This window comes from Pteropus medius, unplaced genomic scaffold (genome assembly GCF_902729225.1).
Source record: "Pteropus medius unplaced genomic scaffold, Ma_sr-lr_union100, whole genome shotgun sequence".
In the NCBI taxonomy this organism is placed as follows: domain Eukaryota; kingdom Metazoa; phylum Chordata; class Mammalia; order Chiroptera; family Pteropodidae; genus Pteropus; species Pteropus medius.
This window is the reverse complement of record NW_024350325.1, coordinates 6978950-7051038: the sequence shown is the minus strand read 5'-3', so window position 1 is coordinate 7051038 and position 72089 is coordinate 6978950. Positions and strand designations below refer to the sequence as shown.

General features: G+C 36.6%; 2 protein-coding genes across 2 annotated transcripts; one reads left to right on the top strand and one right to left on the bottom strand.

Annotated features, from left to right (window-relative positions):
* Nucleotides 1–11568: 11568 nt before the first annotated feature.
* On the bottom strand, nucleotides 11569–36634 carry ITM2B (integral membrane protein 2B). The gene is made up of 6 exons (XM_039839353.1): nucleotides 36328–36634; nucleotides 17057–17185; nucleotides 15522–15728; nucleotides 14010–14120; nucleotides 13393–13543; nucleotides 11569–12283 (listed from the first exon to the last, which is right to left on the bottom strand). The coding sequence occupies exons 1-6, from the start codon at nucleotides 36442–36444 to the stop codon at nucleotides 12198–12200; spliced, it is 801 nt and encodes a 266-aa protein (XP_039695287.1). The 5' UTR covers nucleotides 36445–36634; the 3' UTR covers nucleotides 11569–12197.
* On the top strand, nucleotides 36443–61349 carry LOC120583790 (uncharacterized). The gene is made up of 4 exons (XM_039839226.1): nucleotides 36443–36946; nucleotides 50802–50930; nucleotides 55996–56097; nucleotides 61202–61349. The coding sequence occupies exons 1-4, from the start codon at nucleotides 36443–36445 to the stop codon at nucleotides 61202–61204; spliced, it is 738 nt and encodes a 245-aa protein (XP_039695160.1). The 3' UTR covers nucleotides 61205–61349.
* The last annotated feature ends 10740 nt before the right edge of the window (nucleotides 61350–72089 follow it).

Sequence of the window (72089 nt, the reverse complement as noted above, 5' to 3'; positions counted from 1 at the left end):
TCTCCCTCCTTCCCTTCCTTCCTTCTTTCCAGTATCACACACACAAAATAAGCACCCCAAAATATTTGTTAACAAAAAAACTTATTTGAATGATATTCGAAAGGGCAGTAAAAGTCCAATAAGAGAGAGATAGGAGAAAGTTTCAAGATTAATCAACCAAAATAGAAAAAACCTAATATTAATGAAAATACCAAATAAAAACAATAGTCATCTTTGTAGTATGGAAATATACTTCCTTGTTATTTTATTCTCTATTGCTATCTATATTTTTTTAAATTTTCCCACAGTGAACACATTATACTCATAATTAAGAATTTAAAAAAAAAATTATATAAACCTACCCAAATCCATTAATCAAGCTGAACATCACTTCTTAATGTGATGCAGTAGGAAGATTATAGCACAGCCAATGAAGTATTTTTGCCTAAATAATTAATTAAATAACTTGAATTAAACCCCTCCTTTGGCTCTATCAGTTTACAAAACATACAGGGGATATGGGAACATTTAAAATGACACCATGGAAACCCAATCAGAAAAATCTAAAATTTGGGTAATTCTACAGGAGACATGACCCAATTTTTCAATCAATAAATGTCAGTGCAGTGGAGATGGAGAGGAACTTACAGATTAAAATAGACTTAAAGGATATAGCAACCAAATGCAAAGTATGGTCCTTGCTTGACCCCCAATTCAAACAAATTAAGTTTAAAAAGCCATTTTTGAGCCAACTGAGGAAATGTAAACACAGATTTATTTAGATGACAAAAATTTTGTTGAGGATGGAGATAAGCGTATTGTGATTTTTTTAAAAAAAGATATGTACTTCAGTATTTATGGATGAAATGATATAACATTTGAGTTGTTTTAAAATACTCCAGCAGAAATAAAAATAAAATAAAATAGGAGAGAAATGAAATGAGAAAGACAAAATATTGCTAATTGGTTGAGCGATGGGCTCATGAGAATTTATTTTACTATTGGTTCTACTTTTGTATTTATGTTAAAAATTTTTCCATAATAAAAAGTCAAAGATGTATGTGATCTTTAAAAAACAAAAACATAGTGGTTGGTGGGTAAACGTGTCTCTTTTGTTCCTGCTCTTTCCTTGTACTCTCTACCTGGTCCTCTGTTCTGGTACATACCATGTGACCATACAATCTGTACATCTAGGAATGGCTGGGTGGGTCACTAATGTTGAAAATTGTGTTTCAAAGTCATTGCCAGGAGATCTGGAATTTTTAACAGCAATTGTAGGAAGCCCACGGCATCTGCGTAAGGTATGACTCACAGGAAAAAGGATCTTCCTTCCTGACTAAGGACTGATTTTTACAAGGTTACAGGTAAACAGGTCACACTTGTCTTAACTCATCATGTATTGGCTGAATCATCAATGTTGAAACTAGGCATTTTCTGCAAATTACTTTATCTTTTCTTGTGGGATTTTTCTGATAGTGTGTTTTGTTGCGTTATTTAGGGTTTGTTTGTTTGTTTCATGTGAACTTTTTCTATCTGTGACTTTTCTGCTCTGGTTTAAATTCTCCTTACCAATGATGCCTTGTGTGTGTGTGTGTGTGTGTGTGTGTGTGTGTGTGTGTGTAGCACTGTGATCAACCAGAACTGGCTCTCGTCATGGCATCCTCATCCTTGAGCAAAGCCCCTCTGTCTAGAGTTGATCTTTATTGGACTTGTTTAATTTAGCAAAGTCCTTCACAGAAGCCGTATGAATTTTTGACTTGGAAAATTCAGTTTTTATGTATATGTGACTTCTTAAAAAGCTGATTACTCTGTTTCTTGCAAGAGTCATAGTAACCATCTCCCTGACCATGGTCTTCAGAGTATGTGGAGAGGATGAGTCAGATAGACAAGATTCACAACCCTCCCAGGCATGAACCCCACCCTTGGCTCCAAATTGAGCTGACATAATATTGAACTGATATTATGTCAATATCAAATATCCTATCAAAATCTGCAAAACAAATTTTGTTTCAATATTACAAAAAGAGATGACATTAAAGTTTTATTAGTCAATGTCTTTTCTTCTACTGGAAACTGTGAGACTTATAGAGGAAGAAGGTCAAGCTCATTATTCTTCTCTCAACCACTACCCTCAGGCAGACAGAAATTGCAAACTCCTTTAGGGCAGAGTTTAGTGCTGTAATCTGCACACATGAGTGTTCGCTAAATGTTACTCATTGACCACCAGGGAGCTAGACTTTCTGAGTCATCTAATAGAAAATATTTTACTATAAAGACAATGTCGATTTAAAAAAAAATAGTTCACAATTAGGATTGCATATTTGAAATGAATATCTGACATATTAAACATTTAATAAAATTATTTGTTGGAATGAATCAATGAGAAGAGGATATAATTTCTATTTTGGGTCTCTGTATCATTTACACCCATCCAGACCTAAAAACATGCATATTTTTGAACAAGCATGACCTTTCTCAGAATGCTTTTTCCAGGAGACATTTTACTTGTGAAACAGTCTGAATTTCGGTACACTCTTTGCCTTATTTTGTTCTCCAATGTGATTCAACATTATCACATTCAAAAGCTCTCTATATTAGAGGTAATTTAAACTTTAGATATTAAAATAAGAAAATAGGTTTTTTACTCTGGCTACTGAAAACATAATAATGTCCAGCTCACTTTCTTAACATGGTAAAAAAACTAGTACCAAATTTGAGGTGTATGCAACCTGCATTCCCAAGGCCATTCCAACCCCTAAATAAAAATCTATAACTAAAAGGAAAAACACAAAAAGGAATATTTGACTTAATTTGACATTAGCAGCCACAAAAGAACCAGGTCAAATACAGTGAACAAAATTAATGCAGTAAATATTTACTATGTGTCAGGTGCTATTTAGGTACTGGGGACACAGCATAAACAAAAAGAGTAAAGTCTCTGTCCTCAGGGAACTTACGTTTGACTTAGGGAGACAGACAATAAAGTATGAAAACAAATAGAGGTCAGGTGATTATAAGAGAAAATAGGCATTGTGGTAAGTTATGTCCAGGAAGGCCCCTAAGGGGGCAGACTGGAAAACTCTTAGATCCTGCGGAATGCAGGCATAGATAAAGGGAGACTGTCAAAGATACAGGGACACCCAGGCACAAGGCCTGTTGCTCCATCTCAATAGTAGTTCGTTTCTGTTTGTTGAATGGGTGGGTGTCGGCGGGTGAGGCAGAGCCCACAGTGCTATACTCTTTCCTGGTGAATGTCTCACTCCAAGTGGGCTGTGGAGACCACCAAATCCCAGAGAAAACTTTATGAGAAAACAGGGGAGGCTGTGGGAAAGTGTCTCCAGTCATTATTTGTTTATTCTTTGCATTGTTTATTAGCTGTTTCAGGAATCTTGAGCCAAGTTCTAGTTATTATTTTTGATCATCTCGATCTTGAAGCAGTCATCATGGTCTGGCCAGGGTAGGGCATAGTGAAAATACGATATGAAGTCTCTGAGGTAGGATTACCCTCAATGTGTTCAGAGGAAGATGAGGCAGCTATGTGACTGGAAAGGAGTGAGAACGGGTGAGAGTGGTAGATGATGGTGTAAGGTGAGGTTCTCGGAGGCCATATTACTCACGGCCCTGGTGTCAGTCCATCATAAGAACTGTGGCTTTTATTTTGAATAAAAATGTTGAGATTTGAGCAGAGGAGTGACATGATGTCACTGAGATTTAGAAATAATCGCTCTAGCTTCTCTGTTTAGAATAGGCTCTAGGAGCAGGAAGATGAGTTGGATAACAAGACAATAGTGCCTTTCATTAGTATGTTAGTGATAGAGAGAGTGAGAAGGGGCTGGATTCCTGATAATATGCATTTTGAAGGTAGTGTGCACCAGATTTGCTGATAGATTAGATGTGAGGTTTATGAAAAAGAGGAATCAAGATGACTCTACACTTTCGGCCTGAGAAACTGGAGAGAAAGAGTTGAATTAAGGAACCATGGAGGACCGTGTTTGAGGAGGAAAACCAAGTTTGGCTTTGAATATGTTAAATCTGATCTCCCTGTGGGACAAGGAAAATGGGGATTTGAAAAGAGCAACCTATACCTTACAGGGAATTTAAATGAGAAGGCATCCAAATTGCAGAAGTTTATTTGAAGGAACAGGTTATATATTTTGCTTGGTCTTAAATTCTAAAACAGTGGGAAACTAAAATTCATAAGTTGTTTTTAGTGTTTAAGTTACGACTACAAATCTAATCAAACTGGGACCACTCTATTTTCATGTACTTATTATTAATAGTTTACCCACTCTTCCCCATAAAGATGTGAGGTTTACAATGCTCTCACAATTAAATCATTAAACAAAGTTTTAAAAATGAGCTGTCTACCAAAAGAAAAAAAAACAACTATACACGAATGTTCGTAGCAACTTTATTCATAATAGCCAAATATTGGAAACAACCAAAGTATCTATATGCAGCAGAAATGGTAAACAAATTGTGATGTTTTTAAAAAAGTGAAATACTCCTCAGCAATCGCAAAGAAAGAACTATTGATTCGTGCAATAACATGGAATAATGTCAGGTATGTTGAGAGAAAAAGCCAGATCAAAGATTACATACTGTATGATTCCATTCATATAAAGTTCAAGAACAGCCGAAAACCAATCTCTGGTCATAGAAACCAGAAAGTAGTTGCAACAGAGGGAGGTGTTGATTGGAAAAAGGCACAAGGCACAAGGTAATGAAAATGTTCCAATGATTTTTAACACAGATATATAGTTATCAAAATTCATTGAACACTTATGTGCATTTTATTGCAGGTAAATGCTATCTAAAATGCACAACAAAACATGAGCCAACTACTGAAAGGATTATATTCAAAAAAAAAAAAACCCAACAAAGTCAACTAAAAGTAATTAGTTGAGCACAAAGTTTAGCTCCAAGTTTCCCAGCAACCATGGCAAAAGGGAAACAAATTATTTAGCTCTATATCTAATATCAGCATGTATCAGAAGAGGAAAATTTATTTCTAACTCTACATTTAAGAATATTTAGCTAAGAAATGCAAGATATTATGTAACATCTTCACTAGCACTTTTATAAAAGTTGAAGGCTCATTTTTATTTCTATCACTCCTCAATAATAGTCAAGAGAATAATTTTAAGTCAGCTTCTATGAAAGCCTGTCTATGGAGAGCTAAAGGCAGACATTCAAGGTAGAGGAGCTTTCTGGAGTGTCAACTAATTGCAGAAGAGTAGGAGTCTCAGATTTCACAAGCTCACCTCCCTTGGATGCCTCAGCGGGGTTTGTGCCAGGAGTTCGAAATCAGATAATTAGGGGTTAATTAAAGTGCAACGTTCTTTGGAGTTCATTAAACTAGATATCTGGGGTTTAGCTACTAAACTTGTATTCGACTAATTATCTTTTGTTGTAAGAAACATTCTAAGAAACTGCCATATTCATGCCCAAACAGAAAACCATGCCCGATTCTATTTAGTTGGGGGCTTAATGGCTACCTTGATCCCTGGCGTTCTGGAAACTCAGCTCTGAATCTCCTTCCATGCTTCGCAGCAGGGGTATAACTGACAAACTAGGCAGGGCAACACTTGTTTGTGCAGGACTCTCTACTTTTAAGACATCTGCATCCTTGGCCCCCACCCACTACATACAGATAACATCCCCAGTTCTCGTGACAACCAAATATTCCCCTACATTTTAAAACTTACTACTGCCCCTTTGATAATCACTCGCCTTAGAAGAATATTGCTATCCTTCTGAATGTGGATGAGCATCTGGCCCCAAATTCCACTCTGTAAAGCATGCAAGAAGACATCATCTTGGTTTGAAACTTTTGGAGATATATATTTTCAGTCATCCGTGTCTGTCATATAAAAATCTTAATATGATGCCCACGGAACATTTTATTTAAAATAAGGCAATGTCTGCACAATGAGTCTGCCAGGGTGAAAAAGCCTCCAAGTAAAACTCTCCCCAGATAAATGAGTTGACCACAAAATGTTTATTTAACCAATGTTAATTGTCCATTCAAATGCTGAAGATTGTCTGCCAAGACAATCTTAAGGAAGTTGATGTTGAACTGCTTTTTTTCTAGCTATGATTGACCAAGAAGTTAATTCTTTCTTTTAATGTTAAGACCTATTATGTACCAAGTAGAGAGGGCAGAGCGGTGAGTCAGCTTTACTAATAGTCAAGTGCAGAGGTCCCCAACCCACAGGTCGTGGACCGGTACCGATCTGTGGCCTGTTAGGAGACGGGCCGCACAGCAGGAGGTGAGTGGCAGGCTGACAAGCGAAGCTTCATTAGATTCTCATTGGAACACCAGTCCCTGGTGCCAAACGAGGTTAGGGACTGCTGGTATAGTGGACAGTTTCCAGGAAACAGATAATAAAGAAAGAGAGCTATGGTGGCCTCTCTGGGGAAACTCTTAGTCTGAGATCTAGAAGATGAGTAGGAGTTTACCACAAGTTTAGTCTATGCAAATCAGGGGAGGGCAGGGAGAAAGAAAACTGTTTCAGCAGGGCCACCAGCTTATATGAAGGCCCGAAGAGAAAAAAGAGGTTAGGGTAAAAACAGAAAAGTGGTGAGAGAAGTCTAGTGAGCAAATCCTTTTAGGGCTCATAAGGAGTTTGGGTTTTTTCCTAAGTGCAGCAGAACGTCACCATAGAACGTTAGAAAAGAAAGACGTGATACAATTTCTATTTAAGAGAGTGAGTAGATTTGAGGAGAAAGCCGGCATAGATTTTGGAATAGACAACTAAACAACCGGTTGGGAAATGTTCCATTATCCAGAACAGAGACAAGGGTGGTACAGAGAGGAATGATTCAGTCACTCAATAAATAATTAGGAGCTCCAGGTAGGTGCCAGACACGCTATTAAGCATATCGAGGAATCTAGTGGGGGAAATACACTAATCAAACAAGCAATAATGACAAAATGTGAAATTTTAATCATATTCAATACCACAAAGGAGAAATGTATAATGCGATCAAATCACAAAACAAGAAATTTTCCCAATGCTTCAGGAAAGGCTTCCCTTGAGGAAGGGACATCTGAACTAAATTCTGACTAGAAGCTATCCAAAAAGGCACAATGGGGAGTGAGTGGAATCATTTTCGAGGGAAGAAGGACAGCATGTACTGTGAAACTGTACAGGGTGGCAGGGTACAAAGAGCAAAGGACGGTGTGATTAAGATGAGGCTGGAGAGGTGGGTTGGGACTGTACAATACAGCATTAAGCATTTTGGTCTGTATCCTAAGAGCCAGGGGAAGCCCTGAAAGTGTTTTAAGCAGGTGGTGTGATGAAGCAAACATCAAATTCATGTTTTGAAAGATTGCTGCAGCTGCCAAGTGTGAAGAACAGATTGTAGGGGTGAGAAGTGCTGCGGTGAACTGGGTTAAACCTTGGTTACAAAGACCAAGACGTTGGGAGGTGGGGGACTTGGCGACTGTGCAGAGTATGGGACTTCTGGCTTGGTCTTCTTAAACACGCTCCTAGTTCATGACAGGTAAGACCACATCACCTGACCAGAGGAAGGCATTTATCTTTTTATTCATAGGGTAAGAACCAGATCACCTAAAAATTACGTTACACATTACGTGGTTAACAACGATCTCTGGGGAATGGGACTGAAGGCGAAGATGCTAGAAAGAGGGGGGCCACTCAATTTTTACCATCAACATGTCTATATTATTTTTACAATAAAAACATGAATGTAAGTTTAAGAAATGAATATAGAAATCTCATCGAATTATTTACAAATGTATGCAGGAGACAGCTAGGACTATCTTGTTTCACGATACTTAGGAATGGATTTTGAGCTATCAAGGGCCCCCACACACTCATTCTGCTTCTCAGGACTAATCTGCAATAGAAGGCTGGATGAATTAAGAGTTGGATCTACAGAAAATACTTCAAAAAATCTTGTATTGTGATTATATTTTCTCGGTAGGACAAAACCTAACAATGATCAATATAGTAAGAGAGCTGAGACTAAACTATGCTTCTTCATGTAATACATTAGTGAGAAAGACCCAGAGAGAAGCAATTTAGCACTGACTTTGGAAGAGACAGTCAACAAATCGATGGAGATAAGGGGTTGTCCTTTTAATAAACAGAAACGCATGAAGTCCTTATCTAGAAAGCGAAGCCTCAGAGTTAAACATGCAAGGAGTGGTGTCCAAGGCTCAGTAGGATTTCTATAATTCTGGGCAACAAATTCTTCTCTAGGCAGAAGGAGTATTTAGTACATTTAAATGTGCATTTAGCAGCATCTTATCAATTCAGCCAACTTTAACTCATAACCACACTGAAATGTGGAATCTGGATTTTTTCATCTAAATAATCCATTTGCTTTTCATTTACATTATTAAGCTGCCTTTGAGTTTCTTTACATTCTATACTCCCACTTCTGCTATTTGAGATAAATACCATTTAAAACACTAAGTTTTTTGTTTTGTCTTTGGGTTTTGTTTGTTTGTATCCCACTTACTAACATGGGTATGGAGACTCTACAAGGGATACAGGAAAAGCAGAAATGAAAATATTTGCATTAAAAAATAAGATCAATAAGAGATAGCAGCGACAGGGTTCACAAAAAAGCATTGCCAACTATACAGAGCTGTACAAAGCACTTTCACATCATTTTATTTCCTTTTCTGCCACCTTTTGAGACAGATTCTTACTCATGTCATAGATGATATGATCAGAGTCCTAACAACTTTCCAAGATTTTAATTTTCCGATTTCTGTGTTCTTCTCTTAATCAGTGCAACAGAGATGGAATGTTGGTGGAGAGGAGCTGCATTAGAGCTGTCTCATGTAAGTACACACAAAGACCAGACGGAGTCTCATACGGAACTCAAGGACAGGGAAGTATAGCTTAGTCTCCCTTCAACCCGCCAGGAAACTGAGCAGTCCTTTCTGCCAGCCTGATTCTCTTTGTCTTCTTTTCATTCATATCCTCCTCCCTCTGGCTTTTCCAAGTCCATGGCCACACCAAGACTGCATTCTTAGGCATGGCACATGAGTTCAAGGGGTAGACTCCAGAATTTCAATTGGAGTTCCAAAATTCCTTGGAGACATGTGACTGACAAAGCTTGGGGGAGAGAGGCACTTCTATTTGATTGATTGCAAATAAGTGACATTGTCTTAATAGTGATGAAACAAAGTAAAATTGTGGGTACCACATTAGACCAATCTGGTCAAATCAATGAGAGTAAATGTTTTGAATAAGTGTCAGGTGTTTTATAAGACGATTATACAAAAATCTTTAAAAATGCTAATGAGCCATTATTTTGTAGGAAAAGTATAAGCATTTTCAATTTAAGTAGTCAGTTTAATTACTGGCATCGATAAATTTAAAGCCTAATAAATAATTCAAGGATGCTTGAAAAAGATGTTCATGCTGGCCAAATAGTTAGAAAAATGACCCAAATGGCTGGCATACAGGTAATGAGCACATCCTAAATCTACACAGGCAGGTAAGTAGTTGGATTAGGAAGATAAAATTCCAGCTGAAGGTGTCAAAGAGCAGATTGAAAAACTTGTTTCGTGATTTAAGGACTCCAGAAGAAGACCTGTGGATCCTAACAAGGATTTCAACAACAAATCAAACACCAATATTTCGAGAGAGACAAAAGGCAGAAAAAGAGTGAAAGACAAAACTGTTAACAGAATAAGGCAACAAATAGAAAACAGTAGTGAATATGGTGGACATGAATCCAACTATATAAATAATCACTTCAAATGTCAATGGTGTAAATGCAAAAATTGAAAGACAGAGATTATCAGAGTGACTTAAGAAACACAATCCAATTAACATGTTGTCTATAAGAAACCCACTTGAAATATAAACACACACAGAAAAAAAAAAAATGTACACCAAAAAAAACCAAAAACAAACACCCAAAAAAAACAAAACAGCGAGCTGTTGCTAGGGAATATACAACTTCTTTTTTTCCTTGAAATCTACCATGAGCATGTTGCTACTGGAGTAAGATAACACAATTTATTAAACACATATACTCAAAATTTTATGATTATTTTTGGGGTGATGGACTTATCTTTATTTTCTAGTTATTTTTTCATTCATTCATTAGTAATGTCTACTTGTGGCAAAGAGAATGCTATGTGTTCAGCAAATCATTTGGGTTCTCCTTCTGGACACATTTGACAATTATGTGTCCCCATCTTCCTTACCATTGGCCAGGAGTTGTTTGACTGAGCACTGGCCAATGGAAATGTGGAGAAGTGATGTACGCCTGTTAGCTTGGCCATAAACCCTCTGTAGGGTTTACCATTCTAGTTCATATCCTTCCATGTCAAGTTTGGAGATTCAAAGCTGGCACTGTCACAAGATGGAGAAGTCTGGGTCCCTGGGAGCATGGAGCCTGCCATACTGGAACACGATGAAAGCAGACAAAAAACTCCTACTGTCTGCAGCCATTGAGATGTTGTGATTGTTACAGCAGTTCATCTAACTAATACAGCATTACTATTATCCCTGGGAAACAGAAACTAAAATGCTCCTTCCAAAATACAAACCTTCAATAGTGGCCCATGATCCATTGAAAGAATCCTCAACATGGCATGCAAGGTCCTCCATGACCTGGTTCTGTGTACTTTACACTCTAAAAATCTCATTGTCCCTCCTAAACACTCCCCAAACTCCTGGACCCGTTCTTCTCTGTTACAGTACTGACCACAACTGCATTGTGATTAGTTGGCTACTTGTCAGCCCATCTCACTAGACTGTGAGTCTCCACCAAGGCAGCAATTGTCTTTCCTAACAGATATATCTGCAACGCTTAATATTTCATGTGCTGAGCATATAAGGGATGCTCAGTAAGTATTTGCTGAATGAATGAATGTGCTCCACTATGTGCATAGCCCCCTAAAAAACCATGAAATTTAGAGCCTGGAAGGTAGAGAAAAGCAATTTTATCAGAACATAGTCTCTTCTACAATAAATTCTCAACTCTATGATATTACTGAAATAAAACAAAGAGCCAAGAATCAAATAACATCCTTTTGGACTAGAGTTGGCTTCTAGACCAAACCCTTTGTAAGTCTGTGAAGCTTTAAAAATTCTGACTTCCTAAGTTCAGAATTGATTTTTTTTTTTTTTTGTCTTGGAAATTTATAACAAAATTACTCTTAGGTAGTTAAAATGGCGGTGGATTCTGAATTATTTCATATAGGAGGCAACCTTAGAAATATAAGAATCACCACCATAACTCAAAATATTCCATTTGTGAGGAGATGGTCTCAGAAAAGCATTATATTTTCTGCTACTTGGAAACTTTAGGTTTAATAATAGCTCTTCCATTAAAACAAAAGCATTATTTTAAAATATATTGAAACACCATCTTTCAAGGCTGAGTCTTAGATATTACTTTAATAGTATCTATGAAGAATATAGTTATTTAAAAAGCTTATTTAAAAAAGAAAATCTATGCTTTTACCCATTACATATAGTAGAATGGATTTTAAAAAATAGTTTCTTCCTTTATATGGATTATATCTTAAGATATGAAGAACCCAATTACGCTTTGGTTTTATCACATGGGAAAAACAACACACAGGCCTTTAGTCAAACAACTTTGTGATATTTATATTCCATTGCACAGATATGGGTTATACAAATTAGTAACATGAGTTATTTCTTAAATTCCAAACATTTTCTAAAATAGTATTACAGCAGATGCCTAGGATATTAAAACACTGAGGTGGAAACCATACTCTAAATAGTTAAAAATGATACTGAAAATACTGCACATTTTAATTAGAGGAAAATTAAAATGTGTGCTCGGATGCTCTAAATAACTAAGTAGCAGGGCAACTAACAACTACAAATAAGTCACTGTGGTCCATTTTTATGTATGCATATATATATGATTATTCTTTAGATAACCATTCCTCTTGGAAATGCATAATTAAAACATAAAAATCTCTACATCTAAGATCTATGGTGAAGTGTACTATTATCTATGACTTTATACAACTACTAATTCAAAGATAAAAGACACCACACTTGGAAAGAAGAAAAGATTTTTAAAAGGAAATGGTTTTTAATTGAATTAATGAGATGAAAAGATAGTGAAGCCCTGTTTGCTACTTACATGAAAGAAGATTTTTAAAAATAATCACTGCACAAAATATAAAGGGTGGGATTATGCTGTGATAGTAAATTTTTCTCCATGTTTTCCTTGACTGTTCAAGAACAAATTAAAGTTTCCACGGCAAATTTGTTCTCAAAATGCCGAATTGTAACACAATTGCTGACTTCACGTTTCTGAATACCTGTTTGGGAGGAAAAGGTTTTTAAATTTTTGGTTCTTTAGCAATAAATATTCACATTAATCCTCAGTTATAATTTAGAAATATGGAAATGTTTTACTCTATATTCCATGAACTTCTATAGTTTGACTTTTTTAACATTGGAGAAAATAATTTTCTTCTCTTTTCCGAACTAAGTATCTTAATGGATCTTAGTGACAATAACAATGCCATAAGTACAGACCTAGGACCTTAAAGACATTAGGTATATTCTGTATCTTCACTGTGGTGATTTTTTGACACTCAGAGCTGCATGCTAAAAAAAGTGAATTTCATTTATATTAAGTCTGACTTTTAAAAAAATTATGAACCATTACGATAGTTTAAAAATGTAAGAAATCAAGCAGAGGGTTTCCAGTGACTCATCAGCCCAAAGTGAGAGAACAGTATTATTAAAAGTGCTAACCAAAGCCAGGAAAGCACTTTTACTGGGTTCCGTAATTCCAAAGAAATCATACCATAGTGTATTTGAAGGGCACTTCTTATTTTCCTACAGCTCTGTAACATGTACTTTCATTTTATTTTTGTAATGATCTTGAAAGGAAACAGGGAGATACTATCATCCTTACTTTTCAGGTGAGAAAACAAAGGTTAAGTGATTTGGCAAAGCTATATTAGTTGTGTCAATGCTCTTAATTCCTCAGCCAAATTCTTTTGTAATTAACCTGACTATGCTTATCTTCAATGTGATCCAAAAGGCAAACAATCTGCTTAGAATCCAGATCCTTGAGCATACACCTGGAGAGCTTCTCTAGAGACCCTCTGCATAAGAACTCCTGCAAATGGCTGTACCAAAGTGAGAGGGTGGAAAGGTGCACTGGGTGACTGCATGGCAAGTAAGCTAAACAGCATCCCAAGGCAATGACATTTCACGTTCACCCATTCTCTCTAACTGAAAGGAGTAGATTTAGAATTAAGATGATTCTCCAGACATCTAGAAATATTATATACTGACACGACATAGTTTTATTTTCTCACTCATGACAACGACTAGCCTTTATCTAAATCTAGTTTAACAAAATAAAGTGAAACAACAAAACTTTTCTCCTGCACCTTAACGTTAAAAGTATTACCTTTGATGGTTTCTCTGCGTTGCAGCTTGTAAGTTTCCTTGTCATGGCACAGTCGATAAATAAAGAAACCCAGCTGATCGATGTTTTCAATGCGATCAGTGATAACCATGTGTTCATGAATCAGATATGACTGAGGCAAATAGGTTCCAGCCTATATTTGGAAAAGAATATTACATGAATATCTCAAAACATACACTGAACAGATAAGGAAAAGAGACAAAATTCTTAAGAGATTATAGTTGGAACAGAGGTTGGCAAATTACTGTTCACCATCTGCTTTTATAAATAAAGTTTTATTGGATAACAGTCATGCCCATTTGTTTACATATTGTCTGTGGTATCAGAACTGAATAGTTGTAACATATATCTTATTTTTTGAAAGCCTATTTATTCTCTGGCCCTTTATGAAAACTTAAATATAATTTTTAAAATTATATTTTAATTTCAAAATTAGAAGGGAAAAATAAACAAGGAAAAAACCAATCCCACAAGTCCTAGTTCCTTTTTTCGTAAAATTCTTAGCTGTATTTTCAGTAAAGTGGGCTCTTACAAGGCTAGTTTCTCAACAGGAAATTCCAAGCTACATCATTAATAAAAAATATTTGAAAATTGTATACCTTTATGTTAATAAGTAACTCCAGTAGGTTTCTGGGTGGCATAACAATGGAAGTATTCAGAGGAATCACATAGCACTTATCCAGGTTAAGATCTAAATAGGCTGTGAGTTTCTAGGAAGAAAAAGATATATTTTTGTTAAATTGATATTTATAACATAGGCAACAAATGGATTTTTAAGAATAATTTGTATCATTTAAATAATATGTAAATCACTAGCATTTCAACAAATTAAGAATTTGGTGGGATAGTAATGGAAGTAAAAATGGGAAAAGAAAAATTATTGCTACCGAGAAGTAAAATTCTTATCAGGGGTTTGTTTCTATAATAACTGATAATGAATAGTACTAGTTAATACCATCCCCAGAGAATTAAAATAACAGTCAATTAAATGATTGTGTGGTTTTGTAGTTTAGATGAGAAACCTTGATTAAGACTGTCCATAAAATGGTTTTGAGGAGTAAAATGAGTTAAACCAAACCATGTAAACACTTAGATTTTAAGAACTTAGTGCTGCTATTTACTATATTTACTATTTGCTTTAAATACGTTTATTACCTTGAAGTAATTTTTCAAACTGGCTTATAAACATCAGCTGTATTTATCAGGCATGAAATTTACAAAGCTGACTTCAATGATATGTTTGAATGTTCAAAATAGCAAACTTATATACAGATGTAAAATCTACAGGTAATATGGGAACTTCTGAATCTCTGAATCCTGGTTTGAAAAAACAAAACATTCTTGAGACAAAAATTATTGGGGGGGCTTAAATATCAACTGAACATTAAATAATACTATATTATCACGTTAATTTTCTTAGATGTGATAATGATGTGGTTATGCAAAAGTCCTCATTCTTAAGAGATAACAGCTTAAGTATCTTAGGGGTCAAGTGTTAAATGTGGGAAAAAGAGATGAAGAAAATATGATACAATTTTTTTTTTTGGAAACTGACGAATTTACGGTATTCAATGTATTTTCACTTCAACTTTTCTGCATTACATAACAATTTTCAATAGCTGTGGAAAATGTAGAATGAGAACTTAAAAACAGACTAACAAACTGATGCAGAAATAAAATTACTAATTTCTGAAAATGCTGCATACAGAGAAATGGGAACACAAATCACTTCTTATCTAAAAAATGGGGGGCATGGAAGAAATAATAGCAATTTGCCAGCAAAAGAGGAACAGTCATAAAGTGGGCTTTAAGAAAGACAAAGGTTACAAAGGGAGAAGGCCAGCTCCACGGAGGGTCTGCTTCAGACAAAGGGCCCATTGGAGGGCCTGCTTCAGACAAAGGGCCCATCGAATGTCAACAGTTTACCTTGTAGGACAGAAGAAACCGAAGTCCAGTTTTTTAAAGTAAAAAGTAAACTCTAAGTAAATAAACTCTAAGTAGAATAAATATGCAACTACAGAAAGCATAAATTAAAGAACTGAAATTAAAACTACAGAAAGCATAAATTAAAAAACTGGCATTCTTTCTACAGTTCGGGATGCCTGGCCCACCTTGTTGAAGTCATGAACAATGTTGGCAGGGTCGCTATCTGCAAACTCTGGGACAGGCACACTGATGAATTCGACTTCATCCTCCTCAAAGATCTTAATATTTTCCTCAATTGTCTGGTAGCGAGCAGCTGGGGCATCTGCAGAAGGCTCGTTTAAGATGACATCATCTTTGATGTACTTTATTCCACAGTAGTACACGTCATCTGGCTATAGAGAGTTTAAACACTATTTCAGCAATTCAGTGGGAGATAAATGCAAGCATTACTTAAGCTGCCATCTCTATTTAAATAGCATTTTGCTTGCAAACTTTTACTTTTAAATGACAAGTCAGACAGTTTAATTACAGAGTTAACATATTCTTTAAGATCAGGTTCTGAAGTATTATAAAAAAACGGCTTCAGAAGAAGAGCAGCTGATTTCCTCTTTACTTTTTGTGGTTCACAAATATAGAATATAAAAGCAATTATCCATCTGGTGACAAGTAAATTTGAAGAAACACACAGGCCTACTTCTACCTATAGGCACTATTTTTATAAATGCATATATTCGAAATTAATGTTTTTTTCTGAAAGAACACACTTTTTAAAACTTTTGATATGATTCACTGATTCAATGATTTTTCTCTTATTACTCAAGAAGAATTTTTATGAAATTTCCACAGGTACATAGTTCTGATTTTTCCTTAAAATATATCACAATTAAGTAGAAAATAATACAGCAAATCATTAAAAGAATTTTTTTTAAAGTATATAACATATAAAAAAAAGCCTAGGAGTATATAACAAAATGTTAAGACAACAAATATTATCTCTGGACAGTGAAACTGCAAATGATTTTTCCTTTATCGAATATAATGTAAAAAAATTGTATTAAATAAAGACAAGTAGTATTTCGGCAATGTCTATTAACATGCTATCATCTTAAAAAATATAGAAAATAAGCATGAAATGTATATACCCTCTGGCAGAATATTTTCAAAATAAATTCTGGCGGAATTTGTTATTTGAATAAAATCTATTTGGCAACACTTTCTCTAAATTTTAAAATATTACAAAACATTTGAGATGATCATAAAAGCTCATTTCCCAAGATTCCTTAAGAAAAAAATAAACAAACATACTGAATTACTACCCAGAAAATACATTATGAAAGAGGTGATAATTACAAAAGGGAGAAAAATCTCTGTCTTAACCAACTAGGATTATTATTAAATACTTTAAGTTATTAACAACTTCTATTTTAAGTGACTTCAACATTACTGCTGAAGTCACAAAAATCTTAAGAGAAACTAATTACTGAGAAAGAGGCAGAGAGAAGTAGTGCCAGTATACTCCTCTGTCTAAAAGGCTTGGCAAACTTACATTCAGGAGACTTTTAAACACAGCTTTAAAATAGAACTAGCACTCTGGCCACAGACAAAATAGGACTAGCACTAAGGCCACAGACAAAAGTGCAGGCTTAGAGCAAATTAGGGCCAATTCTTCTAATACACATGAACGAAAGGCAAAAAGGTCCTTAGCATTTTTTTAACTTACTTGAAGTGCAAAATATTTGTACAGGTATGCTCCTCCTAGAATGACACCTGCAAGCATAAATGCTAGTCCAAAGCACATGCACCAACACCAGGCTCTTCTTTGGCCAACTGGTACCACTTCATCTGGGTCCTAAAATATGAAACAGACTGATGGTCAATATCACATCTCCAGTCAGAATCACAGAAAGGTCAGGATTGAAAGAGATCTTAAGGATTATCATTTTATAAACAAAGCGATAGAGACCAAAGGAGTCAGGTCTCTAATCAAAATCAAACCGGGAACGATCCAAGTAGTGGTTCCTAGACTAATCATAATATTTCCTGAACTAGAATACCAGTCCCTTGGGTGAATTCTGCCTTCTTCTAACTCTCAACAGCCCACCTGCTACCTCTATCTCTAGAGCAATTACATACTCTATAATGTCTATTTTCTGTGCCCAACATTTGGTGATTAAAATATCTTCTAACATTTACAAATTCAGAAAAGTTTACAACACAACTTTATCATGCAATATTATGGTACTGAGCTTTGGATGTTACAACTTCAGGGTATATTAGATTGTTTATAAAATTATGTGTTAGCCTGCTACAGTAGTTAATATTTCATACCATGTATAAAGCCATTCCCAAAAATATACAAGAAAAAGTAACAGGAAAATAAGAAAAGACAGAACAAAAAATATGAAACAAATTATTTAAACAATTCGAATCTCAGAAAGTAGGACGAACTTAACCAGAAATAATAATCCTATAATTCCACTTCTCCACTCTAAAGAACTCTAGTTTCACATAGTTCTTCGTTTTTAAGATAGAAGCAATAGAAAAAGTCTAGGAAATCTAGGAAAGTTTCAGAAAGAAAAACTCATTTTTAAAGAAACATACAACTAGCATATAATTTCTAGAATTTTGATTTTGATCCACTCAAGAAAATAATTTAACATTAGAACATCATCTTGGGGTCACAATCCTTAGATACTCCCTTGGTCATCCTCAGTTCCTATATTCTGGCACTTTGGAGTTATAGCTAATTTCTTATTTGTACCCAGGCTCATGTGCAAAGAGCTGACAAAGGAGATTAGCTGCTGGTATTATACAACTGGTGGCTCGAGAAATAGTACAGAAAGCAAAAGAAAGTCTCCAATTGACTTGAAACCATCATTAAAAAAAGATGTTCTAGTTTGTAGTATGCACGTACAGCCTCTTAAGTATATGACTCTATCTTTTACTGGGAGGGCTCAATACAGTACAGATTAAGGGAGAAAGCAGGCTTGACATAGGACTTCACAGATAAATAGAATATAAAAAGTTAGGAAGAAAAGTCGCATGAACAATGCTGGATATGGCTGAAGGAAGAATTCAGTTAAGAATGAAAGCTAAAGTTATGTTTTCCATTCTAAAATGAGGAATTTTAACTTGATACTACTGGGGAAAAGCCGAATCCCCCACATCTTTGCCAACGAAGAACAATTTAGGGCTAGACAGTGTGTACCTAGGTGGGTGGAGGTTTTAAACATAAAATTTAACACCGTGAAACAAAGGCCTTTGAATGTAAGGACTGGATCAAAACACTGTGAAAGTGTTATATTTAGCTATAGTAGGTACTTGTCAATATACTATACGTATACTTAAGACAATGAGTGCACTGCAAGGAAGTACTATGTAATGAGAATAATTTATTAAGCCACGTAAAGATAATCCATCTGTGAAGAGAAAGTTACGAGAATTCTATGGAGTCATAAGGTAATGTGAAAATTGAATGATAAAGTATAGTGTTCTGATTAACCCTTTGTCTGATAATAAATATGTAGAGAAATTAATAGTTTCTAGCATAATTAATTTTAGGGTAGAGGCAGGGTGGGGGATGAAAATGACAGATGGAAATAGTCTTTGGTATCAGCTGTTGAGACCGTCAAATGTGCATGTAAGATCCACCCTGTTTGGCAGGCTCTCTTTTCTAGCAGCACGCAAGTGAATAGCATGGCAGACACTTGTAAAAGAACATGCAGCTCTAACTGTCAAATTGATGACAAGTTTCCAGGGCTTTTGATATATCATTTTTAACTAATCGACAGACAATACTTTCAAGAATGTCAGCTATGTTCTAGGCATTATGTATTTAGCCTGTCAAGAAAGAGCTCATTCAAATCATCCTGGAAGATATACAAAGTGAACATAAATATGACATAGGCTCTTATAGGAGAATGTAGAGAGCACAGAAGGAATGACATTGTTTGGGAAAGATCTCCCAGGGAGAAAATACTGGGATAGAATGTTGAAGGACAAACACTCATTATCCATGCAGAAGACTGAGGTAAAGTGCATTATATGTAGGGCAAAGAATGAATAAAATCATGAAGCCTGAATGTATGACATCCCCAAGGACTTCATGTGGTGTGGCTGTGGTGAGGCCGGAGTGCTCAACATGGTGGGAAGGGGTACAAGAGATGAGAATGGAAGGGTAACAGGCACATCAAAAAGCGACTTTGTATACCATGCTACGGAATTTGAATTCTCACATTCATTTAAAAATCACATTTAAGAACAATGGCAATAAAACAAACAAAAAAAATTCTCAAAGAATTTAATTTCTAAAATACTTATCCACAAGTCATTTTTCAGCACCTCAACAATGTGAACCATGGCTTAAGAATCAGAAAATAAAAGTCTTTGAATCGCCAAATTATAGACCCAAAGTCCATGCACCACAGTCACATGCTTCATAAAAGTGCTATCAGATATTCAAAGTTCACCTAATCTCTTTTCATCTCTAAATTTCTAGTGATCACTTTCTACCTTGCATTAGAATAACTCACATACAGATATCTCTCCGCACTAGACTATAAGGTTCTTCTAAGTATTGATTCATATTCACTTTGTATTACACAGGCACGTGCCGCATGACATTTCCATCAAGGATGTACTGCAAATACAAAGGTGGCCCCGTAAGATTACAATGGAGCTGAAAAACTGCTACCACCTAGTGATGTCATAGCTGTCATAAGGTGGCATTACCCCGTGTTTGTGGTGATGCTGGTGTAAACAAACCTATCGTGCTGCCAGCCATACAAACATATGGCACATACCATTATGTATAGTACATAATGCTTGATAACGATAATGACAATAGTACTGGTTCATGTATTTATCATACTATACTTCTTATTTTTAAGTGTACTTTCTACTTATTAAAAAAGTTTGCTGTAAAACACTGTGCCATATTACACAGGTAGCAGCCTCATCCATCTCCCATCCACTGAACCTCTTGACTGCATCATTTTCTCTTGCGCTTGATTTAATCTTATTATTTTGTATAGGTTGTAGTCTCGGAGCAATAGGCTAAACCATATAGCCTAGGTGTATAGCAGGCTATATATACCATTCAGGTTTGTGTAACTGCACTCTATGATGTTTACACGACGACAACATCACTTTGATGTTTCTCAGAATGACTGTCCTGGTAGCTCCCAGCCAAGCTTGGCACTTAGTTGATGAGTGAATAAAATTTAGATGTTTTTTAAAAAGTTAGGTTATGTTTTTTCTTGACAATAAAAGTTACATCAGCAGCCTGCATGATAATGAGATGGGTGGGGGTAATATAAGAATTCATGCTGTACAATAGACTATGGCTATTTAGCAAAGAACAGGAGCCCAGTTCAACATTTATGAAGGACCTGTTATGTGCAAGGTACTGTGCTAGATCCTGTGGGAATGCAAATGTGATTAAGACATGGCTCATGTCTTAAGCAATTTGAACCAAAATTAACATTATGCATGACAAATAAATGACATGCCATATTACAATCTGAGTCATGGAGAAAGGATTCAAGTGTACTCAAGACAGAACTTTTTAATGTAAGTGACTTATTAAAAGTGTATTTTAAATGATTAAATTTTAACACTTGAAAGAGTAAGCTTAAAGAAAAAAGCCACATATATAAAAATTTAAGAAAAACTCAATGGCTATTTCAAAATATGTAGAAAATGCATCTGACAAACTCTAACTCCCATTCATAATAAAATCTCTTTGCAAATTAAGAAAAGGTGAAATTCCTTAACATGAAGAAAACTAATGATCAAAAACCTATAGCAAACCTCATATTTAATGGCGAATCTTCAGACTTACACCATACTCTTTTCAAGTCAGGAATAGGAGGGATGTCCAACTAAAACTGATTCTTTGTTTCCACTCAACGTCTGTACTAGAGATCCTAGCCAGTACACAAATGACAAACACAGGAACAGATATAAAGCTTAGAAAAAAGAATACAAAACTGTCATTATGTTTAAGTGATATAACTGTCTATGTGAAAAATCCCAGAAAATCAAATTGTTCAAACTAATTAGAGTTCAGCAAGACTGCCGAAGATCAGTAATTAAAAATCAACTGAGTCAAAGATTTATATATGAATAGTCATAGAATCATTATTCATAACTGCCCCAAACTGGAAACACAAAAATCCATTGGTAAGTGGGTAAATTGTGGTATATTCATAATGAATTAAAAACATCCAAGTAAAAATGGTCCCACACCAATGGATACTCACTGAATGATTCCATTTTTTTGAAATTCCAGTAAGGCAAAACTATAGTGACAAAAAGCAGCTTAGCGACTGCCATGACCAAGGGCTGGTGAAAGGAAGTTCAAAGAGGCATGAGGAAACTTTTTAGGGTGGAAATGCCTCATATCTCGATTGTGGACGAAAGTCTAACAACAAGAAGTGCTGAGGAAAGTGTGGGACAGTGAGAACTGGGACCTTTCTGACAGTTGACAGGAGTTGGTACAATTCCTTTGGAGAACAATTCGGCAGTATCTGATAAAAGATACACATCTTATAACCCAGCAACTCCAACCCTGGGACTATTAGCCTAGATAGACTTTTGTACTTGTACATTATAAAAAACAGGCCCAATAATGATTACTGCAGAATTGTCAATGAGAAAAAAATTGGACCGTGTGCATGTGGCTTGCCACATCTACAAGCATGGGCTTGCAATACTTTCTTCTTCCCAAATAAATCCTTTCTGGTGACAAAACACCTAGTCCATATTACTTTTCAGTCGACATTTTGGGAGCTTGTCCAGAATTTTGGAAAACCACCCGGACAGCTTCGGGACAGGTGAGCCCCAGTTATAGCCCCTTTGGCTCAGAGCTTGCTCTCTGATTTGGAAGCTTAGGGTAAGTTTTCTGGAATTGAGTTTCAGCTTTTTTGCATTTTGAAGCTCTCTGGGCTTTATTCAGGAATTGTTTAGAGCTTAGAGTTTTTAGTGGTTAAAAAAGGCCTCACTTGTTTGTTGTCTGTGGTTACTTGATTTGGCATGTCAGCCTAATTTCTTTGGAAATAGGTTGTCTTTTGAGACAAAACGGCTTTCATCAAAAGATCTCTTTGGGGACAGAGGTTATTTCTACTGAAATTGGGCAGTTTGGCCCAGTATTATACTGTGACAACTTGCTGAGAGGAGTGTCACTCAGCACTCAGCTCAGCCTATAACAGTACTCTCCGAGGGTCGGTTATTTTCCTAGAGCTGGTTTTTTAGCCTTTGGTGTAGTCCTCTGTGATCAGACTGATCACACGTCGCTTTGAGCTGTTGTAAATTGTCTTGGGCCTTTTAGTTCTAGGAAAAAAGTATGAAAAATGGGATTTCAGCTATCTAATATTTTAAGACCATCCCTCCTCCAGCAGGTACCCCGGCCTGGTAAAAAGCTGTGGGCAATTTTCACATGCATATTTAACCAAATGGACAGATCTAACTAAAAGTAATTCAGAAAATCAGTGGCCACTCTGAGGACCTTTTGATATTCCCAAGCTTCCTTTTCTTAAAACCAAATTGGACAATAATAACACTAAAATTGGTTTAAAAGAAAAGTGAATGGAATGCCTATTCTGACCGGCATTTTGAGGCTTCCAAACAAGACCAAGAATCTGAAGTTGGCTTTTTGTAAAATAGTCTTAAAATTAAGAGGCTACTGAAAATTTACAGAGAGAAAATGGCGTCCGAAGCCATGTGTTCTTTCTCTGCAGAGGGGTCCTGCCGGTCTCCTGTACTCTACTGTCTTAGGATCCATCTGCAGGTCTACTCTATTCTCCCATGGAGACTTTGCCCTAGGCTTCTTCTCCAGGTCACACAAGCATGTCTTCTCCAACTCCTATGCCTCAAGCTCAACGTCTGAAGCCATCTTGCCTTCACTAATGCCTTCCTTGCCTTTGGTTCTGACTACAGTGCCATTTCTCCTTGAATTCTTTACTTTCTTTCTCTGAACTTAGTACTTTCTCATTTAAAATTAAACCCTCTAGGGGTCCTAATAGACCCCAAAGTTTCACATGTCCCCTGAACTAAAGCTAAGTTATGAGCCATTCTAAAGGAATTCCCTGAGGTAACTGAGGATCCTCACAAGTTTGTTAAGGAATTTGATATTATTATTCAGGACCATCAGCTCAAGTTTTCTGATTTATATCATCAGCTAATTCATATGTTGGTTGGTGAAGGTCAGGCTTGACATTGGATGAGAATTGCCAAATGAGAGCATCCCCAAAGGGACTTAGAAAAGCAAACCTCCAATTTTTGAGAAGATAACTTGTTTGAAAACTCCTCCAATTTTTTTTTGCCATTACTATAAAGAGTCAGGAAACTGAAAAAAAAGACTGCTTTAAGTTTGAGCACTCCAGATGCTCTTAGCCTTCTAACCAAACTTCTAATCAGCCTTTTCAATGTCCTCCTTAATGAAGGGGCTCCAAGGCTTTTTTCCAGTCCTTTCTCTCAGTCGGCTTGGAGAAACCTCTCTTCAAATTGGCAAGGAAACTATTTCTATTTTTATTGATGCTGGCGCTACACTCCCAGTGCTCATACCTGTTGTCATAAAACGGTTTCCACCTTTGAGTAATAGAACAGTTCAAATAGTGGGAATTTCAAACAAACCTCACTAGGTTAATGTCTCTGAACCTATTCATATTTGCTTCGACCCCTTAAGAGATACACAGTGTTCTCCCTAGAGACTCCCTATAGAAATATCATGCCGGAATATCCTATTCTCAAAGTGAGGAAATAATGTTAGAATTTGACAGTTACTGTCAGAATGGCCAATCAGGTGAATTAAATGGCCTTTCAACATCTTTTGTTTCATTTTTGATGGTACTTACTGAATCTGAGAGCATAACTCAATTCTGTCATCTTCTTTATTGGCAAAATCTTCAACTGATATTGGCACAATCCACAGTGTACCTATAAAGATTTTAACTGATCTTTCAGAACCTCTTCCCAGAATTAATATCACGTAAGTAAAGAGGTCCTCCAAGGTGTAAAGTTCATAGTAGATGATTACATAAGTCTGGGCTCTATTGTTTATTGCAATAGTCCCTTTAACACTACTGTACCTGTGAGAAAACCAAAGGGACAAAGGTGGACATAACATTGTTATCCTGACACCCTGTTCCTAACCCTCATACACTGCTAGCATCCATCCCAACTGGAAGTAAATTCTTTACTGTAACTGACTTACGTAGTGCATTCTTTAGTATCCCACTTGATGAAACTAACCGATACCTTTTTGTCTTCACTTGAGAAGGAAAACAATTTACCTGGACAGTAATGCCTCGTAGTTTTACTGAAAGCCCTTCTTATTTCTCACGAATGCTGAAGACTGATTTGGATGATATAACTTCCAAAGGTTCTACCTTGTTGCAATATGTGGAGGATTTTACTTCTTTGCTCTTCTTAAGTCTCCTCACAGGCAGATAGCATCATCTGTTAGAACTTTTGACCTTAAAGGGAGATAAGGTCTCTAAAGAAAAATTAAGAGTTTATCTAAACTCAGGTTTGATATTTGGAATATCTAACATCAAACAAGGACTACAGCAGGATCCAGGTAGGCTTCATGGTATCCTGAGTTTCCCAAGGCCCAAAACTAAGCACTTATTGTGAGGTGTTCTTGGGCTAGTAGGCTATGCCACAATTGGATCCTGAATCTCTCTTTTATGGCAAAACCTCTATATGTCTTACCAAAGAATGACAGTCCTGAGCCAATTTTATGAGAACAACAGGACAGGGCCTTTAAAGCCTTGAAAGAGAGTTTAATAAACTTACCTGCTCTTGGGCATCCTAACTGTCAGATCCCCCTTTTTTCCTTTTGTGCATGAAAAGGAAGGGAATGCCCTTGGAGTACTCACTCAAAAATACTGCGATCACCAGACCCCTAGGATACTATAGTCAACAACTGGACCTTGTGGCTTGGGACACCTCCTAGACTTAGAGCCATTGCTACTACTGCCCTCTTTGTTAAGGCCACAGAGGTCATTGTTACGAGGTCCTCTCTAACTATCACTGTACCTCACGCAGCTCTCCTAAATTCTCATCACCGCCAGCACCTTACCTTTCAGTTGGTCGCCTTACTTCCTACAAAACCCATCTGTTAACTGCTTATGACATAACTCTTTCGTAATTAATCCAGCTACTCATCTCCCTTCTGAGACTGATGGATCACCTCCTGACTCCTAGTGATGATCTGCAGAAGACCCCTCTGCTTAAAGCTGATTTCTCATGGCTTACACATGGTTTATACTTAATAATGAAAGTGTTCTGCACCTTGCTTGTTAAGTTAACTCTGGACATGAGCTGTTCCTGACACATGTACTTTCCCTATGATGTGAGAGATGACATCCAGAAGAGATCCTTCTGAACATCAAGGGACATCAGGAAGACCTGACTGTTGATGCTTTCAGAGAAATACCTCCGTCAAACAGGGGAGTGATAAAGATTAACTGGAACTTTAAGCAAACAGAATCAGTTGGAAGGGTCTATGGGAGGTGCTAGGGCTAACAGAAGTTCTCACACTCCAGTAACCATGAGAATCCTACAGAAAGAACTCTGTAATGAAGCTCTAGGGTTCTAACTTCCCCTTCCCTTCTATAAATACCCCTCCATGTTGGCATGCAGGCCAGAGTGTGCACGGCTTGCCATGTCTGTATGCACTGGGTTGCAACCCTTTCTTTTCCCCAAATAAATCCTTTCTGACGAAAAAAAAAAAGGGGGGGAAATATTGGGAATAACCTAAATGTCCATCAAATGGAGAGCAAAGTATTATAAGTTCATATAATAGTTAAAATGAAATCAACTAGCACTGTTGCTTTTGAGATAAATCTCAGAAACATAAGGCTGAACTAAAATTTAAAAAAAAAGGCAAGTTGGATAATATCAAACAGTATATGATACCTAAGACTTAAAAAATATATAAAATAGTATTACTGATTTTCTGGGGTATTTTTTTTTCTGCTTGGAGTAATTCTTAATTAAAGAACAATAACAAAAATCAACAAGAATAAGGAAAATCATCCATGAACAAGAGCTTCTTCACTGGGGTGTATGACTTTACCTGGCCTATTTTAAAGCAAGTCACAGAGACATTTCCTCCCGCTGTACTACAATAAAACTGGTGCATCTTAAATACTGCTGATGAGGTAAAAGATCCCCCACAGGTGCTGTACAATTATGACCTCATTAATCTTCCTAAAACCTAAGTTTTTATCCCAGTTTATAAATGAAGACACTGAAGCACACGCTGGCCTATAATCATCCCTCGACAGCAAGTATAGAAAGACACAGAATTCAAAAGCATTCTCACTCTCACACTGTACCACTTCACATCCTCGGGCACTTTTGAGCCTTCTTCATAGCATGAACGAAGAGACTTTTTTTTCAAAGTGTTCAAATATGCTATTTTGCATTATTATAGCAAATGCAACAATACTTTAGGAACCAGAATACTAAACAGGAAAATATCTGTTAGGGTTAAAATTACATTACCAAAAAAAAAAAGGAAAGAGGGATTTCATGAAAACATCTCAAGTATAAAAATGAGACAGAAATACAAAAAAGAACCAATACAATTTATTCAGTTCGGAGCAGCATATGCTACCAAAGCTTCAGAAGTAGATTTAGTTATTTAGAAACGTACATTTTAAAACACGTTTGATAATATAGATAAACATAGAGATGCACAGGCCTGCTGTCCATGGATCTGTTGTTTGGCCTGTATACTGTTTTCCAAAATATAGAATTAACTGCCAATATTTAAAAAAATCTATGATTCAAATTTTTAAAAATGGATTTCTGATTAATAGTCTAGTTTTCTCAACTACTTTGTCATCATTTTTCTCCCCAGCTGAAGACCAAACATACAAGTTCTTTGCTATAATGTCACATGGTTTTGGACCTTGATTTTCATTTTCAGCAATGACTAGATATGCTCGCTTCTGAGAACATAATTTTATGAAACAACCCGTCTAAACCACGTCCCCATATAAAGGATTTTGAGTTTTGAGTTTTAGAGACTACATTAATATGGTGAATAAAGCACCCAACCTTTTAAATGACAGAACAAGCATTCTTTAACAAATAACAAATCCAAACATAGTTGGCATCAGCAAACCAAAAATGGTGGCAGAAAAGAGCAGAGACTAAACAAGGCCAGAGAAAACCCTGGTCCAAGGGCTACAGGAATCAAAGAGCTGTTTCAGACAAACCCCAGTTCCCATAACAGATAAAAACAATGAGAATAACAGATGGCTACTTATAACACCATCTATATGACGTTGTGGAAAAGGCAAACTATAGGAACAGAAAACAGGGACGGGGTGAGAGGCAACAATGACTACAAGGCAGTATGAAAATATTCTTTATCTTAACTGTGGTGATTACATGACTGTACACATGTGTCAAAATGACCAGGACTGTACACCTAGAAAGGCCAAAATTTTCACTATTTAATACTCCTGTAAACTCAAATTTCTCTCCTTGCCCAATTTATAAGCAAGGACAGGGTTTGTTTGTTTTTTCCTGAGACCCCAATTAAATGATACTAAAGAATCTGAAAAAGATAAAAACTATAAGAGAAGAGAAAAGAGAAGAAGACTGATAGCTGACACGAAATGTCAAAATTTTTGGAGGATGGGAAACAGGTGGACAAGTGGTATTTTAACTTTTTTGCCTCAATTACCTCACCATAAATGTAGATTATCTCATAGAGTTGTTGTGGAGATTAAATGAGAAAATATATGTGAAGCATTTAAATCATTCTTGGTATATAGTAAATAGGAAGTGCTCAATAAATGATAGTTATTATTATTCCTGTCACCAGCTGGGAAAGGTAAACTGAAATAAGTATCTGGAGTTGAAGCCAATAAAAAGCAATCTACAGCAGAATACTGAGAAGGCCAATTGGAAAGACTTACATTACTGAAGAGGAAAATTAAATAAATCACTGGCTGTTCCAATAAAAATTTTAAACAAACAAAACTTGTGATTATCATTTAAAATCTACTTTAAAAATATACAAAATGTTTTCCTAACAATATTCTTAGAACCACAAAATTTATGTCAGAGATTGCTCCAACTGATTATTATCTATTCATTAATCATCGGTACATGTTCTGTTCACCTGCCTTCTACATTAGCTTTCCTTCCCAGTATAGGAGCATCAAAAAGATATGATCTAATGATCTATGTTCATTATTAATAGCACTGATTACCAAATATATTCTGCTATATGTAAAACCCAAAATACATGGCTAAGAATACAAAAGCTATAAAGACATCAAACATTTGTCTGCATTTTATTTAAATCAGTATCTGAATTTTGCTTTCTCATTTGACTTTTCAAGTAAGATTGCTACTATCTTAACTGTGGTGACAAAGTCCACGTGAGAAATGGTGTGTCTGACACACCAAAAGGAAGCAGTTTTCCAAGTGATTTGCATTATGTGGATAATAAAGTTGTTGCATTATTCTGTACTTGGAATAGGGGGAGGTTTAAAAATGAGAAGTTAATCTAAAATTACAATGTCTACAAAACAGATTTCTTACTACCGACCTTTACTGTTTTAACAACACCTCAATATACAAGCAGCAATACAGGAACAGAAATTAAATTTTAAGGCCATTGCATAATAATCTATTTTGAGACATCTATGAAATCTGAACCAAACTGTGGGCATTATATAAAATGAGCACAGGCCTAGGTTAAAAATTAGGTCAGCACCAAAAAAAATCAGGCTGTACATGCTTTTAGTGCTAGATCATAACTTAATCACTTTTATATCATTAGGGACAAGCACAGTATCTGGTGCAAAGCAGAAAATCAAGATAAATATGTACCTTAAAAATCTTCTATTCTTTTTCCTACATATATATTTTTAAAATTCATATTGTTGAGATTTAAAAGCAATGGGTAGTCTAGACTGGCAAGTTTATAAACAATGGCATTATAAACAAATGTTAGTTATTTTTAATGATAGCCTTTACCAGGAATAAATTGGTCAAGATAGATTTCTTCCGCCACTAGCTGAATCATGAGTTCATATTGTTACTAAGAATACCAACTGTCTTCCCCCAAATTTTAAGTATATAGGAATGCTCTAATCTCTCTAATTCATTATAAAATTAAGTATCTTGACATTTATAATAATAAAGCCACAAAGCAAAATCACAAAGTTGATAGTGAGTTGTCTTTAAAATTATGCCTGAAAGAGACAGGTTTGGGACTTTAAAGGAGACCAGAAGATGCCTTACATACCTTTCTAGGCCATCCTGTCTGACCTTAAACTAGTGCTAATAATAATGTAGATGGTTTCCACTATTACCTATTATCATTAAGTACATTTTTAATGTTAAAGGAAGTATTCTAATAAATCTTTAAAAAGCTATCAAGATAGCTGAGTTGAAAGTCTTACTACTGATTTCTAAAAATTTTATCTTTACTTCCTCCTGAAAAAAGATAAACAGGTAAATAAAACTTAAGCCAGAGAATAAAAATGACAGTAAACTACGTAAATAAAAATGTGAAAGCTAGAAACATAAATAAAAAAAATCTCAAGCGTCTAGAGGAAAACAAAACAAAAAAACTGGTCATGTACAAAGAACCAGGAATCAGAATAACATCAGACCAGAAGATAATGAATGGAGCATTGCCATCAAAATGCTGGGAAAAAATTACTACTAATCTAGAATTTTATACCCGGATAAATTATCAATTAAATGTGAGGATAGAATAAAGATTCTCAGATATGCAAAGTTTTAAAAAAAAATTTATTTTAAAGACTTTTTCTTGGATTCATTGAACTGCAGATTTAAGACAGGATGGAGGCAAAAGTAATTCAATTCCAGGACAGTAATTACTTTCAAGGTATCTGCATAGCAACATGACTAGAGTGCAATTAGTCTAGATGGTAAGACTGAAGAATGCCAAGTGGAACATAACCAAGAAAATATGAAATGTGATAAGCTATCTGACAAGTTTGTACATACAGAAAGACAATTATTCTGTTGTTTGAGAATAAATTAGCAATAAATGCACAGAAAATTAAGCAACTTTCTCTCAGCCCAAGAAACAATTATTAAATAATAAAAAGATTGCATGAGAAAGGAAGTAGAATAAAGTTATACTATACTACCCAGATGTAAATGTTATGTCAATTATAAAAGCACAGAATATCAATTTAATCACAAATTACTATACCAGAATAGATTATATAATATGTAAAAATATCTAGAAAAGGCTAAATATTCATTTTATATTAGGAAGCCAGTAGGTAATATGTAAAATTGCAAAAAGTGAAAAATAGAAACAAACACAAACCATGAAACAGCACTTAAAAGCAAGTATTTAGAGTAGAAGTATTCCAAATGTGTCCAGGAACACTCTTTAAACAAGTGACATCTGTAAAGCTGAATCAAAGCAAAAGGGCTTGGGAATTTTTTTCCTAACATTAAAATGAAAGCAAGAAAAAAATTAAAAGAAAAAGCTACAAAACAAAAGATAAGAACACATGTAGTACATACAGCAGAACAGAAATACTAGAGAGGTTGACTAACACAATAAATTTTAAGAAATGCAGATCCAGATCAACTAGCTCTTAAAATAATTTTTCCTAACATAAAGATGGGTCTTCTTTTGGATACTGCAGTGATCTAAGTGATTTACTTAACAATGTAACTTACCTTCTTGGCTCTTATATTAAATAATTGTAATCATATTTAAAAAGCAAAGAAAATAATTCAAGATTTAAGCTCTATTTTTAACTAATTCTATGAAACAGACTTAAAATGTTTAAAAATAATTTGAGCATTGAAAGTTAAACATTCAAACATACAGAAATCCAACAAAAATATGCCAAAAAAAGGCTTATGCAAATATCCAAAAATCGCAAAGTACTTAAATATCTAACACTGTACTTAGTGTCAATTTCCCAAAGTTCAAGATTATTTAACTTGAAAATGTTAGCATTTATAAATTGTGCAAATTTTATTTCAACATTAATTTTTCTTCTGAAATATTTACATTACATATTTAAGTACTTTGCTGGAAACTTAACATTAAAAGATAAAACAAATGAAAAATCAGAATGTCCCTTTATCATAAAAACAAGAGTAAACTTCTCATTTCTACAATTCAGGATTGGAATTCTGCTGCTTAAGAATATTCTTGATTTCTCCCCAAATGGTAGAATAATAGAAATACTTCATAAAAGTTCTTTTTACCGCTAACCAATTAGAGAACTTAAAATTTTTCAATTGTTTAAAATTTTATTCATTTAATTGTTGGTAACACTTAAAAAGTAGAATTATATTGTAGGTATCCTTTAAGCTATTAAGAATATGTATCACAAATACCAATTAAAGGGGATAATCACAATCAAATGAATTTTTTAAATGTTCATAGAGTCATACCTATGATTTCCAATTTTCAATTTTCAGACGTCTACCCTGTAAAAGACTCATTCTCATTATTGCTTTGTGTAAAGAACATGAGTCAAGAAATGTCTCATGTTATTAAAACATAATATAAGCTTTTTAAAAACAAAGTTCCAGTTACTGTTTCCTACATCATATAGACAAAAACCACTTCATTCAAAATTTGGAAGTGTCATATCCTTTATTTAACAGGTGGCCTGAAGAAGTTCTTTAATGGCAAAGTTCTTAACTCCTTCAGCCTGAACGCTAATAAAAAAAATGCCAAGTTTTTACCAAAAAGTTCAAGAGAATAAATCCATCGATGTCGGATATAAGGAGTAACATTTTTCTACATCTTCCTCTACTGATATAATGATAGTCTAAGAAATTTTAGTTATAATGTGAATTCAGAAACAATTTCCTTTTTAAGACAGAAAATGCATTTTGAATAGACATTCTAGAATTACTGTATGAAAAAACTAAGAAATAAAATGTCCCACAATCACTACTTATTACATTTGTCAATGTATATTTAAAGCAAGTCAAGCTTTAGCAATACCTAACAAAAACCTTGTAAGTTAAATTCTAAATCAACTTAAAAAAGCCTGTACCATGTGTTCCAAGAGAGATTTCTGGTTAAAAAATACTTCTATTCACTTAAACCTCTCTCATATATGGCAGTTGAATTCCATAACATCTTACAGGCTTATGATTCTGCCATGGTTAATACACTTTCTTATCTAGTCAGGGGAAAACATGTTTAAGACGACACTGGGGATACCCTAAGCAGGTAATTTGTCCTCCAACTGTACAACGTGTAACCTTGTCCACTCTCCACAGCAGCAGCGTCGCGTGGGGCATATGTACACACACAGGAGGTCTTGCCAAGTCACTTGGTATGCATAGGGCAATTAATTCATCTCCCAGCACTAATCTCTCACTTCAGATACCAATACCCTCATGCAGAACCAAAATGTAATGACTGTAGAGTTTTTACTGGCCATTGTTTACACATACTAGATAATGATATGCACTGTTAAAGAGAACTAAGCTCCCAATCCTTCTCTAAAGATCAATACGTTTTAGTAAATGTCATCATTTATTTTATGTTCCTCCTTTCTTCTACCCCACGCCCTAAAAACAGAAAAACGATAACCACCACCAAAAAGCTAAATTACCAAACCATTCAGTCTTGTTAATGCAAACAGGAAATGCCAGGTAGTGTAAAGAACAAGGGCCCAAACAGCCATTTTGTGATGGGACGCTCAGACCTTATTGGGTTAGCAGTCCTTCACTTTTTCTCATGCTCCCATCTTCTCCCCTACACACAAACACTTTACTTTTCTCCTCCTTTTAGTAAAGTCTATAACTACAATATGGGGTAAAGAGGCAACACTATCAGCAAAATGCCTTGCAGAAATACTTACCTGAAGCAAACTAGCTTTTCAGGTTGGATATTGAGAAAGATGTTTCTTAATTAGGCATTACAACAATATGAGTTGTTGACAACTACTGTTCTACAGTGAGGTAGCCTAAAATGAATATTTTGACTTATTACATAATACCTCTATCCATCTCCTTTCTCTTTAACCCACTGCTAATTAATATGAGGAAGGAACGTAACATGCTAGACATGGGGAGGAAGAAAGGGAACAGTCCAGTTAGGGTGAGGAGGTAGTTGTTAATTTTTTACAATGAAAACAATTTAATTCCTGCCAAATATAGCATCTTTGTAGACTTTTAAAACTGGTTTTTACAGACCATTTGGTCCTACCCTCTCATCTTACAGATAAGGAAAACCAAAAACTTAAGCCCAAGATCTAACAGTTAAGTAATGACAAAACTGGGGCTTCTGACACAGTACATTAAGCACATCCTTTGATATTTGTACATATATAACAATTTTGCAAAGTTCAAAGTTATAGACATAAACATAAATTTCTACCTAGAACATAAAACATGCATATAATTTCAAATTCACCTCTGTTATACAAAACACAAGTTGTACTCTTTGCTGTTTCTATACCCCTAAGAGCTTTGTGCCAACTGGGACAGGTAGAGGAAGGTGAAAAGAGATAAGGGGAAAATGTAGGAAAAGAATAAAAAATAACAAGCTGGTTGAGATGATATAATCAAAAGACATGGCTGCTTGGATTAATAGTTACTGAAAAGACAAGACTGAAAAATAGGGCAATGGAACTGCTTCCAGGGTCTCACCCTGACGTGAGAAGAGCTCAAAAAACAGAAAAGACAAGAGCAGTGTAAAAGTGCTGGAACTCCTGTTACGTAAGCCAGCTGACTGGAGTCATAGAATTCTTGAAGCCTAAGGTAGTAGAATCTGCATTTTTAAACCAGAATCCCAGATGATACCAGAGCATTTTTAGAAACATTGGTCTTTATGTTAACAGTGAGCTTATGAGAGTTAAAGGTATTAAAAATACCTGTTCAGGAGTTCTGGTCCATAACTAGCTTTACTTGGTCCTCTCAACCAAGCAAGGAAATGCCCCAGAAAGCTGATTCTGTGCAGAATCCAGGCAAACTCCGCGGTTACTGTACACTCACCCCAAGGAGCCAGAGAGCATTATGTAATCACTGCCTAAGCTCCAAAATGAAGAAATCAGAAGTTCTTTCACAAATGACTGTTATAAAGTAAGGTTTTCATTTACCATTAAGTGATTCTACCTTTAATGTAGAGCAATTATTTTGTCACTCACTGAAGTTTTTGAGCTTATTGCTAGAAAAAGAATTAGTCATTTTGTATCTGCCCATGCATCCATGACTACTATGTGGTCACAAAGGAAGACTCTGGCTCTCACAGTTTAGTTCCAGTATTTTTCTTTGGATATGGGGATCTGAGGATACAGAAATGGAAAACAAAGCACGGAGCTATAAATGGTTACGTTTTTACATCTCCTATGACCACAAAATTCAAATTGAGAAATTTTGGGGATCTGAAAATAGGGTCACCATTTCAGAAACAACAGAAAATGTCAAAAGTCGGATTTAAAGCTGCCCAGCAAATTAATTCTGATTTTTGTGCAGCGTTTCAAATCATCACTACAGCAGAACAGAGAAAAGCTGTTTGAAGTGACATCATCCAAATGCTTTCTCCTTCTCTATTTTTTTAATAGGAGGAGTCATATTTGTTTATACTTTTTAAAAAAGATATAATAGAATTTAAATCTATCTATATATGTGACTGGGCACCTGACTATCAACCTATTTCAGGTACAATGAATGTTAGATAAACACAAAGCTAAGATAATAATTTGCTACTAGAACTATGGTTCTGTGCATTCCAAACATTTTCTTGTAAGACCAACCCTGTTTGCTATGGATTCAGGAAAACAATATTAACACCCAAACTCTGAATCCTCTTAGGGGTCAGTTCACTGTTCCTATTTCAAGGAAAGACAGTCATTTAAAAATCAACCCCTGACATTTGTTTTTAACTATAACACTTCCAAATACAAGTACGGGCTAACATTTTTATATCCAGATTAACATTATCTTCTCAAACATTTTTATAGTACATTAGTGGCCATTTGTCAGTATTAATTGTCCTTAGACCATATAAAAAATAACGCTTATTACTCATATCTGCGCACAATTTTTTTTTTAAGTTAAAACTAAGTTTACCCTACTGATAATAAGTCTTGAAAAATGCTAATGAAAGTTAGCACAATTGTGGTTCCACTCGGTTTTACTTAAGGCTAAAAGGGGAGGATTCTGTAAAATAAGATAATTGTTTAAGGGACGTAGGACAAGTTTCTTAGGTTCAGTTTCACTTAGCCTAAGGGGTCCTATAAAGATGCTGATATAATTTAAAAGCCAACTGTCGGTTTTATATTAATATCCACATAGTAATTTACCGGCAATCTTTGTTTTAATTATAAAATCGACAGCCAGAACCTATTCTGAGGAGACCGTCGTCACCTTGCTTTCTCCCCTCACTCGCTCCTTTTCCTCTACAGACCCCACCATGAAGTTCACCTGCCAATACCGAAGGGCCGTGGAAAAAGTAAAGAAGAAAATGCTTTTAAAATTATGAGGCTTACAGTAGCTGGACTTAGTCCAAGTGCTGTCCAGCCTAGAAAGGAAAAGTAGGAAGCAACAGAGGTTTAGGATTCTAATGATGTCAGCCATTTTAGGCACATTATTTATACTGAGAGGAAGTGCCAAACTCTGTTGTTGTTTTTGTTGTTTTGCATGTCGTCGCTGGTCCCCAGGTCGAACGAAGCTAGTCCCAGCTCCACGAACATGCCCCTGACGGCACCAACAACCACGAACCCGGCACCATTCTTTAATCCTTCTCTCTCCAGGCCTCCCAAGCCCCCGACCCCGAGTTAAGCAGCGCTTTCTGCACACGCACTTTCTTACAAAGAAGCTGCGGCGGGACTAGAAGGGGCAGCAGCCTGAGAAAAAGGGAGAGCTCGGCTCTCTCGGGACCCCGAGCCCTGCGCCGGGTGCCCGCGCCACTTGGCCGCGCGGAGCCGCGCAGAGCGCTCCCCGCCGGGCCAAGCACCCAGTCCCCGACCGCCCCGGCCCTCGGACCTTGCAGTCCACCGCAACGGCGTCGGGGGGGATGATGAGCGCCTCCTCGCTGCTCTTGGGTTCGTCTTTCTTGGCCTCCTTCTGGGCCAGAGCCGAGTTGAACGTCACCTTCACCATGGCGCGGCCTGGGGCGCCCTTGGAGGGCGGCGGCGGGCTGCAGGGGCGGACTGCGGGCTCCTGGCTGCGGCTGCAGCCTCCTCGGCCGAGCTCCGGGCGCGGCTCAGCGGCGGCCAAGGAAGACGAGGCGGATACGAAGCTGCTGAGGCGGCTACTGCGGCCGGGCTCCCGCAGCCTCCCAGCTCCCAGGCGAGGGCGGAGACAGCGCGCGCTCCCCCGGGGGAGGAGCCGGAGCCGAGCGGGCGGGAGGGGCGGGGTCCGGAGGGCGGTCTGGGCGGGGCCGAAGGGGCGGGGCGGGGCGGCCGCCGGGAGGGAGGTTACATGCCGGACAGAAGGCGGGCGGGTGGGAGGAGCGGAACCCGCGCTGAGCCAGACCCTGCTCTCATCCGCATGTCCCACGCGTGATGCCGCCGTGATGGGAGGGGTGCTCGTGGGTGCGGACCTGGAATTTCCAGTTCTGAATTCGCTTCTAGCCACGTTACCTCTAGCCTCGATGTTGCAGGTTTGTAGCAAACTGAGGTGAACTTTCCTGGGTTTGCTGCGCACTAAGGATTAACCTCTGGCAGTATCAGGCTGGCTCTTCCCTGCCTGCTGCTCCCACTGCGAGTCTAAAGGCCGTGAAATTGGGGGGCGTCCGTACCTATATTTTCTCACTTTATTATGGGACCTACCTACTTAGTGGGTCACAGAAGTACTTAATGGGCTCTATGTGATCTGAATTCTTTATCTTCCCAGGACCTCACCTAAGGGCGTTACCTGACTCAGACTTGTTTTCTCCCCCTCCTTCAGAGGGTTAATGCCTACCCTGCATAGCCCCACAGCAATTCCCAGGAAGCCTTTCAGCAGATTTGTATTTCATACGTCTCACGTTCCTAAAACAAAATGTTCCACTCTTGTGCATACTTAGACAAAACCCACATACATACTGGCCTGATATGTGATTCAAGGCAAGAGACTCGATGGATGAGTCTTTAGTAGTTTTCTAGAGACAAAAAAAAATTTAAGTATAAAGCAAAATTATATTTTTAAGGGATTTCACTTACAACTAATTCGAGAGAGGATACTGTCCCGCACTGTTACTGGGTTAATGACTCTGTCAACAGATGACCCTTTGGACAAATGGTTGCTCTTGTACCCTTCTCCCACCCCCGTCTGTCCTGGTTCGTCCGGAGATGTGGGTGTGCTCTAAAATGTTTTCAGCTATGTCAGCTCGGCCTCGGCTCAACCCGGAAGAAAGTAGGTTGAGTCTGAGGGCCTTGGGGACTTGACTTTGCTGAAGGAGATGGTCAGGTCTCAGACTTTCCGTAGAATCACTGAGAAACAGCCCAAGATCTCAGAATCTTTCAGATCATATATTTTTAAGAGTCATCCTAGACTGAGCTCGAAATCCAGTCCAGACCTTGAGTCTGCTTAGGCATTCTAAAATTCCAATGAAAATGAATTATGCATTCAATGAAGAATAGGAAGAGTTGGGTTCAGATTCTGGGGAGTTCTGACCCTAGCTAACTGTATGATTTGCAGCAACTCATTTTAACTCCCCGAATTTTACTTGTCCAGGGATCATTTCTATGGGGTTCACTCTGAACTGGCAGGGTTTCATAAATTTCCGGAGACACTACGATTGAAAACTAAGGAATTCTAGAGGCAAGATCTGGAGGATGATAAATGACTATACATATATCCTTCCAGATTCTCATTTTGTTATGATAGAGTGGTGAAAAAAATACTCAAGGCATTTTGCACTAGATAGAATTAGGAAAGAAAACAAAATTCTCAGCAACACTATTAAACGAGTTAGGAAACTGAGGCAAAGGAGGAACAAAGGAGTTTGACAGAACCAGAAATTAACACACACACACTCCCCCAGGCCCCCTACCCCGGATTTCTATTCTAAAAGACTCAGGAATAAAAGACCATTATTTTTGTACCAGCAGTGAGCAACAGTTTAAAATTAGTTGGCAAATAGCCTGGGAATAATCTCCTGATTTTGTTTCTCTGTTTTATCTAGTGCGTCTACAAAACTGTAGTGCACAACAGCAGAGATAATAAAGAAGCTGGATCAAGACCAAACATAGCAGCAACTCCAGTCCCGTGATTTATAAAAGCTTGTCCGTTGACCCTGGAAACTACGGAGTGGGGGAGGAGGAGAGTCCATGACTCAACAAAAGAAAGTTAAAAACATAGTCATAAGTTATCATTAACTATTGAGGGTAAGAGAGTCTTAGAGGATCTTTGTTTTCTTTTTCCACATTATTTTGAGAGAGTAAGAAGACTGTTTTTAAAGTGATCCTAGCTTTACATTTCACCTTGATTTCTATGTTTGTTTTTCTGCCTGATCGGGATGGAGGACAAAATAGAGTCAGCAAACTAAGTTCAAGAATCTTAGGTCATTTAGATTTGGGTGATATGGTTGGACAGAGATTTCTTTTTTCAGGTTCTATCTCCATACCTCCTGTGCATTCTTAAGGTTTCGCAAGATGATTGGAAAAACATTTTTGCAAATAAGGGATCCTAAGTGAAACAACATCACTGAATATGCCCTTTGAAATGTGCTCTTAATGCCTTCTCTCTGTGCCAATGTGTGGCTTTAGCTGGGCATCTTGTGCCTTTTTCTCAGCTTTTATAAAAGAAGCGTTTCTTCTAAATAGAAGGTGAAGGCTTTAACTTGCCTCTCTTTAGACTTAAGCAAGCACTGTTGTTCTTTCTTATTTACAACTTTAGATATCCTTTATCACTTCTAAATTTCTTTCCAAGTTTGTATTTCTTATCGCCTCCCTACCTCAATACTATGTATGTTTTTCAATTGTTTTCTTTTATACCATGTCATTATTTTTCATGATGAACTAGCTAGATGAGTTTTTGTTGTTGTTGTTGGTCATGGCGGTGGTGTTTTTTTTCATCTGAGAATCTTGGGCTGAATATACCAACCCTTTGGGAATTGTCCTAATAATAAATGCAGATCTCTCTTATTTTGATTAATTGTGGCATTTGAGATTTTTATTTGGTTTTGTTTTGATTGTGAAAAGACTGGATAAGCTCCACACTGGGTGCTCGTCTTCTGGTTGTCATCTATTGGTTTTCTTCCACCAAGCATGGCTTTCTAAGAGCATCCATGCTTAGAATGTCTCTTCACATTTAAAAGAGAGGGAGAAAAAAAGAGAAAAGATGAGAAAAACAAATTTAAAGAAAAGAAATGAGAGAAATGGCAGAAAGTCACAAAAGGCACAAAGGTAGTTCAGTGACAGAGTCCACTCAGAAGACTTGAACCCCAGTCTTGCTCAAACCTCATCATGCCTCATGTTTTATCAGTAATACTCAACAATTAAACCATAGCACGACACTGAAATCTAGAATGATCTGGAGTAACCTGGTAAGGTGTCATAGAGAGATAAGATTTTAGTTAGAGGAGTGGAAAGGATTAGATGAGAAAAAGGAAGAGAAAGAAAACATGAGTGGAAAAAAACAGTGTGAAGAAGACCAAGACAATGGGACAGGATTGAGCAAGGAAAAGAGCAGCATCTGGAAGAAGGCGTGTGCTGATTAATGGTGGGGAATAACAGCTGGATCAAGAAGATGCAGCCATGAATCTCCGCGTCTTTTGGAATGAGCAGTGTGGAATTTTTCCTGGGGGGACTGCTAAAAGTTTCTACAAATAACATTTTTTTAAGGCTCTATATAGATTAATCTAGGTTTCTGGGTGAACGAGAATGAAGGAAAGAATCACCAAAGAGAGAAATTTCAAGACCATTGAGACAGCTTCCCTCTTTTTTTAATGAGGCTAAATGAGATAAGTTTCTATTGCTCTTTTATTTATGTTAGAAGAAAGGATACCATATAAACTAATGTTACTAGTAATAGTGTATAATAGTATGTGTGTTTATAAGTCAAATAAGATAAAAGTTATACGCACAAAGGCTGGCCAAATATCGTAAAAAATCTGTGCTACTCCAGTTAAATCTTACCAAGTGTTATACTGGGCTAGGACTTCCAGGCAAATGACACAAAGGTGTTGTTGTTATAAACATTATTTTGGCAACATGGATTGTGAGAGGAAGCACTAATATTTCTCTATCATTACTACGTGTATACACTTCCCCACGCACACATACATACAGTATGTGTGTACGTGAGGCTGTATGTGTATGTGTATACTCTAAACATCTCAAGGCCCTCTATCACCAAGCTAACCTATGGCCCCAGTGCACTCTCTCTCCATTCTATTCTGGCCAGCCTTGAATTTGCCCTGCTTATATCTTTATCAAAATCATTATCCTAATTAATACGGAGAAAACAGGTAGTTTGCCATTTCGAATCCAATTTTGTTATAACAAAAGAGGAATATGAAGTTAATACAAAGAAATTTTTCAGTGAATTTTTTAGATGTTTGACTAAATTTCCAGACAGTTTCATCTTCTGTGCACTTTTCTAAAATGAGATAAATCTGATGCATAGAGAAGGACACATATAGAGCCCCCGAAGACAGATTCCACCTAACATTGATTTTTAAATTGTATTAATTACCCTAGAATCTAATTAAAATTCTCCATGTGATCCCGAAATATGTTTTTTCTTCATTATTTTTAAACCTTTTCCCCACGGCTGAGACAAAAACAATTCTGATAGATTATTTAACATTCTAGCACTTTAATGATATAAAGAAAAGAATATCACTTAACTCTAACTCTGAAAATATTATTTGAAGTGTAGATGCATTCATAGTGAAATATATGGCAATATATGTTATCTCCTAGAAATATTTTCATAAACTTAGCCTGCTAAAAACTTTTAAAATTAATTTGACTAGAACCTTTATGAGAATGACTGAGATAATCTAACCATGGTTTGATTTACCACATCTCTAAATATTTTTGTATATTATATGTACTCATTAATTACATCTAAGGCATATGTGCAATTTAAACTTAAGTCAAAATAGAAAAAAAGTACTGGGCAGGAAATCAAAAAACAAACTTGACTGTCTTGGGATATTCAAATTTCTGGAAACCATAAATGTGAAGTCTCATATTTTCAGACTTAATAGCCAGAGGACTTTGCCTTGTGTTCAAACAATGTTCTAGCTAATAGAATCAAAGTCCTGGAAAAAGACTTTAAGAAGTCTTCTGATAGTTCTTTTTCTGCCGAGTTCAAGAACAGACTGTAATCCAATCTAATGGGAAGGTCATGCTTATTTAGACAGATTTTATTTTTAAAGCCACAATAAAATTACCTTTCTTATGATTATTAAACAAAGATATTCAAAAATCAAAGAAAAATTTGAACTGTTTTGGTCTTCTGTAGAACTGTGGTCAATGGAACTGTTGTCAAAAGTTACTAAAGTGAACTTTCCAACTTGGAATCCCAAGATACATTGCATCTGGCAATAGTTATTAAGCAAGAAAAACATTCATAAAGCAGAATAATTAATGGGATAGAAACAGTAAGGGCTTTATTCCACACTTAGTCTTCATGGCTTCTAGGTGGCAGCTCAACCCAAACTCAGTCATAGCTACTGATAAGGAAGCTATTTTCCATTACCTCAAAGATCGTTTCCTCAGTCAACATGCTACTCTATGCCTAGCTAAAATTCTCTCCCATACTCCCAGCCGTTGGTGGACACAAAGACTTGGGAAAGACCCCATAATGATTTACTGACAAATGTATCCTCAGAACCGACTGGCACAGGTAACCTGTGTTGCCCAGATCAGACTCCTTGCTACTGCGCTCCTGGTGCAAGCAGAGGCAGGGCTTGTAGTTGAGAGCTATATTTCTCAGACTTGGTGAAAATTGCAAGACCTTTGAACTGGTGAAATGAGCTAGTTTCTTCTCTTGAGTTCTGGCCCAATACTCTCTATTTAAAAAAAAAAAAAAATTAAGATTTGTTTTGAGGTGATAGATGTAAAGCAAACTGGGAGGTTATAACCAAAGGAGCTCCAGGGAGTTATGAAACTATAACAAACGAACTGTGCAGTGTGACCCATGCCAGGGACCAAAAGAGATCTTAAATGTGTTTAAGAGCCTCCTTGTTACAGATTGCTCCTTACAAAGCACTCAGATACAAAAAGAGTTATTTTATTCCCCAATCCATACTGGGAAAATCTGCCTGGAGTCCCAGACCAGTTTAACCAACATGCAAAAGAATTTGGGAAATGGGAATAAACCCACCAAAACAAGAGAAAGCTATTTGGATTTTTACTTTGAGTCTAGTATAATCAACTTCCTTCTGCTTTGAATCGCATAACAGGGAAATCTTATGCCTAGGAGAAAAATAGTTTGTACTTTGAGTGGGAAAACATATAAAGAGACCATTTCTGTATAATCTTTCATCTAGTTTTCCTCTGACTTATTTTAAGAAAATAGGGGGGAGGGTAGGCTTGATTTATTAAAACTCCAGAGACCCAAGATCCAAGTATTTATATAAAAACCTTTTTATTTTGGTGATTTCCCTTAAAGAATGTTTCAGACAGATAAAATAAGAGCAGAGCCAGGATATAACTCCTGAAGGCCAGGAGAAAATCAGGTACGTTAACTACACTGAACATGAAAGTTTCCCCTTAGGATAGTCTCAGGGCTGATTAAGCACACTGTATTAAAGGCCTTTAAAATCCATCTTGAGAAAGTACCTGACCTAAGCCAGAAACAGTATGTTTAACTGTCATTTGCTTTAAGATACTACATAGAAAAAATATATTTTAAAAAAAATCTGTTAAGGTGCTAAAAGATATACCAAGGAAGTAGTCTGCCTTTGGTTTCACTAGTGAAAACAGCAAAGGAATGAAAAATAATATCACCTTCCCTTTCTATGTGCTCAGCTCAGGGCTGTTCTTCTGGCAGAGAAGGATTGAAGGAACAAACACAATAAGATAGCCCCCGAAAGAACGAAATCGCACAGAACCACAAATAAAACTCTAGTCAAAAAAAAAAAAAAGAAAAAGAAAAAAGAAAAAAGAAACAAAAATTGCCGGTAGTTCAAGAAATACCCAACACTCAGGAGCTTTCCTAAAGTAGTCTAGTTTCAAGAAAGCCCCTTAGGTCACTAAAAGTGGCAGGGGGTGCGGGGAGGTGGCGATACACAATGCATTAGTGTGGCTAATGCATTGTTCAGGAGAGAACCATTTGTTCTTCTCGACTCTCTCAATGGCAAGTCTTTTGGTGCTGTGGGTCAGACTGTCAGCGGGGCATGCTGCTCTAGGGGTACCATAACTAGTTTTTCCTTTCTTTGGGCTAGTCAGTTTTTAAATGTTGATACTCATTTATTTCTGAAAGTGAACTAATTGCATTTTGCAGGGAGAAAGATGATACCGTGGAGGCATGAAAAACATTTCATTATAGTTGTTGTAAAGAAATAGCATAATGATCATTCTAAGACAATAGAGTTAATTTTATGAAGAATTAGAGTGCATTTAACAGAAACAAACATACATATACTACTGACAAGAGTTTTAATGGCATTTAATCAATTCACTTCAAATGTTTAACAACCATTTGCCATAGTACTCATATACTTTATAAAGTTACATCCAAAATAATGGGGGTGAGAAAGGTCCCTTGTTAGTAGCAAGTAGGTACGTGGTTGTAGAAGACCATGCAAAGATACAGAAAATAAAGGAAGAAGAAATTGAACAAAGAGGGTGTAGGGTATAAGAAGTGGAAAAGACAAATGTCATTAAGAACAAGTAGTTCTTTGAGGCAAGAATTCAGACTAATAAAATCCTGTTGTCTAATGCAATGCACCCAAAAAGAAAATAAACAGCTCAATTGGTTGAAGAAGTTTTTCTTATAGAGTTCCCAAAAAAAGCCAACATTTGAGAAGCTCTGGTGTCCATGATCAAATGATATTTTCAAATACCTAAGGAGAAAAACAAGACCAGCACAATTTAAGTAATGACAAAATGAAGAAGATAAGATAGTGGAGAATCATTGCTAAACTGAGGTTAATCCCATGCCAAAATGCACAGAACTGACAAGGTTTTGCTCCCAAGGTGATGCCGCTTCTCATTTGGGGAGTTCTTTCCCATAAGCCAGACTGAAGACCATGACTTATAGCAGGCTCTTATGAAAAGAACCTGAAGAAAGTCTCTCACACACACACACACAGAGGAGAGGAAGTCAAAAGAGTGTTTTTGGTCTCACATCCTGTGCTTTTTTCAGCTGCTATTTTGAAAGATAAACATTACATTTGTGGTTGAAATTTTTTTTAGGTTAAAGAAAAACGAAACAAAACAGTATGGTCCTGAAGAGTACTTCGAGGGAGCTAATGATCTTGGAAATGCAGGCTGCTTTCCTGGTTTTAAAAACAAAATGAAAGAAAGGAAGGGAGGAAGGAAGGAAGGAAGGGGAAGGAAGGGAGGAGGGAGGAGGAGGAAGGAAGGAAGGAAGGAAGGAAAAGGAAGGAAGGAAGGAAGGAAGGAAGGAAGGAAGGAAGGAAGGAAGGAAGGAAGGAAGGAAGGAAGGAAGGAAAGATATATATGTATATACATATACATATATAATGAAAATATATATATTATGGAAATATATATTATGAAAACATATATATATTATGAAAAAATATATATATTATGAAAAACAGTGAAGGCATTGCATCTATCTCCAGTGTCCATGGGGCCCCCAGCTGCTTCCAAAGTAACCTAAACACAGAGACACTACATCAAATGGGAACCTCTGTGAGCAGAGAAATGACATGCCTTACCGGCATAGCTGCATTCTGTTTTTAGGTTTCATTTAATAGGCATTTTTATAGGCAGGATGTTTTGTTCAGTGAAGGTTTTAGTGAAACTGGAGTGTTTCCATAGTCTTCTTAACTAGATAATTAAGCCTATTTTATTTAGGAAGTTAGTAGAATTTTCTTGTGGATTTGAAAGCATTCCACTTTGCCACTGGGTTACTTCCAAACAGTTCTTTGGTTTCACATTAGATACCAAAGATGGCTCTTAGTACTACATCCAGGACACAACTAAAGGCTATAGTCTCCTGATAGATCAGAATTTGAGAGGTGGACAGGTGCTTAGAGATCAACCTGTATGGAACTGGTGGGAGCAATGGGTGGAAATGCCTGTCAATCTACGTACTGAGACTCCTTGAGAAATTACTCAATGTGGCCAATAACATATGTATTGAAGGATGCTGCAGAGTGATTTCCTTTACATATTCTACAATGTGATGACTTTAATGACACCATTATGTCAGAATTGGAAGATGAAAAGTGATCGAGGAGCTCCAGATATATGATTCTTAAATTTCCCAATAAATGAAAATATATTATTGATTGGCATTGTATTAGCTTCCTATGGCTGGTCTAACAAATTATCACAAACTTGATGGCTTGAAACAACAGAAATTTATTCTTTCCCAGATCTGGATGCGAGAAGTGTGATGCCAGTATCACTGGACTGAAATAAAGGTGTTGGCAGGGCTATGCTCCCTCCAGAGGCAGCAGGGGAGAATCTATCCATTGCCTCTTCCTGCTCCTGGTGGCTGCTGATATTCCTTGGCTTATGGCCTCACCACTCAAATCTTCAAGGCCAGCATCTTTAAATCTCTTTCTACTCTTTTTTCTCTGTGTCCTCTTTCTTCTTTTTCTTCTCTCTGTGAATGAAATCTCTCACTGCCTCTCCCTATAAGGATACTTATGATGGCATTTAAGGCCCACCAGATAATCCAGGACAATTTCCCTGTTGTAAGATACTTAACTTATGTCTGCAAATACTATTTTTCCAAGTAGCATAATATTTATGTACTCTATTTAGGACCTGATACCTTTGGAGTCATTCTTCAGTCTACTGTAGGTGTGCACTCCATGCTCTCTCATATACATGGTAATACACAATATCCATGCTATTCTAGGAACCATCACTGGGCTACTTGGAGAACTCTAATGAATAAGTGTTTACTGAGAACCTACTCTATGCAAAATTATAGTAGCAAAATAAAAAGAGTATGAAACAAAATTCCTGCCTTGGAGTGACAGCTAAATATGGTTGGGAAGACAAGCCTAATAAACAAGTGAAACAAATAGAAACTCTGCAAGACAGAGGATATTCAAATGGTATAGATTATAAATGTTATAATGCTATAAAGGTTCAAAGAAAGGAGATATTCATTTAAAAAGAACAGAAAATGTAAACAATTTAAAAGCCTGCGGTTGTTCAGAGATAATCCATATTTTTTTTCACTACTTGGGGAATTTCATATAAAATTATCTGTAACACCTACAAAATACTATTGCATGAAAAATTGGATGTTAATATAACCTTAGTTGCATTATCGACTTTTGCAAAAGGTTGAAACAGTATCCTTATATCCAACTAGTCACCTTCATTTTCAGAAAACGTAATATTAATTGTAACAATGTTGATAATACTCCATAATGACATACAAATTGGTTTGTAAAAGATGAATTTCATTATGAGTTTCTGTTTTGTTTGTTCATTTTGTTTTTTAGATTCCACATATAAGTGAAATCATATGGTATTTGTCTTTCTCTGTTTGACTTATTTAGCATAATACCCTCTAGTTTCATTCATGTTGTTGCAAATAGCAAAATTTCATTCTTTTGTATAGTTAAGTAATATTCCATTATATATAGGTATCACCTCTTCTATATCCATTCATCCACTGATGACATCCAGGCTGCCTCCATATCTTGTCTATTGTAAATAATGCTACAATGAACATATAGATTCACATGTTGCTTCGAAGTAATGTTTTGAAGTTTTCTGGGTAAATACCTAGAAGTGGAACTACTGGGTCCTTCTGTGTCTCTTGTTATAGCATTTGTTTTAAAGTCTATTTTGTCTGTTATAAGTATTGCTACCCCAGCTTTTTATTTATTTATTTTTTCACTTCCATTTTCATGAAATATCTTTCCCCATTCCCTTTCTTCAGTCTGTGTGTTTCATTCAACCTGAAATGAATCTCTCGAAGGCAGCATATGTAAGCATCTTGTTTTCTTATCCATTCAGCCACCCTATATCTTTTGACTGGAGCGTTTAATCCACTTACATTTAAAGTAATTATTGATAGATATGTAGTTACTGCCATTTTATTATTTATATTTTTAATCTTTTCTTCTCTTCCTCCTCCTCCTCTTTCTAGTCTCTTTAACGTTTTGTAATGCTGGTTTGGTGGTGATGAACTCCTTTAGCTTTTTCTTGTCTGAGAAGCTCTATCTGTCCCCTGATTCTAAATGATAGCTTGCTGGTACAGTAATCGTGGTTGTAGATCCTTGCTTTTCATCGCTTTGAATATTTTGTGCCAATCTCTTCTGGCCTACAAAGTTTCTGTTAAGAAATCAGCTAACAGTCTTATGGGAGCTCCTTTGTGGGTAACTAACTGCTTTTCTCTTGCACCTTTTAAGATTCCTTCTTTGTCTTTAAGCTTTGGCATTTTAATTATGATATGTCTTGGTGTGGACTTCTTTGGATTTATCTTGTTTAGGACTCTCTGCACTTCTTGGGCTTGTATGTCTATTTCCCTTGCCAGATTGGGGAAATTTTCAGTTATTATTTCTTCAAACAGGTTGTCAATCCCTTGCTCTCTCTCTTCTCCTTCTGGTACCCCTATGATGCAAATGCTGGTATGTTTGATGTTGTCCCAGAGACCCCTTGAACTATTCTCATTTTTTTGGATTTTTTTGTTGTTATTGCTATTCTGATTCGGTGTTTTCTGCTACCTAGTATTCTGAATTGCTGATTTTGATTCTCTGCTTCATCTAATCTACTGTTTATTTCCTCTAATGAATTCTTCATTTCAGTTATTATATTCTTCTTTTTTGACTGGTTCTTTTTTATGTTTTTTTTTTTTATCACCATTTTTATGTTTTCTATCTGTTTGTTGTAGTTTTCACTTAGATCATTGAGCATCCTTATATCCAGTATTTTGCACTCTGCTTCTGGTAGATTGCTTGTCTCCATTTTGTTTAGGTCTTTTTTCTAGAACTTTGTTCTGTTCTTTGATTTGGGACATATTTCTTTATCCCCTCATTTTGGCTGCCTCCCTATGTTTGTTTCTATGTATTAAGTAGCGCTGCTACATCTCCTGGTCTTGGTTCAGTGGCCTTATATATTAGGTGTCCTGTGGGGCCTAGTGGTGCAGTCTCCCTGGTCACTTGAGCTGGGTGCTCCAGGTGTATCTCTTGCGTGGGTTGTATGTGCCCACCTGTTGTAGTTGAGCCTTGGTTGCTATTGGCATATCAGTGGGAGGGACTGACCCTCAGGCTGATCGGTGTGAGGACTGGGCATGACTGTAGTGGTGGAGCTGTTTGTAAAGGCTGACTCTATGGAGAAGGATTCACTTTAGTGGGATGCTGGTGCCTGCCAAGTCTCCCCTTTGTGGAGGTGGTTGGGTGGTGCTCTGGTGGGGTCTCAAGCTGGCTACTAGGTGTGTTGGTTCTGGGGCCTCTTGGGAGGGACTCTGATGCAGGCCAAGATCATCAGCTTCCTGTGCCCTGCCCGGGGCACTTGATATGAGCTTCAAAGTGATCTGTAGATGCTTGCCATTTGTATTGGGCTTAGAGGTGCCTGGGAGAGACTAAGCTGCAAACTGAGGCTAGCTGCCACTACTGCCGTGCCTGGGGCCGCTTAGCAAGTGATATGAGACATGCGGAGGACAGATGCTTGTTTGGGATTTGTGAATCTTCAAGAGATTTTAGGAAAGTCTGCAGCATGAGCCAAGACAGGATATTTGTTAGGAAAATCCATTGGAATTGGCATGGGTGGGCCTGAATGTTGGGTGTGCTGGGGTCTCAGGGAATCACCAGAGCAAGCAAGGTGTTAGATGTTAGTTGAGTTGATGGAGACTTAGCTATGGTTCTTGCTTGAGTCTGCACAAGGGGTAGGGAGCAGGCTCAACAAAGGAAGAATGACTTATGCCAGCACTTCTGTTTGGGAGAAAGCTCTACCTCCACCCCTCGCCCTGAGGCCAGATGATTCAGTTCCTTTTTTTTTGTCCTTGGCAACTTTCGAGCTGCTGAGCAAGTGCTGAAGCTCGGAGTGAGTGAGTCCATCAGCAAGTAAGTTTGTATGCGAGCATTTTAAGAGGAGCACCTAGTTCTCCAGCAGCACTTTGTCTCACTCAGCTACAGACTATACTGGTTTTCAGAGCCAGAAGTTATGGGGACTTCTCTGCCAAAAACTGGAACCTTGGGCTGTGGATCCTGTTGTAGGGCTAAGACACCTCACTCCTCAGGGGAGATCTCTGCAGATGAGATATCCCTCCCAATTTTTAACTGCCACATGTGGGTGTGGGTCCAGCCAGTTCAGCATCTCCACCCCTCCTATCAGTCTCCACATGGCTTCTTTTGTATACATTTAGTTATAGGACTTATGTTCAGCTAGATTTCAGGTGATTCTCAATGATGATTGTTCTTAGTTTAGTTGTAATTTTCATGTGGTCATGAGAGGAAGTGAGCACACCATTTACCTACTTCTCCATCTTGACTGGAAGCTTAGAACCTGGGACTTTGATGGCATTATCAAAATGATAAACTAACCAACTGCAGATCTTGCCCTACCCAGGATTGAGTTTTCTGTTATAGTACTAGAAAGAATCCTGGCTGATACCAAGTATAAAAGTAAGGAAAACATACCTGTCTTAATGCAATTTAAAAAAAAAAAAACATCAAAATAGGGAACATATGTGAAAATATGTATCTGCTAGGAATGGCTAACACTTTAACAGGATTTACTGTGAGGTGGGCGCTGGGCTAAGTAGTTCATATACATTACTCGTTAAATCCTCACAATACTTCTAATGAGATTGTTACCATTAGCATCCCCATTTACCAGATGCCAAGGTATCTGTTGATAATTTGCTCATGATTGGCAGGGGCAGAACTTGACTGCAGGTAGTCTAATTCCAGAGTGCTCTTATACATTATGGAATACTATCTCTCACTTTTCTATATTTCTCTCTGATTAAAAAAAGTGACCATTTCAAATAAAGAATTAAACAAATGCATGTCAACATTTTAAATTGCACTTGTTAAAAGAGATTATGTACACTGTATCAGTTATCTATTGCTGGGAAATAAACCAGCCCTGAATTTTGTAGTTTAATACAAAAAAAATATTTATTTTATTCATAAATCTTTAATTTGGGCAGGGCTCAGCAAAGATGCCTTGTCTCTGCACAACCCCATCCCTAGGGTAATAGCATGGGTGGTGAGTTTGTACACTGGTGAGTCAAGATGACTCATGTACTTGGCTGTCAAGTTAGTACTGGCTTTGTACTGATCCCAGCCAAGACTGTGGGTTGAGGTCCTAAGTTCTACTCCACGTGGGCCTCTTCGCATTTGCTTGAACTTTTTCACAGAAAGATGGGTCAGATCTATGAATACATGTATTTTTTTTTTTTGATAGACTTTTGTCAGAGACTGTATTGAATTTTATAACCTCACTTTCAAGGTCACAGTGTCACTTCCACCAGAGTCACAAGGCTACCCAAAATCAAGGGGAAAAGCACTGTCGAAGGAAGGAGTGTCAAAGAAGGTAGGCAATGGTTTGTTTGTTACAGACAGATTAGTAAAATATAACCTGCCACAACCACTTTTATTCATGTAAGAATCCAGATTGGAAATAATCAAGTGGGAAAATGCAGTCACAAATGTAAAAAAAAGAAATGCTAATTTTAAATTTCTACAATAATAAAAATCTTGAATCCAGTGTTTGACAGGGCTGAAGGTACATTATAAATTGGCATAAGTTTTTTGTAAAACTACTTAACAGTATTCTTACTCTTTGATACAATATAAAATTTTCTTAATTCTTAATACTAACAAGATGTCAGTACACATGGTGATTTCATCTGTTTAATAATTATATGAGAAATGTAATGGGTAGTCAAAATGGTGACCTTGTAGACCTGTAAATATAAGTAAACACATACCACATTCTCTCCCCTACACATACACTCATTAAGCAGTGCAAAATTGGTAAGCATAAACATTTGAACTATATAATATAAATACATATATAGGCAGATTGAAAATAAATATGAAGCAATAGAAATAGAATTTAATGGCCTTTGTAGTCTTTTTTCTGTAAATTTGCTTAAATAGACAGTATTTATAATTTAAATGTTATATAAATTAAATATATCACAAGCTCCAACAATCATAATTACAGTACATTAAAGAACTCATAAAATAGAGCCATGCTACTTTATCATATATAAGCTAACATATACTATTTATTTAAAATGTTAGATATTTAGTTTAGAATAATTTGTTTGCCTTTTATTTTTAGAAGACTTATTGGGTTATAAATTAGAGGATCTTTGGTACAACTTGAAATAAGAGTCTATGAAAGTTAACCCACTCCCTCCTCCGCCTTTTTTTTTTTATCATGGTAGATCTCTTGAAGAGACTGACTTGAGATGGCAGACTGTGAAGAAAGGCCTCCCTACCCACCTGCCCCAGTTCCTCAAAATTACAAAAATTATAAAGACAAAGGGAAATTCATACTATGGCTTGAAAATAGAAAAATATGCTATCAGTAGATCTGAGATTTTGAAAAATTCCAGAAATATTGAAAGCACGTACCAGCAGATTAACAGAGCAAACCTGTTTAAAACTTAGTACAGATTGTAATCAATGTGCTACCCTGATGAGGATGTTGGTGGTGTGGGAGGCTGTGTGTGAGGAGGGAAGGGAGTATGTGGGGACCTGCTCAATTTTGGTGTGCCCCTGAAACTGCTCTAAAAAAAGAAAGGCTATTAATTAGAACAACGACAACAACAAAAACAAATGTATCAGAGACTTTAGCGGTAAGGGTGGTTTTAGGGAATGTTGCATGTTCTAAGCTCAGAGGCACTGGATGAAGGAGCAAGAGTTCCTTGAGCAACTGTTTTCTAGGCAGAAAGCAGTAAGAGCATTTACCACTAAGAGGTAAATGTAGAAGAGCCAGGACATTCTTCAGAGCATGAATTTTCTGCTGGGGGTGAGAGATATTGCTCCCATTGGGGCAAAAAATTGGTTTTTGGTGGAAGGTTGGGGGAGAGGAAGCAAAAAACCTTAGATGTTGCGATAGTTTGCGGCCTTCCAAAGGGCCACAGTAAATAACAGATACATGGCATATCTGTATCTGTTAGGCATTGATTTGGTGAATGTGTCTAAAAAGGCTTCTGAGGAGGACAGTAATGAAAAAAGAGGTTGAGAAATATTGCAGCAGAGAGTGGTGAGCTGTGGGAGGAATGGAAGCCGGTGGGGAGCTTCTCTCGGTACCTCTGGTCCAGCCCATCCACAGTGACCAGAGATAAGCTCCTGGGAACAGAATCTGCAGGCAGGGATGCTCAACCAGAAAGACAAGTGGCCAACCAGGACTCACCAGGCTTTTAAGGAAAACCAACACCATGAAAGACAGGCACCGAACTCAGTAAATAAAAGCACACATGCCCAAAGAAACAGTTAATCAAGCAAATAAGATTTCAAATGAACTATAATCAATAACCTCAGAGATATGACAGGATATGACAACCATAACAGCAGGCAGTTTTTAACTAAAGAATCAATTGTTAATCTTAAAAAATATGTATATATATATATATATGTATGATCATCGAAATAAAGTCCTTAGTAGATAAATAACGAAATAAATATATCAAAGTGTAAATTAGTGAACTGTAAGAAATGAGCCAAAGAATTTAGCCATACTGGAATGTACCAGACAGAAAGAGAACATACTGCACAATAAAAAGGAGTAAAATTATATATTATGCATTTTAATTGTATCAATGCAGTTTTTGAAAAAAAAGAAAAAGAAAATACATATCTCCACATATAGATGTGGTAGGTAGTTTTCTAATATGAGCCTGTACTTTGGTTGCAGTTTGCCAAGACGCTTTTCCTTTTCATTACTGTGCCATTGCCTAACCGTGTGACTAAGGTTTTTTTTTTTTTTTTTTTTGCTGTTACACACTGCGATCTTAGCATCAATAAGCAGATTTGAAATGATTCAATACCTTTCTCTAACTGTACTGCACAATAGTAGTGACTAGAGCACTGAGTTGGAGAAAAAACAGTTTGTCTTAGGTCAGGTGAATAAGAATCACATTAATAACAGTATCCCTCAAACCACATATTTATTGCAGCAGTTAATTGTAATAAAGTAATTATATACATGTTATAGCTTAGCAAAGTAGAAAGTCGGAAGTTACATGATCTTACCAAACCTGTCAAATTAGAACAATTGGAATATCCTGAAATTCCTAACTTTCTGATATTCCTTTGGACTTCTACAATTGACCTGTGGCTCAAATAGACTTAACTAGTCACCAACAAAGGTAAGAGCTAATACTTATTGAGTATATTATATTCCAGGCACTGTTTTAATGCTTGCAAGTATTAACCACAGGACATCTACACAAGGTAAGTATTACTATTATCCCCATTTTACAGGTGAGAAAACTGAGACTCAGAGATGTTCAAGAAATGTGATAAGAGCTCACTGTGGAGTCCAGACTGAACAAGGCAGTCTGGCTCCAGAGCCTTTGCTCTTAACTTTGTGTGTAGTGGAGAAACTTGGGGGCTGTGGACTGCAGGGGTTGTGGGCTTTGAAAAATTTTTATGAGGTCAGAGTCAAGAAATAAATGGTACTATTGGGTAGCCCAGATGTTTCAAGAAGAATTGTTGCTGCCTGGTAACAAGTGCTGATTCTGCTTCCAACAGGTTACTTATATCTTGCTCTATTACCTTTTCCTTGACTTCTTTTCTTCCTTTTTTTCTGTGGATTGATATCAAGCCTAAGGAGGAATGGCCACCAATAATAAGCTGGCAGTCTTCATGTGCTGAACAGTGTGTACGCATGGAAGGGGAGTTACGTCACAGCAGAGGGAGGCTCACATATGGTGATCTTTCAAATTTCAAAGCAAAATATGAGAAGCTTCATTTCATTCTTTTAGCATGTTGATATTTTTTAAATTACATCTGTTATTGATTTTTTAAAAAAAGATTTTCATAGAAAGATACTGTACTATACTAGCTAGTGACCATATTTTTAAAAATTATAATAACATATGCTCATTGTAACAAAAACCCTGAAGAGTACAGATTGGTGTAGAGCAAAAAGTTTTCACTTGCATTAGAGATTTACATGTAAAAATGAACCCATAAAATTACTGGAAGAAAACTGGTGAATTTAAATGATAATCTGGGACTGAGGGAAAGACTCTAAGCATAAAACAATATCTTAAAATGATGAAAGAAAACATCCGTGTTTTAGACTGCACAAAACTTTTTCATGAAAAAGTACCATAAACTAAAATGATTAATAAAAGCAGGTGGATGAAATTTATAACAGTTGTAATAAATAGCTATTTTTAGATATATATATACACAAAAAGCTACTTCAAATAATAAGAAAAATAAAATTAAATAGAAAAGTGAGCAAAGAACATGACTAGTTTACTGAAAAATAACTACGACCGTAAAAATACTTTGACCTCACTCATAAATAAAAATATTACTACACTAACAGATGTAACTTTCATCTGATTACCAAAGTTTTGAAGTTTTTATAATACCCAGTGTTGGCAGGTCTGTGAGGAAATAAGAATGCTCACTTTTCTTAGTGGTCATTGATGTAGCCTTTTGAGGGGTAGTATGGCAGTATTTATAAATATTTAAAATTTTTAGACCAAGCAATTCTACTAGGAGTTTATCTTGTGTATAAATTAATATAGACACACCAAAATATGTGTCATTGTGTCTGTCACCGTTTGATATAAGGAAAAACTGTAAAACAACCTGAATGTTTTTTAGCAGGGGAAAGGATAAGTAAACTATGATGCTTTCCTTCAACAAAATACTATCCAGTGTTTAAAATAATAAAGCAGACTAAACATGCTTACTGGGAAAGATGTTCAGGATATATGACTTAGTGAAAAAAGTAATTTGCTGTAGAATAATCTATGATATGACCCCCTTTGTGTATGTGTGTTTTACAGTATATACATATATTGATTAGGATGCTTTTGTTTCAAGAAAGCAGAATAGCCTGAAATTTATCAGATCCCATAATTGGAAGTGGAGAAGCCAGTAGGTTTAGAGTTGGCTTAGTGGCTTATTGCAGTGGCCCAACAATCTGTTTCCCTGATTCTCCTGTCTCAGCTTCCTCTGCTGACTCCTTAAACCGGTTCTAGCAGTTCTGGGCCTCATTTCCGAGCATGATCTTCTTGAGAGGAAACACCCCAGCAAATTTTCCCATACATGTCATTAGCCTGAACTGATCTCGGCAGTGACTCCGGAGCTCACTCTCAGTCCAGTTCCTAGGGTAGGGGGATGCCCTACCCTGATGGCTGAGGCCTGGATCTCTGAACCAGCTACCAGCAAGGGAGAAGCATTTAACATGATCGTATGAGACCAATTACAGCTCATCCAAGGGATGAGGTCAAGGTCATTCCTATCGCTCCTCCTCCCCCGCCCCCCAAAACACCCCCCAAGAACAATACAAAATGGCAACTGCATATGGAATGGAAGGGAATAAAGAGCTATGAGAGTAGATACAAATTTTTATTTTTCACTTCTTAGCCTTCTACATCATTATTTTTTTTTTATAGCTGCATGTGTGTAACTCAGGATCACAGCAGAAGCCATATGAACAGACAGCGTACTCAAAATGGTTTAATGAAGAGACTTTAATAAAGATATTGTTTACCAAGGTATGGGTTAGGTTAAAGGTACAAAAAATAAAGGTTGGGGTGGTGGTGGTAAAGCATGCAGGGACTAGCAACAGCAGGAGTCATTCCTAGCCCTAGGCCTAAAGGGACCAGAAAGGTGTAATGGGGGCGGGGGCAGCGGGGAGGATGGTATTGGAGGAGCCTAGAGTGAGCTGGTACTGAGAAAGAGGAATGAAGAGCAGTCACTGCCAGAGCACAGGTGAAGCAGGGAGGCAGTGCTTGTGTGGGGAAATAAATAAATAAATACCTTGTGCTCGCCAGTCTCCCAGTGGTGCTTCCCATTAGCTGGACCCAGCCAGAAACCAGAGAGCAATGGTTAGGCAATCCATAGAGGTCAGCTTTCTGGAACTCAGCAGGGAGGGAAGGGTTGGGGATAGATGACTGGGTAGAGGAGTAGATGGGGCAAACAACCAGCACAGCATATGTGACCTAACTGAAAATATTAATACTTTAAAACATTAAAAAATGTGGGAAAGCTTGTCACATGCTAAAACATGGATGAAACTTGAAGATATTATGCTAAGTGAAATAAGCCAGTCACAAAAGAACAAATACCGTATATTTCTATTTCTATGAGGTAACTAAAGTGGTCAAAATCATGGAAACAGAAAGTAGAATAGTTGTTGCCAGGGACTGGGAGGAGGGGTTACAGAGTTTCAGTTTTGCAAGATGAAGACTTCTGGAGAGTGGTTGCACAACAATGTGAATATGTTTAACACTACAAAAGTGCATACTTAAAAATGCTTACAATGGATTATGGCCAGCCTATTAACTGTGTAGTAGTATCTTATTGTTTTAATTGGCAGTGCCCTCAAGACATGTTATGTTGAGTATCTTTTCATGTGCTTCTTTGCCATCTGTATATCTTCTTTAGTGAGGTGTTTATTCAACTCTTTTGCCCTTTCTTAAATCAAGTTGTTTGTTTTCTTATTGTTGAGTTTTAAGAGTTCTTTGTATACTTTGGATAACAGCCCTTTATCAGATATCTCTTTTACAAATATTTTCTCCAATTTGTGGCTTCTCTTCTCATTCTCTTGACAATATCTTTCGAAGAACAGGAGTTTTAATTTTAATGAAGTCCAACTCATAAATTCTTTCTTTCACTAACAACACCAAAGACTGGCAAAGATGTGGAGCAACAGTAATTCTTATTTATTGTTGGTGGAAATGAAAATGGTACAGCTACTTTGGAAGACAGCTTAGCACTTTTTTGCAAAATTAAACATACTTTTACCATATGACCCAGCAATGACAGTCCTTGATCGTACACAAATGAATTGAAAACTTACATTCACATGCACACAGATGATTATAGCAGTTTTATTTATAATTGCCAAAACTTGGAAACAACCAAGATGTCCCTCATTTGGTGAATGGATAAATAAATGATGGTACAACCAGATAATGGAATATTATTCAGCACCAAAACAACAACAACAACAATGACAACAACAAAAACGAGATATCGAGCAATGAAAAGACAGGGAGGAACCGTATACTACATATTACTAAGTGAAAGAAGCTAATCTGAAAAGGCTATATACTGTATGATTCCTACTATATGACATTTTGGAAGAGGCTAACTCTGGAGACAGTAAAACACAATGGTTGCCAGGGGTTAGGAGGAAGAGAGGGACAAATAGGTGGAGCACAGAAGATTTTTAGGGCCGTGAAAATGCTTGATGGGATACTACAACGGTGAATATACATCATTAAATATTTGTCCAAACCCATAGAATGTACAACACCAAGAGTGAATCCTAATATAAACCACAGGCTCTGGGTAATAACGATGTGTCAGTGTTGGTTCATCAATGGCAACAAATGTACTAGTCTGGTATAAGATTTTGATAGTGGAGGAGGTTGTACATGTGTGAAGGCAGGGGATAGATGGGAAATCTCTATACCTTTCACTCATTTTGCTGTGAACCTAATAATGCTCTAAAAAAGTCTATTAAAAAATGATTATGATGGTAAATTTTATGTTATGTGTTTTTCTACTATCATAGAAGAACACAGATGTCTTTTCTTTCTTTCTTACTCCCCAATCCCGTTCTTCAGCAACGAAGATCATTAATAATGTTCATATTCTTAACCAAATTTCAAACTTCATACTCTTATTTTCCAAAGCTGATGATTTTAAGGCAAATACTATGCTCAGAGAGAGGTCTTGACTAGAGAAATACAAATTTGTGAGTTACCTACATGGGCATAATTCTGTCATCATGGGAGTGGATAAAATTTCCAGGGACAACGAGCAAAGAAAGCAGAAGCTGAGAAGGAAACCAGGGAAACCCACATGAAAGAGGCAGAGAGAGAAGAAGGAGTCAGCCAAGAATGGAAAATAAATGAAGGAACCAATATGAAGGCAGAAACCAAGGACAGAGAGCATTTTCAGAATAAATGCAGAAGTCAAAACCACTGTGTGAAATACCACATCACACTCGTTAAGATGGCTATAGTTAAAAAAAAAAAAAAAGAGGAAAAGAAAGAAAGTAAAGAAAATATATTGGTGAGAGTGTGAAGAAACTCATTGCTGGGGAAGTAAAATGGTGCAGCTGCTGTGGAAAAAAGTTCGGTGATTCCTCAATAAGTTAAGCAGAATTACCTTATGATCCAGCAATTCCACTCCTAAGGATATACTCACAAGATTTGAAAGCAGAGACTCAGATACCAGTTTACCAGTGTTCATACAGCACTACTCATAATAGCCAATCAGTGAAAACAACTTAAATGTCCATTGTGGAAGAATGGGTAAACAAAATGTGATACATGCATACAATAAAATATTATTTGGTTTTAAAGAGGATTGAAGTTCTGATCCATGCTATGACATAAATGAATCTTGAAGATATTACAAGTAAAGTAAGCCAGACAGAAAAGGGCAACTATTGTATGATTCTACTTATATAAGGTATCTAGAATAAATAGGCAAACTCATAGAGACAGAAAATAGAATATAGTTTACTAGGGGCTGGTGGGGAGAGGACAATGGGGAGTTATTGTTTAATGGGTATAGAGTTTCATTTTGGGAAGATGAAAAAGTTCTGGAAATAGATGGTGGTGACGGTTGCACAACAATGTGAATGCACTTAATACCACTGAACCATATATTTAAAGTGGTTAGAATGGTAAATTTTGTGTTCCATATATTTTACCACAATAAAAAAGAATAAATACATAACAGAAGCCAGATACAAAAGAGTACACACTGTATGAGTCCATTTATACAAAGTTCAAGAATAGGCAAACCTAATTAGAGGTGAGGATAGAGTCAAAGCAGCAGCTACCATAATATATGTGTGTGGGAAGGAAATTGGAGGGAAAGAAAAACACAGTGCACATTTCAAAGAGTTTGAAAAGGGAACAAATAGGGTAATGTTAACTAGGAAAGCCTAGAATGAAGCTTTTTTTATTTTATTTTATTTTTTAGGAAAAGGAAAGTCAAATGTATTTTTAGTTCGAGGAACAGATGGAGGGGGAAGAAAGAGAAGACATGTGGAGGTGTGAGGAGAAAGGATGAAGAAGGGAGGGGCAGGGGTTATCCTTGGAAAGGCACAGGACACCTCTTCCACTGTGGCTAGGAGACAAGGAACAAGGACAGTGAAGTCAGCTACATGAGGATGTTGGAGGGAAGCAGATTAAAGGATTAAGAGTTGCATGGTCTTTATTTCATGATATGCAATTGGCTCTCTTAACCTATTATTTATCACCAACACCCCTGCAAAATCTAACCATTCTAGTCAATTTCTCTCTCTAAAACCGAGCACTGCCACTAACCACGGCTTTAGAAACCAATTTTGTTAAGGTTTCCCTTGTCTGAACATATAGGTATTTGATTAGAATAAACCTCTAAAGTTTATTCAAAGCACAACATTTTGTTTTACCATGGATGTAAATTTTAGAATAAATCAGTTGGCAAATGTATGTATTTTTAATTTCCTCTGTGTCCTGAATTTAATAAATGCAGCTGAGAAATAAGCACATTTATACCAAAATTGTGTTGGAAGTAAAGAGCTACTTCCTTCCTCACAAAAATTATGCTGTTTTTTTTTAAGTGAAAATTTTATTTTATTCCACAAAGAAAACTGCTTTCAGACTTAGATGGTTAAATTAAATATATCCATATGCACTTGATATATCAAAATTTTGTTAGTAGAAAGCAAATAATTGGAACAAGTTTCTCTGTTTATTCAGAACAGTGAAGACTTCATTACAGTGAGCAGCATGGGATAAGATTCTGGGACAGCTCTAGTACCAAGTAGAGGCCTGTTGAAGGGCAGGTGATATTGCCTAGCTTCAAAACTACTTCATAAAAGCATTCAGATAAGCCCTTCTCAAAAGGCACACATGGGAAATTCAAAAGGCAAAGTTATAAATGGCTAATGCGTGGAGGGAAATGGAAAACTGCATTAATATTCAAGGCTGAGAATTAAAAAGACACTTAGATGCCATTTTATCTTATGAAATTAACAAGATTTGTAAAAATCATGCTTAATGGTAAAGTGTAATGGAAAATCTCATGGACTGCCTGTGAGAGTATAAATTGGCTTATTTTTTAAAAAAAGCAATAGAAGAATGTGTATCAAAAGCCTTAACAATTGATTCAAATGGCCATACCTTTTGAATCACTAATTGTAGTGCTATGAAGTAATCAGAAAAGTGGATAAAAACTTTTTTACCCAAAGATTACAGTGCTAATTATAACAGAAAAAAAAATAGAAACACCTGAATACCTAAAACTGAAGATTTCAATTATGAAAGATACAAATTATATTATCAAATTTTTAGGGATTTAAATTGTTTACGAAGAATTTTTAACAAATGTGACATATGGTAAGTGATACAGTATTATTCTACTGTGTTAAAGTATGTATATGTGAAAAAAATTAGAAAGTGTCAAAATTAAAAGTGGTTATCTCTAAGCAGTAGGGTTCTAATGAATGTTTTTTCTTCTTTATATTGCTCTCTATTTTTCACAATGAATGGGCATCATTTTAAAAATCTGAATATAATGTTATTTTTTGGTAAAGAGAAAAAGTTCCTTTTGATCATTTTTAGTAATGATTATATGCTTATACTCCAGTAAAATGGGCCAATACATCCAGCTACTGTCAGCTATTCATTCAATGATATTTATTAAGCATCTACTATGCACCACGCCCATGATATGTGCTGAAGACACAAGAGTAGAGAAGACACTCAGACACAAGCTGGCCCTCATGGAGCTTACAGTCTAGTGCAAGGTACAGTGTGTTGGTTTGCTAGGGCTGTCATAACAAAGTACCACAGACTGAGTGGCTTAAAGAGCAGAAATTAATTTTCTCACAATTTTGGAGGCTAAAAGTCTGAGGTCAAGATGTCAGAAGGGTTGGTTTCTTACAAGGTGCCTCTCCTTGGCTTGTAGGTGGCCATCTTCTCCCTGTGTCTTTACATCATCAAATCGTGATTGTCTGTGTTCGTCCAAATTTCCTCTTTTTATAAGGACACCACCAGTCATATTGGATTAAGGTCCACCCTAATGACTTCATTTCAATTGAATTACCCCTTTAAAGACCCCATCTCCAAATATAGTCACCTTCTAAGCGGTCCCATATGTTGGGGTTAGAACGTCATCACATGAATTTGGGAGAGATGTCGCTCAGCCTGTAATGTATAATAATTAAATAAGAAATTGCATCAGGAAGAAGGAATGAAAAGCTGAGCTCAAACAGTAAATATTATCATTGCATTCCAAGCACTACTGGTCATTGCTAAGGAACGGTATTGTGTTCACTGTACCACACTGGCTGCCTTTAGTCTTCTTTTCAGAGTATGTGTATGTTTTGTAGCTTCTTTATTTAACAGGTTAACAAGAATAAAACAAATTTTCATCAGTTATGATGAAATGTGACTAATGACATTTTAAATCGATCTTCTCTTCCAAGTGTTGAAAATGAATATTTATTCTTTGATGCCTAATTACAAAGTCATCCATTATCTTTCAGGGAACAGATTGGGCTGCGAATTGATACCTGCTGAGTTCCCAGATGAGCCTATGTCTTGATTTCCAAGAAAGTTCTAAGTATCTGGAGCTGTAAATAAACAGAGGTCTGGGGAACAAATTCTGTCCAGTCTAATAACTTCTCTGGCTCATTTTCAGTCATTTTCAAAATTCAAAAGAATACTTCTTTTATGATACCATCTATAGAATCTACCTCATTCCGAATCCACTTCCTATAACCCGATATTTCTTTTGGTCCCAAATCCTTCATGGCATGCAGGTGGTAAGTCAATTCATTAAATTTATTTAAAATTCATCAAAAATAAAACTGATTCTTGAGGCTGGAGAGATCACAGTTGGAAAATGTTTGTTATACTGCATTCATATATACAACTAATTGCCCCTCTGTTCCAACAATAGCCAGAATTTTACATAATACTTTGAAAAGCAATAGAAAGAGAGTAGCGGTGGTTTAGGGCCTGGGCTCTGGCAGCAGCAGCACCACTTTCCACCTCCAGCAGGATCATCGGGATAAACTGAGTGAACCTTCGGAGAGCCCTTAGAATTCCTAGTGTCTGCTGCACAGTGACATGTATGATCCGTGAGAACTGCTATTATCAGACTTTACAGAGCAGACTTTCCATTTTGATGGGATCTTGCTTTCACCCCTTTCCCACCCTGTATCCAGACTTAGCTCCTGGCAGTTACCCAATAGCTAGTTCAGAATCAAGAGTGAGTGTTCTGTGACAACTTGGATCCCTTCTGTGGATTACATTTTAGTAAAGGAAATACTTAACCTATTTGAAGTTCAACCTTTGGCTGGCTGGATCCACACAATTGCAGTGATTCCTTTTTCTATGACTAGCAAAATTAAATTCTTATGACTTGGAAGTATATTTTTAGGTGTTCTTCCATGAACCTTGAGGTACTTCTCATTCCTCTGAATCCCTTCGTGTCATCTGTGCATAGTCACCTATAGCACAGTCAGTCTCACTGCTTGCTTACTTTCTCTTTAAAGTTCTCATGCAAGGCTTATGAGACTTAGTTTGTTCCAGTCTTTGGAGCTTGGTTGTTCTTCCTAGTTTGCAATGTTCTTTTTCCTCTTCCCCAACATTATAACTTCTTTATTTCAAATTAGACCCCAGACCTCTGGGATCTTATTGTTTTTATTCCCCTGCCTGATCACTGATTAATACTTACATATATTTTACATTATGTTAATTTGTCCTTATGAATTACTGCTTTAAAAAATGTTTCTATTTATGCCTTTTTTCCTCCCTATTAGACTCTAGGATCTTTAACAATAAAGCACGTGACCTTGAATTCTTTTATAACTTATCCTACTATAGACATTAAATATTACTTATTGCTTATTTTGGTCTTTTTATTACCTTTTTCTCCTAATCCCAGTTGTTCTTCTTTACCTTGTAACCCAGGCTTTTAGCTGGTCTCCTTATAGCTAATGGATACCATCTAGAGTTGTTGCTATCCTCTCGTATCTTGTATCCTCAATATCTTCTGATATGTGTTTTACTATTCTCTGTTGCCCAATCTATTTACATGTAATGCCAGTGAAATTAAAGAGTTGAAACGTTTCTCAGAGTATACAAAGAGAAAAAATAGTGCCCCCCTCCAGTTAGAAGTGAGCCCTCCTTTTCACACATTCTCGTGTAGCTTTCATTTCCCTCTCTCTATTGCATTGTAAGACCATGTCTTATTAGTTTTGTTAATCTCTAGCATTTAGTACATTACTTGGAACATAGTAAGTGCTTAAAAAACATTTATTGAAGAAATGAAAGACTAAGCAAAGAGATTTATCTATGAAAATAGTAGTATTTATACTAGGTTCCTTTGTTTTTCAAAACCCTTGCTTTAGACTAATGCTTTAAAGCTTGGGCAATGGAACCAAGCTGGTGTGATTAATATCCTGGATCTGCCACTTAGTAGAAGGCAATAGAGGGCAAGTTATTTCTTTGAGACTAGTTTACTCATATACAAAATCTCATAGGATTATTAGGATTCTAATACTTAGACTAGTATTCAGTACATAGTAAACACAAGAAATTTAGCTATTATATTTAAGTAATATTAAAATGTAAGGACATTTACTTATACAAGGAGATAAGGAAAATAACTATCACACCAGTGTCACCACATTCATCTACTGAGTACTTAAGAGTTTGACAGAATTCTTCCAAGGCCATGGATAATTTAGCTGTCAGCTTTGGACCTAGGTTTGGGACTTGAAACAGAAAATTTTTATCCAGGTAGGTAACTGGCGATACGAATATCTAGGTGTTTATTCGTAATTAAATTTTTGATTTAAAAAATTTTTGGAAAATTAAACATAACATAAAATCTACTATCCTCATCATTTTTAAGTGTACAGATTAGTGGTATTAAACGCATTCACATTATTGTGCAACCATCACCACCCTCCATCTCCAGAATTCTTCTCATTTTTCCAAAACTGAAACTCTGTAGCCATTAAACAATAACTCCTCATTTTCTTCTTACCCTACCCTGGCAACCACAATTCTATTTCCTGTCTCTATGAAATATTTGACTACTCTAGTTATCTCATTATATAAGTGGAATAATATGGCATTTGTCTGTTTGTGTCTGGCTTATTTCACTTGGCATAATGTCTTCAAGAATCATCCATGTCATAGCATGCGTCAGAATTCCATTCTTTTTTAAAGTTGAATGCAACTTTTTATTTTAATGGTTGCAAAACATTTCATTTCTATTACTGTGTGTTTGGGTATTTCCTCTTTTTTAACAACTCTAGCTAATTAAATTTGGGCTCTGTCTTTAAATGTAACTAAATTTTTTAAGGCCTGAAATAATAGTGGAAGATTAAAAAAAAAAAAAAAAAAAGAAACATGTCTAGTACCTGGGAAATCTCATTAATAATGTCTTTTTTCTTTTATCAGAAATACATAAATTTTAAGATGCATTTAACATTTTGCCGTAGAAACAAAGGAAATGCATCGTTTCAATGTATGGCTTTGTTATTGTGCTTCAGCAATGATTACCACATCTCTTGGTCAATACGTTCACTGACCATAAAAAGAGGTAAATGTTCATTTCCTTGATAATATTCAGTATAAGTTGGCAAGTGATATCTCAGCTCTGGGATTCATTGAAAGGTGAAATAGAAGATGTTTTAACCTGCCAAGACTTGAGTTAAAGCCCTTAAAACTGTTTCTTTCCAATAATTGCTAAGATTATTAAACTGCAAAACTGGATAAGGAAGCCTCTGGCATATATTTTATTTTAGACATTAAAACAGTGAGAAAAAACAGTGAGACATCAGGGAAGTAAAGGGCAAAATTACATATAACAATCTTGGTAGTTTAAAATATATTTTTCAATATAGATGAGGGCTCTGATAACATGCCTGGGAACTTCTCTTTTCTTTATAGAGAAAAAAAACTTTAAATTGGATTTTATTTTATTACCCTGGGTGGTAGAAACATTTTGCATTCATTATTTATACCCTGCCTACTACAAAAATTATTTGAGGCAACTGAGAGAATATTAAAGAATGTAATTTAAGAAATCTGAAAATAATTTTCCAGCTTGACTTTTATTGTTCAGGCACTGACCTTTTCTCTGAAAAGATTAACAGAAACTTTAATGAAAAATATTAACTCCAATGACTGTTGGGAAATGGTTCAGCAGCTTCTGGATGGTGCGGCTGTTTCTTGTCTACCTAGGACTGGTCAGTTCAGCCCTCTATTGTAGTTAGGATTTTCTTGGCCTTAAAAAGGGTAACCATATGTTCTGGGTTTTCTGGGACAGCCCTAATTAAAAATATTCTGTCCTGTTGTTAGACCATGTGTCAAACCATGTGTCCTGACATTTTTACAGAAAATATGGTCGGCTGAACCATAATTTTTAGTATTTCTTTAATGAGCCTTTCCTTCAAGGTACACAGAGGCCTCTGCATCTGGGTTGGGCTAGGTGCCCTACCCTTTTTGTGAGAGTCAGCTGATGTCTTTGCATCTCTGTAGAACCCGACATGCCTCTCCAACCATCTCCAGAAAACTTCCTTCTTCCATCTCTTACTCAATCTACAAATCATTACACGCTACCTAGCATTTGATTGTAATACGATCTGATGCTGTTTTTATTGTTATATTTGAGTTGGACTCATCTCCTCAGCTGAATCGTACAGTCTGGAGGAAAGGAACATCACCTGAATTTCTTCCATAACCTCCATGGTGCCTCATTTAGTGCTGGGCATACAATGGCTCCTGCTTAAAAGACAGGAAAAAGAAAAGGAAAGAAAAGAAAAGAAAAGAAAAAAAAGATTAATTAAATTTTTTTTGTCATTCAGGCCTGAAGTCCCTTGGTAAAAGTCTCTACCTGAACCTTGCAATGAACTTGTATATACATACATACACATTAAGCTAAGCTGTTGGTTAAACTCTCACTACATTCTTGTCAGAATTCAAAGGTAGATTTTTAGCACCAGATTTCTAGTCTAAGGCATTTGATAAAGTATATATGTTATTGGATGGAGGGGAGAGTAAAAACACAGGCCTTAGTTTTTTATATGAGCTAAGTGCAAAAGGTAAGTTTTATGACTTTATTGTTTTGTCTAAGACATAGTTAGATGCATATTTTTATAATTTCTTTTTTAGGCTTCTCTCCTTTCTGTCCCCTCTCTGTGGGTGTCCTCCCAAGCCTTATTGCTCTACTCCCTAATCATTTGCTTCCTGGAAGACACTATCTATGTGATTACTAACTATCAAGTCTGCATCTCTTCCCGGCACTCCAGCCAGCAACTCACTATCAGGCTGAGGGTGTAAGATGTGGGGTCGGGGTGCGGGAGTGAGAGGTGTGGGGAGACTTGGGCAACGTCAGGAATCAGGGGCCTTTTCAAACTATCCATAACAGATGAGATTGGGTAGGTCGGGGTGGGGTTTGGGCACGTGTATATCGGAGGACGCCTGCGGCTCTGATTTCAGAGAAGCAGAGCTCAAGACCTCTTCGTCCAGGCTTCAAAGGATACGGCACATCTTTAAGGCCTCATATCAGCATGCCTCTATCACACTACCTTCTCCTTCTGATTTCCTCATTTCTTTCAGTATTAACACTCTTCTTTTTTCCAAGTAATTGGAATGGTTAAGAGAATTTAATTTGCCATATTAACGCATTTAATACATTAGATTTATAAGAGTTATTTAAGTACTTGGAGAAGTACTCATTAAGTTATAAATTTGCTCTGCAGGCCTTTGAAATGTTTAAAATAAATCAACTATTAAATTTATAAATGCAGTTTAAAATGTTTAAGGGGATTTAATTATTCAAATTCGTACTGACTAATTTAATTTAGTTTTTTTAACATGAGCTAACCAAATATTAATCAAAGAAAAGTGAGAGAATAATATTTAATTTGCATAACAAGATTTCTAATTTAAACTCAAGGAAAACTAGATTTTTAATTTTGTAACTTTAAAACATGGAATATTAATTTACTATCCACTAAGTGTAAAGTTTTTCTACTAAAGATTCCTTTCTTGTCTAAGACTAAAAACAACCAAGTAATCCTCTGACAATATCAAAAGACAGACCCTAAATATATTTCAAAGTAAATGACACCTAATTCCCCACAGTTTCCTTGCTCCTATGGTCCTGAAATTTCTAGGATATAAACCATCCACAATAGGCTTCTTTAATCTAAGGAAGGGAATTATTAGCACTTTTAAAATTCTCTGTTAAATAGAAACCATTGGGCATGTAATATAGAATATGTTTCTAGTACAAAATGGAATTGCTTCCTTAGCTTGTAAATAATCTGTGTTAATCCAAGTTTATTACTAAATAATTTACAAAGAACTCTTCTGTAGCTAGGAAAAAAATCTCAGATCTGCAACCTCTTTCTCTCCCCTAATCCCAGTTTCACTTCTTGGGGACAATCCAAGGAAAATAAAGAATTGTGACACCAGCAGATTCAAACACAAATGCAAAGCCTAATGTCTTCGATACTGGGAAAGCTGAAACTACGCAACTGTCTTTTTTCACTTCCGGTCAGTGCACATCTGCTCATACAAAACTGCAGACTTAGCCCCTGCCATGGTGCAGGTGCACTGTGCTTTGTTAACTGACTGGCGCTGCATTTGCTCTCCTCAGACCACAGTGACTGTACAGTAGCCAATAGCCTAGACATTGGCTGACCATGGTAATCTTACACTGTAGATGGCTACGCACCTTGGACGCTTTGGGCGCTTCTTGCTATTCAAATTTTTGTTAAGGAAAATAATTCCTACAACATTGCATTCTGTATTAGTTTAATTGAAGAGTACCCTGTGATTGCATGCAAAAACAAAAAAACAAACAAAATACCATATACCAGTACTTATCTATGTGAATCAATGTGTATCAGGGCTTTCTTGCTGCTGTAAATCAAAATAAAATTCAGAAAAAAATGGTTGTTTAGATGCTAAAACTAATACAAGATGCAACTCTATTCCATCATCCCAGAGATAAACCTTTTGTGTTTATTTAATCAATTTCCGTTATCTTTTGATTAACATTATAATAAACATATACATTTAAAGCTATAAAGTAAATTGTCTTAATAAAAAGACCACTTTTTTTCCTGCTTTATACATTGGGATTTCATATAAGATTTAATTTTTAGAAAGAATTCTCTGTTTAAAAAAAAGGTTAAAAAGCCACTGATTTACATAAAGCTAACAGCTTCCTAGTTTTCCGCTAGGGTTCCAGCCCTTTTCCTCTGTATTATATGCAGCACTTCACAAACAACATATTAATTTTCCTGAAGATTTTATATTTCCTCCTTCTTCAATAATCTATAAAGGCTCCTTGTGGATGCTAAACTAAATTCAACTTTTTTGGACTGACTTTCCAGGTAGAAATAATCTGACCCTATTTCAGCTATCCAAACACGGGTTTTGTTAGTGGTCCACACAGATCCTCTAGTCTGGGAAAGGTTAACTGTTTTACTCTGCCCCCACTCTCATCTCCTGCCTTTGGCAGGTTTTGCTAATCTCCCTGCACTGAGCCACCACCAATCTGTTAGAGCTGACTTGTGAAATGAAGCCCATTTGCCATCAGTTCTTTTCTACATTCTGGTGTACTCTGCAGAATGGTTTGTTCTGTTCTTAAGTGGAGAATTTTTCCAATTCTCCCTTTTCACCTACCCTACCTCTTTCTTTACCTTCACGGTCCACACACCCAGAGACCTTTTATTAACTTCCTGAGTTCATGATGATTTCTTCTTCCCACAGGTTTATAATTTAATTTAGCCTAATAGCTTTTTTTGTTCTGTGGCCTTTCCACCAGGATCATGAACTTCTGTATTTCTTCATAAGATTGTGAAAACTGTAGGGCTCTATTCCTGAAGAATGAAAAGAGTTCTTACTGCCATTACATGCCCTGAATTTCATCTCAGTCCTGTCTGTCACTCAATGAATCTGCAACTTTAACCAAATCAACTAAACTTCTACAGGCTCACATTTTCCTCTGTAAAATGGAGACGATAATATCTGTTGTGTTTGAAAATAGAGCTCTCATACACGGCGTGGCCTGTTGCTTTTTTGGCTAGCTACCTTACTGGAGTCACCATGAATGAAGAACTGATGATCAAGTCATTCCAGTTCCGAAACCCGATCTTATCAACCTACCCAGAGTTGATAGCTTGTAAGAATCTGACTCATGAGACTGGTGGTTCTCTTTGCTTCTGTTCTGTATTTGCTCCCTTAGCAACCTCTCTAATTCCAAGAATTCAAACACTTTGCTTACACCAGTAACCTCCAAATGTCCCGGAAAGGGCGAAACTCTCTACTGAGTTTCATTGCCATGTATCAAAATGGGCACTTGATATTTTCCCTGAGAGATCCCACATGCTTCTCTAACTTAACATATTCAGACTGAACTCTTATTCACACCATAACATCTACATTCACACCCAGAGCCATATCTAATCTATTTCTCCTTCATCCCTGCTCATTTTAGTGAATGGTTGGCAACTCTTTGACCCAATTGCTCAAGCCAGAATCCTGACTGCTCTTTCAAGCTCCTCCCCTACACCAAGCCCTAGGAATCCTGGTCTCTCCATTTGTACTTTAATGTCACCCTCCAATCCATTCTTTATGTGGCAACCAGAAGGATCTTTTAAAAGCGCAAATGTCATCATATCTAATCTTATCTTTATATTTTGTACTCAAAATTAATCCAAACTGCCTCCAAATGGCCTCTTGGCGCTTTGTGATCTGGTCCCTGCTACCTCTCCAGGCTCATTTCATGTGGCCCTTTCAATCTGCATTGGCCTTTCAGATCCTCAAATACATCAAGTTCTTTACTACCTTATGTCTGAAGGCTTTCTCTTCATTCCATTGTCTGGTTAACTCCCAGCTCCATTCGAAGTGTCAGAAGAGTCTTTTTTAATCTTCTAGTCTAATACAGCACTTAGCACAAGATGCTTCTATTGTGTGATTCCTTGTTTATCCATCGCCCCTCTGGACTGTAACACAAGGTCAGGAACTACTTACAACTAACTTATCTCTCTCTGGTTTCCGCTATATATTACAGGTTCAAGAAGTATACTGAGACTGACTGAATGAATACAGGTTTACTCACCTTCTAGTGACTAGTATCCATGTTATTCCTTTTCCTGGTATCTGAAAAACTGATCAAAGGGAAAATATTTGCTTGATAAGCATGCACAATTAGAACCTAGGTATTTGCAAGGTGTTAAGAAAAACTTTGTTCTCTGAATTTTTTACTATTGTCTTACATGAGCATCCCTCTTGATTGTATTGGGCTGGATAAACATTACGAATTTTTTCCTTCCAAATTCAATTCCTCTGCCCTTCTAATAGGTTCTTGTGATTGCTTTAGAGAGCCAGATTACAATACCATTGATTGGGTAATAGAATTACTCTACTACTAATAACAGTAATTATAACCACAAACATTTATATCATCCTTTATTATTTTCTAAGTGCTCTTAATGTGCATTATCTCCTTTAATCTTGGAGTCTGGGACTGATGATGCATCCTGCTACTTTGATTTATTTGGAGGGTTCCCAAAGCTTTATCTGTAGCAGCTTATATCTAACTCATCCCTACAGGAAGGACTACTCCAGTTGAGGGCTGAGTTTATGCATTTTTATGTTGACTTTTGGTAGTTCCATCTCAAAAGAGTGACCTTTTCCTTACCATATCCCCAAATTCTGGAGATTCTTTACTGTACATAATCCTCAGGTTACTGACTGTAATTCCTTCTAGGATTCTTAGGAAAGATATTGATTATATACCCTATGCCATATTCTAAATGCCCACAACTGTTTTGTAACTACTAATTTGTACTTCTTTATCCCTTCTCTTTGTTTGAGATGAATAACGAGATAAAAATAGTAACTAATATTTGTTGAGTGTTCACTCTGTAACACATAATGTCCTCATTTGTTCAGTCCTTATAAATGCCTCCAAGTTATGAAAAACAGGTAATGTTGCTTTATAAAGGGAGAACTGGACCAAAAAAGTGGTTAAGTAATTTGTCTCCTTGCTAATAACTGAGGAAATTGGAATATGAACCCAGCAGATTGATTGCAAAGTCCATGCTTTTAAGCAGCATATACATGAATTTCAAGTTCAGAGCAGGAACATAGCTTTCACTTTAGTGGGGAAGATGAATTTGGACAAATGATTGCAGGTGTGATGTGTGTTATGAAAGCGAAGGGACATTGGGCTGTGGGAGCATAGAGCAGAGGACCTAGTCTAATTTGGGAGTCACAGAAGGCCTCCTTGAGGAAAGGGTGTGTTAGCCGAGCCTGAAGGATGTTCACACATAGGCTAAACAAAGAGTAGCTCAACGGTGGACACAGCCTTCCATGAATGCTTGAGGAACTAAAAGAAATCAATACACCTGGAGTTTTTAGAGCAGAGAAACAAGTGGACTGTGATGATGCTGGAGAACAAAGCACTGGTTTCCATCACAAAGGGCCTCGGA

Coding starts and splice junctions, on each gene's coding strand:
- LOC120583790 (XM_039839226.1), top strand. CDS start 36,443: ATGGCGCGGCCTGGGGCGCCCTTGGAGGGCGGCGGCGGGCTGCAGGGG. Junction 36,947..50,801: donor CTCTAGCCTCGATGTTGCAG/GTTTGTAGCAAA, acceptor TTTTTTTGATAG/ACTTTTGTCAGAGACTGTAT. Junction 50,931..55,995: donor AGGAAGGAGTGTCAAAGAAG/GTAGGCAATGGT, acceptor TTTTTTTTATAG/CTGCATGTGTGTAACTCAGG.
- ITM2B (XM_039839353.1), bottom strand. CDS start 36,444: ATGGTGAAGGTGACGTTCAACTCGGCTCTGGCCCAGAAGGAGGCCAAG. Junction 13,544..14,009: donor AGTTACTTATTAACATAAAG/GTATACAATTTT, acceptor TTCCAAATATAG/GCTGGAACCTATTTGCCTCA. Junction 12,284..13,392: donor ACGCAGAGAAACCATCAAAG/GTAATACTTTTA, acceptor CCTCCCAAACAG/GTATTCAGAAACGTGAAGTC.